At 40.7% G+C, this 71,795-nt stretch overlaps 2 protein-coding genes across 8 annotated transcripts; one reads left to right on the top strand and one right to left on the bottom strand.

Annotated features, from left to right (window-relative positions):
• Positions 1–12,706: 12,706 nt before the first annotated feature.
• On the top strand, positions 12,707–48,348 carry VRK2 (VRK serine/threonine kinase 2; the record flags this gene model as incomplete). Of its 7 annotated transcripts, none has more annotated exons than XM_079329493.1 (14): positions 12,707–12,842; positions 21,437–21,492; positions 22,002–22,071; positions 22,416–22,503; positions 22,640–22,748; positions 23,931–24,023; positions 30,433–30,565; positions 39,656–39,776; positions 41,539–41,597; positions 42,754–42,938; positions 45,385–45,533; positions 45,842–46,033; positions 46,721–46,812; positions 47,851–48,348. In XM_079329493.1, 14 exons carry the CDS (start codon positions 12,707–12,709, stop codon positions 47,880–47,882), a joined length of 1,515 nt encoding a protein of 504 aa, XP_079185619.1. In that variant the 3' UTR covers positions 47,883–48,348. The 7 variants fall into 7 exon arrangements, with proteins under 7 accessions (XP_079185619.1, XP_079185618.1, XP_079185620.1 ...); XM_079329492.1 differs by having other exon boundaries at positions 45,385–45,558; positions 45,849–46,033; positions 47,851–47,979; XM_079329494.1 differs by having other exon boundaries at positions 45,385–45,558; positions 47,851–47,979.
• FANCL (FA complementation group L) lies at positions 48,031–68,421 on the bottom strand. The gene is made up of 14 exons (XM_079329559.1): positions 68,263–68,421; positions 66,406–66,464; positions 65,378–65,438; positions 64,560–64,616; positions 62,882–62,979; positions 60,023–60,119; positions 57,355–57,423; positions 51,789–51,939; positions 50,035–50,118; positions 49,877–49,922; positions 49,706–49,787; positions 48,818–48,934; positions 48,481–48,552; positions 48,031–48,163 (listed from the first exon to the last, which is right to left on the bottom strand). The coding sequence occupies exons 1-14, from the start codon at positions 68,353–68,355 to the stop codon at positions 48,128–48,130; spliced, it is 1,122 nt and encodes a 373-aa protein (XP_079185685.1). The 5' UTR covers positions 68,356–68,421; the 3' UTR covers positions 48,031–48,127.
• Between the last annotated feature and the right edge of the window lie 3,374 nt (positions 68,422–71,795).

Genomic DNA, 71,795 nt, shown 5'->3' with positions numbered 1-71,795 from the left:
TCAGCAATCCCAGGCACAGCTCCGTTAAGGCACTGACAGCAGCTGCTTGCTAAAGGAGATGAGCAAAGCCACGGGAGCACCAGGCTCTCCACAGGGCAAGGCAACTTTGCTGCCATCGGCTGACACCGAGTTTTTGCTCGGTGCTGCCGAGACCCTCCAGAGAGGCTCTCAAAAGAGATCAAAGGTGATCTGGGCAGTTACCAAGCACTCACTCCTCTTTAATCAGGAAGGATGCACAGGAACACTGGTGAAATTAAAGCCTTGCATTAGACAAACACAAAAGCATCACAGTCTTGAGGAGTCAACAAAGACAGGAGTGCTTCAGAATTACCTTACTCTTCCTTTTGCCTAAAAAACAAGCCTGGATAACTGGGGAAAATAAATACCTCATAAGAACTAGAAATGAACCTCACTCCCTTGTGCATTTAGCTATTAAAAAAGAGATTTAAAAGCCACAGTGAAACTCCACTATAGAGTCAAGGAACAAAGCACATGAGAGCTAGAGAATGACAAGATCATTGATAGCTTGAGGGAAACCTTGAGAACTTAGAAAGAAAGTGAAAATTAAGCAATTCCAATTCATCTAATTGTAGGGAGCAAGCACCTTCTGCAGGGCAGCAATACAGACTGAACTGATTTCTTTTTGGATTACAAAATTATGTTAAACTACAGAGCACAGCTGCTGTGAAGCCAAAAACAATGCATATATCTGATTAGCAATACAGTGTGTAAAGTTTAAAGGTCTAGAAATTCCAGAGTGATGTGAAGGTTGTGACAGCCAGTGTGATCATCCATCCTAATACTCACAAGCTATAAAATCCTCTCATTTCCACACCCAGCTACTTAATGGGGCCAAACCTGTAGCCTTTCCAAACTTGGTAGGATGGAAGAGATGGCAGGCATTGACTTGAGAGATTATTTTATAGCCTGTAAGAAAGACACTCATTTCACAAAACCCCTCCATACTTCATATTTCACAGTCAGTACACAAAGCAAACCAAAATGGTTTCAAGACATTTAAAATTCACCAGTTTTGGAATGCTGAGGTATAGATTTGCCTCCTCTGTCCCAGTCCTAGGGCTTGAAATTCATCTGGAATGGCCTTATTTTGCCTGTGGTGCTCCTTATCCATATGTTCCTGGCACACTGCACAGCACACACAGCCCTCCTCTGATGTTCAGGCTCCTCTGCTGTGTGGGTAACATTTACCTTGGCTGCACTATTGCTTCTTTACTCGCCTTGGGAACATATTTACAAAGAGCTTCTTTATAGATTTTCTGCCACCTATTAGAATAGGGAATGTAAGTCCATTCTCTTTATGCATATTGTCCCTCTCATTTGGATTCAGGTGCCCTTCACTCTGACAGAGTAGGGTCAGCTCTTTAACACAGAAAAAGTGCAAGACTGTACTGCTCACTCCAGACTGGATGAGATCTAGGCTACACAAGGGGAGGTTTCAATTGCATATTGGGGAAAATTTCATCACTGAAAGCATTGTCATTGAACAGGCTGCCCAGGAAGGTGCTGGATTCACCATCCCTGGAGGGATTTGAAAGACCCTGTAAACGTGGAGCTCAGGGATTGGGTTTAGTGGATTTGGCAGAGCTGGGGGAGTGGTTGGACTTGATGATCTTAAGGGTCTTTTCCAACCTAAATGATTCTGTGATTCTATTCTGTGTGAACAAGGGGATGGACTGGGATAGATTATTAGAGCTTAATGACCCCTTGATTAATTTGTTGTTGACATTTACTCAGAGGAAGCAGCAGAACAGAGAAGAGAGCCATAATCAAGGGGAAGGGTGTCTCTGGAGACTGTCTGGGGTTTGGTGTGCATAAACAAAGTTAGTACAAGCTTTCAATGGTTACGCTAAACAGCTGTTTCATTATTTATGTAAAAAGTAGTAGCGTGTGACGACTCAGATTCTTGGAAGGAAATCTTTTTTCTTTTCCTAAAGACATGCCTCTGGATTCCTGCAAGTGATATTTATATCCTTAAGGGATTTCCTCAAATGCCTTCCCATGGCAATCTACTTTCCATAAAGGCTCGATCTGATGAACCACTCAATTACAGCAGGTCATTCTAGTGATGTAATGACAATGTCAGGGACAGACACTTACACAAAGCAGTTTCATCTCAGACAAGTAGAAAAATCATAATCATCTCAGCTGAATTTCTAGTTATTTCAGCTACAGAGATTTATTTTGGAGTTGTTTTTATCCTCTTGGTGAAATTTTCTGTGTGGAGCTTGACACAGCTGCAAACAACACAGTCAGCACCACACTCTGCACACCACTGGTAGCGCTGCTGGAAAGTTCCCTGCACCACTGAAGATTTCCATGATGGTCTAAACAACATCTGCTTCCCAAATTTGTCTGCTCCCAATGTCAGCAGCAAATCCCTTCCTACCCAACTCACTGTGGGTACCCCCAGAGGCTGCTCTGGCTGCAAGGTGAACAACACAAAGCCTTGAAAACCAGCTCCCTATGTCAGCCCCTGCCAGGAGAGAGCTGTAATCCACACACTCCTGATGATGCCCCATAGTCTGTATAAACTACAACGAGCTCTCCTTTGCTCCCATGCTGCCAACTCTCTCCATTCTCATCCAATCTTCTCATCTTTGGGAATGCTGCTGCCACTTGGACTCTCTTCTGAGTATTTGATTACACAAGTCCCCTTGGACCTCACTCATCAAACATTTGTATTTCATTCCAACACTTCAGAACATATGAGACCTAAAAGGAATGTCCAGAGGCACAGAATGGTCATCACAGCTCCTCACTGATTCTCAAACACGTGTCTATGGAAACATTTAGCCCAACCTTCTCCTACTCAGCAATTCCATGACAAGATGGCTTCAGAGTTAATAACTGCTTTGCTTTTCCATGGGAGCAAAACTTTAGCACAAAAAAAAAAAAAAAAAAAAAAAAAAAAAAAAAAAAAAAGACTGTCAGACAAACAGCCCCTCAACACTTACTACCTCTGGCACTAAATTTTGTAGTACATTCATTAGCAGGTACAGATGAGTCATGAACCCAGAATGCAGAGATTGTCTATGAGGACCTGCACAAAAAAAGTAACAGAAAGATGGTTTCTACTATCATGAAACATCCCTGCCTGGTGATCATAAACTACATCTCAAAAAGCTGACACTTTCACCTCCCTGTTTCTGCCATGTTTGCTCTAGGAAAGATCCAGCCCTAACAAAGACCTGTGGATGCCACTGTAACATACGTCTGTTATTAGTGCAGATGAAAGCAATCAGGAAAAATGTAAATTGTTATAAAACTGCCAGACATTCAATAACAAACTGTTACAGCGTTCAAATGACAGGAAAGCTCTGGCCTTGAGCAATCTGATTGAGCTTTGGAGACTAATAAAGCTTCAGAACTGGCCCTGCTTTGTGTACTGGTGTTGGACCAGATGACCTCGAGATTTTTACCTTACATGATTTTGTGAAATTGTAGTTACCAAAGTGAAATATAAATAGTCTTTTACACAGTATTAATTTACTCCTTTGAACTGTTACTTGTATATATGATACAATTAATTCCATGAGCAATGTAAAAGCCTTCATTAGATGTGCTGTGTCACAAAAAATTATGTATCATCTAAGGAATCAAATGCCCAATGAAGAAATTATTATAGTATAAAAAATTTCCTAATGCACAAAGAAATTAGATATTTCATCCAAAATCTTTATAACCACAGTCTTTTTATCATCATGTGCAACTCACAGACTCTTCTATCTGGAAATGGTGGTTTAATAGTAATTCTTGGATCTGGACCTGTTCTTGCTTCCCCTGCTTCCTTTTGAACCAGGGATGCATCTCCAGCAGTATTTGGGTTATTCCTTCGAAACCAAGCTCCTGAATGTCTCCCCTTATCATGCTTTTGTTTGTGGTACAAACAAGTTGTGGAGTAGTAGAAATAACTCCATTTGGAGTGAATGGAGCCATGAGAATTTTGGAATGAATATTTCTAGAAAGGCATTTCCTGGTTCATGAGTTCTAGAACACTGTTGTTGTACAGCTGAGTTGACCTTTTCAACTCTGCACATCAAGCAGTACTGAAAACCAATCCTGTGATTTACCTGAAAGGTGAGTAAATCTAATCCATATATAACTGAGGATGGAAAGAGAAGCTGAATGTCATGGCCCACCCAGATCACAACAGAGCATTGGCAGAGCTGCTGACAGAAAGCCCAACTCCTTTCTCCCTTCCCTCCTTAGGCATCAAGATGGAACTGGAATGTGAGTAAATCAGAACTAATGCAAACTCCTGCTCTGGGGGCCACAAGTTCTTCGAGTGCCCCAGCATGGAAGGAACAGTTTATGGCTTTCCTACAACCTCTGACACCCTATTTGCAACTTTGAGAGATGACTGCTGCAACTTGTCCTAACACCCACTCCCTGGCTTGCTCAGGAATTCACAGTTTCACTGCTGGGTCTATATAATCCCTTAAATATTGGCAATGCAGTCTCCATCCAGCAGTTAAAGCAAGTCTGGAGTGTACTGTAGTAAAGCAAACAGCTGCACCCTGCACACAACAGTTCAGGCCTCCAAATGAAACGCTGAAATGAATCTCTCCAGTGCATTTTTACTGCACAGGGAGATGGCTCCAGGAAGACTCTATACACAGAAGCATTATTTTTTGATGGAAGGATCATATTCAGCTTTTAGAAAAGAAGTGCTGCCTGGTTTTTCTGTGCTCCACTTGTAAGCACCATGGACCCAGCTGTCCCTCCCACACAGCTTTATGTATCATTTTATGTATTATTTATTCTTGGAAGATGCAGAGCCACACAGGAATCAGAACTCGTTCACATTTCAGTTATGGAATCAGCTATTGATTCTATTGCATCAAAGGTATTTCTGTTCATTCAGCAGTTTTATGATCCATACACAATGAAAATAAATTTTAAAAAATTTAAAAATCAAGTTCCAATTAAAATAAGAGTTGAGATAGTTCCCCCCAAATGTACTATAGTTCTATACTGATTTAATGACCTGTTACTTTTAAAGTGACTGCTTTTAAAACATTTGCACACAGTTGCCTTAGCATTCCAAAAGCACTGCCAAGTATAAAAGTATGGAATTAGTGTACTCATGTTAAAGAAAATTAAGGCAGAATACCCATCTTCTTAACTTTATGTTTCTTTAATAGATGCTCATTCTTCATCTTTTTCCTTTCAAATGTAAGAAAGCTTGAAAGACTTAACCCAGGTTTCCTTTAATAAGAGAAAATAAGAAGACTGCCACACAGAAAATTACTAAATTATGCTCAGTTTAGGGGTTCCACTCTTCTCTTTTGCCTCAGGCTTTTGGGACCTTAAGGCCATGATAGAAATCCTGGTCAGTGCTTTTTTCTAAGTAGCAGAAATGAGAGTTTATTAGCATCACAGTGGTTGCCTCAATAATGACAAAACAGTTGCTCATTACTGCTCATTAGATTCATATTAGATTCATTTGCAATAGCAATACATCTTCTATTCATACTCGATTGCAAAACAACAGATATGATTTGACACCTGCTGTAGTACAGAATTCATTAGAAAGTAATAACACAAATAGGATTTCAATGGATGGACTTAGTCTTCTGTCTCTGATGGGTCTAAAATTTGTCATTTAATGTAGAATTTATATAGGATAAATATCACAGCAGGCAGTCAGCTTCTTCAAATCATGTGCTCCAATAAAATATCACACACAGAAGCAGACAAGCAAAAAGCAGACAGACACACAAACAAGCAAATTAACAGTACCATATGCAGGAACAGACATTAACAGTTTTTTTTATGTCCCTAATAGATAAATGCAGTCACTAATTTCTGAAGTCACAGAAAAGTGTAGAAAGCTGCATTTTCATCAAAAGATTAAGTCAACAAGTAAATAAGTCTGATTTTCCCTTGAAAACTTCTGGGACAAACAGCCCAGGATGCTCCTGAAGCATTTGTTAAATGCCATTGTCTTAATTCACTTGCATAGTGCAAAATCATTATTGTGTCTCTGCGCTTTGGAAGCACCAAACTAATAACAGTGTTTAAAAAAGCTGAAATCTCTCCTTTTCCTAGAAAACCCTATGAGGAAAACACAAAATTATCTCCAAACTCATAAGTTTTTGCCTCCTTTTTTTCCTGTGCAAGTGATGAAAGAGGTGGTCATCATGCAGCAGAGAGAGATAGGCTGATTGCAAAATGTAGCCCTGCATATCATGAAATAATTCACATTATAATAAATTCAGCCTCATTATTACCTTTCATGGTATTTCTGAAGGTACAAAACAAATATCCTGTTTCTGTCCTCTGCCCAGCTCTTAATTCAACTATCAAGTTAATTAATTCCCTACTATTTACTGTTTATGCAAAGGAGTGTGTTCCTATCCCTCAGCACACCTAACATCAGAAAAAATCATTTTGCTTACTCTGCCCCTGGCAAGAAATTTCTGCACAACTTCTCATCAAATCTGTTTCTTACCAGAACTGCTTTCTAGCAGGTGGGTTCCTCTTCCATTCAATTCAGTCATAATCCAGCTCTGCTTCTCACAGAAAAACTGGACATGATCATTGTCCTCTACATTGTTTGAGGTAACTTTCATGATTTCACACTCAAGGACTGCAAAGATGAATTCTCAATGAAGTCTACCCCATATGTATTCTGAATTTCATAATAAAACACTTGATCTGTTGCAACCTAGAATAAGACCTGACTTTTCTACACTTCTAAAAATCACATACCAGCCCATGTCCTTCTGTGCTTCTCTTTTTCCTCCAAACCAGCAATTTCCAGAGGCAGAGATTTATATTTTGTATCCTAAAATTCTGTTTTATTTCACTAACACCAATACCCCAGTATCTCACAACTTTATGTTTTTTAGCAAATTGTTTAATAACACTTCTCTTTTGGTTTTGTTGCTCATGAAATTGGTAATACTGAATTAAACAAGGCACTGTTTTCTCAGGACCTGTAGAAAATGTACAACATTATTTAAACATTATTTCAATGTGTAACCTCTTATCCTTATAAAGCAGAATTTACAGAAAATTCACATACAATGACTCTATGAGGAGTATTAAAAGCCAACAGACCTGTCTTGGTTCAGCCAACCATTAGAACAGCAGTTCCAAGCTTGGATTTTCAAGAGTCACTAGAAACACAAAAGAGAAGGGGGAAAAAATAAATAAAAGTCACACAAGTAGGGTAAAACCTCACTTGAATAAGGCAACTGCTATTAAAAATCAGCTGTTAAGAATATTATTAACCTGAGTATTGAAACCAGAGCTACAAACCACCATATGATCCCATTCCTCCTCCCAGAACTGACAATTCTGCACAAGGAATTGACTGCATGGAGTGGGAAGTGGAGCACAGTCAGGCTGGGACAGTGCCTTGCTTTCCTGGAATGCTGGAAACACATCCCATCCCTAATTTATTATATCTATTACACCATCTGTTTGCCACTTCAATACTGGTTTAATTTTTTAATTGAAAAAAACTCAAAACACACCTCAAACCAAAAATCCAAAACACAACAACAAATAGAGAGGAGTCTCAACATTCAGGAAAGTCAATGGCTCCCTGATTTCTCCTGGAAAAGAAGGTTTTGGATCCCTACCTCTTTTTTCCTGGATGGGATCTGAGAAATAACAATGCAAATATATTAATATTGCATGGTCAGGGCTACATTCTATTAATATGCCATTAATATAAGAACCTTTGCACTACATTTAAAGATCATGATGATCAATATTTATTCTGAGGTCAGGGAAAAAAAATCAATCTTGCAGTAAAATGAGTCATATTTAATATATCCCATCAACATAATTAAGTTTATACATAAAAAGTAGCATTGATATGTGAATAATGAATGCCATGACAGATGAGTTTTCCTTCTTGAACAACTTCATGTGGATAATCTCAGAAATGGAAAGACTGGGGTGATTTATATGCACCTGCTCATCAGGCAACAGGGCACTCAGACTGCTCCACATGGACAAAATGAAAAAAATATGGAATTATTCCTATAAGGTCAGGCAGTGGCTGAACCAGGATTAGGATGCCAGGAATTACTCCCTTAAGAGGAATCTTCTGATCTCCTTCTCTGCTCTCAGCACTAGACAGTCTGCTCTCCCTGCAAATACAACCCATTCCCACAACACCAATAAACTTACATTACCTCTTCCCACATTTCTGAAAGAAAATAAAAATGGGTAAGAAAACACTTTTTCTTCAGTGCTCAGCAATAATTGCTTTCTAAAGGCATGAGCAATAAAACCTCTGACATCCAAGAGATGAGGAACATGCCCAGGGTCTGACCATCTTTGCAGTTATAGTGACAGGAACAGGGAGTAACATCTCATCCCAACAGCCATGAAAATGATGAGAAAGCAGCATTTTAAAATTAAAATAATTCCTCAGTGAGAAGAATCCTGACCCTGACTGGGCACTTTCTGTAGCTCTTTCAAAAGCCAGACATTCATACCTTTTTCAGGGCTTTTGGTGCTTTTGTTGCCAGGAACTTTGCTTTCCTTGTATTAATTCCATATTCTGGTGAGTTCAGGGTGTAGAAGTGGCTGCACAATTCCATGGGTTTGGTAGTGAGGTGAGTGTTAAAGGCAGGTGAGTTCCAGAGGCTAAAGTGGCCCCTCTGGAAGTGTGGGAATCATTCATTCAGGCCACTTTACACTAAAGCAAATGTCACCTATTGCTGCTGTCACTGTACTTTAACAGCACTTCTTAAATAATTTGTTTATTTCCAATGAAAGTTCCCAGATCTCCAATCATTTGTATTTTCTTTAAAGAGAAGACTAACCTCTTACCTGCCTTTTACAAGTCTCTGCTGCTTTCCTCTGATCTGCTGAACACGTAAACACCTCTAATAGGTTAAACTTACTGTGAGATGCAAAACACAAGAACTGTCTACATGAAAAGCCTTAATCAGTCATGAGTTTGGTAAATGATGTCTCCATGCCATCCATATTGAGTGTCCATTACTCCTGGACATAGCACATTAACTGACTCATTAGCTATGGCAAACCATATGGACTTAGGTTTGGGTGGGTTGCTCTGATAATATCCTGAGGTGAGCTTCCTAATTATTGTAATTACGTGATCTCAATCACGGGGCCAGCCACACAAAATAGAGTTGGGAGGCTCTGAAATGGGTGTCAGTGCACCCAGACAATGACTGAGCTGAGCTACACGGCCCCTGGATGTTGGAGCTCCCCGGATACTGCAAGAAGTAATTACTCCCAAAGTTCTGAGGAGCTGGCAGGGAGCAGGGCAACAATGGAGCCAGCTCGGCAGGAGCACGGGATCTGCACAGATGCAGGGACACAAATAGATTCCTCAGCACAAACTGGGAAGCAGTCTGAAACTTGATGCCTTGTTGTCAATGCTCTTAATACAGAGATGTTACATCTCTGGAGTAAATTTAGCCATGATATTTTAAGCATCAGTGAGATCTGGAGCAAAGCAGGGGAATTGAATGTGGGAGTGCTAAAATGTCAGTGTTAAATACCACAAAAGCATCAGAATGCAATGGTGAGAGAAGCTACAAGTGCTCACCTGCGGTAGGAAATTTAAAGGGCTTTGTGCGTGTGACACTGCAAGGTTTCATATAAAGATTGCAATATTTTATATTCCATCTTAGGTTTGAGTAAGGAGAAGAAAAAAATTAAGATAAATGGAAGATGGGCCAACTGTTTAATGTACAGGGGATGTGTTAATATAACGTGTTTTGCTTTAAGACAAAGAGAGAGGCAAATACAGCCTGAGGACAGGTTTGCTGTCTTATTAAACATTTAAAGAAAGCACTGACCCCCTGAGAACCTCACCACACTCTTTAAATGCAGCCCATGATAAACCAGCACAGCTGATGGTTACTCCCCAGGACATATGGTAGAAAGTGGTTGATACAGGTAGGATTTGTACATTTTTACTCTTATTAGCACACTCACATTTCTCCTGTTAGGATTTTTGAATTTGGCAGTAGCGGTATCTGTATCACCTCGAAGAGAAATTGCTTCCACCATAATTAGACTTTCCTGAAAAAACCCTAAAACCAAACAAGGCCACACCCACATCAGTAATTATTGTGGCCATTCATCCCCTTTATCACCTCCCCAAACTGCTAATCTGTAGCAACTGTGAAGAGGGCACTCGGTTTATTTAATCTGCCTAAATGAAGATCGGTTTTTTGGGAGGGTTGCTAATTGGTTGTTGATATGCAGGGAAAAAGAAAAAAAGCCCCATTTCCAGTTGAGCCCAACAGGAAAAAAGAGGATTTGCCAGTCCCACCCACAAAACACCTGAATGTGCTATTAACAGGGCCAAAGGCTCTAGAATCAAGTTCTACTCTGCTTAGAGATTTTCTCAGGTAAAGCCTTTGGTCTTTATTAATTTGTAAAAGTATGTATGTGTCAATTTTGTGTTTTAAAGCGTCTGAAACCAAACTATAAAAATTTTGCTGGTAATACACTACTTTTTGTGGGCCTACTAGTTATGGTTGTTTATTAATAAGGAGCTGGATTTAAAGTATAAATTTATTCTTCAGGAGTGGCCTGGTATGTGCAGAAACTTTTCTTTGCAGTAGTTTTTTTTTTTAATATGAGTCATCTGAATAGTTTCTATTACATTCCTGAGTGGTTGTCTTTGAGGATTTTAACTTCTAATGACTGATAAAAATTTTAGCTTTGCATCTATTCTCTGATTTAAAAAAAAACAAAAAAAACAAAAAAACAACAAACCAAATAAATAATACAATCAAACAAATCAGTATTTCTCACGACTTGTAGGATAAATACCTTAAACCCTCATACCACATGTTAACATTAAATTGCACAAGTTGAGATAGAGGTCCAAGCTATTAAGGGTGGTTCACTATTCTTCAGAACACCATGAATTATTCATACTTAACCTGTTTGCCTTTTTTTTTCTTCTACTTCATCTGATTTGTTTCACTTTCTTATTCTGATGAAACTTTGTGGGCTGGGAAAGAGCTTAGAAGCAGGAAGCCCTTTGATAATGCTTTTATTTCAGTTTAATAATGTGGACACCTCTTTGCAACAGCAGAGCAAAGAAGTTTTCTCTTTAAACAGAGGCTTGTCCTTGGATTCTCAGGCAACTGTTTTGAGGTAACTTTCTTCTGGAAAGATCCTTCCCAGAAAATGATGGTAATGGTGATGGTTTCCTTGATGCTGAACTGGGAAGCTGTGGTTGCTTTTTTAAATAAACCAAACAACCTCAACACCACCATTCTACAGTCTGATTTGACAATTGTTGCAAAGGGGGTAAACTCTACAAAACGCTTTATGGAAATATTGGATTTTTTCCCTTCATGGCTGAGCTTTCTGCTGATTTTTCAGAATTGATAAAACCACAGAGCCTGCAAGACTGATGAAGCCAAAAAGGTTTTAACATGAAGGCTTAATGACAGCAATACAGGCTTTGCAGCCATAATCTGTGTCGCTACTTTTAAGTTTACTTGCAAATTATGTGGTTGCTGATGTTTTGGATTTTGATTGTTCTATTAAAAAAGACACAAATTCTTTTTTAAAAATACGTTTAAACTTGTAAGTTTTATACCCTCTTTTCTGGAAAAGGATTTCTAGCTGTTGTATGGTGGTCCCCACTGAGGTCTGCCTAGGTGGTGTGTACTTGGGACCCTACTGATAAAGTGAAATTTGCACAAAATAGTGGCTTGTGATCAAAGCTATGCTCTGGGATCCTGGGGAATTAAAACTCACCTTACAGTGTCTTTTACTGGCAATTTACAAGGTGATGGGGCTGATCGACTCTCGGCCCAGCTGCATCTCGGCTCTGTCCCTGCCTGGAAGCAGCCTGAGGTGGCCATTATCTGTTGCACTGTGCTGGTCTGAGGTGAGTATCTGTGTTTCTGGTGGAAATTGTTACTCATGACTTCTGACACGAACATTCTAAGGGAAAACTGCAGTGGACTGAGTGAGGCCTGGCACCATGAGAGTTCTGTGATTTTGCTGCACCCCAAATCAGCTGAGATTTTCCTTTTTACCTCAGGCAGGAGAATGTCTGATTTCCGACTTCTCAATGCACGAAATTATTTTAAGTTTAAAAGTTCCTCCCTCACGAAGCGCGGCCTCAGAAGCGGGAGAGCGGGAACACCTGCCTCTGAGGCCGCTTGGCGGGCGCCATCTCCCCCTGCTCCTCCGTCCCTCATGATCTCCCTGCTCCATCTCCCTGCTCCTCCGTCTCCCCTCTCCCTGCCCCCGCAGCGCCCGGGGTACGGCGACTTTTCGTGCGCCATGTCCCCGCTCCGCGCCCTGAGGGGAGGCGGCGGCGGCGGCGCCTCAGGGCGGGGCCGAGGGGAGGCGGGAAATGGCGCGCGCCCCGCCGCGCTGAGGGCCCTGAGGGAGGCGGCGGCTGCCCCGGCCCGGCCGGGCTCTCCCGGCCCTGCCCCGATCCCCACCCCGAGTTTCCCCTCCCTGGGGAAAGACGGCGTCCCGCTACTCGTTCCTCCCGCTGCTGCTGCGGAAGTGCCCGGCTGGGGAGTGTGCGGGCGGCGGGGGGAGGCCGAGGGGGCTCTGCGGAGGTGGGTGAAGGGGAGCGCAGAGGGCATCGCGCCCTGTCCCTGCTCCGTGCTGCCAGGCGAAGCACGGCGAGCGATACTGAACCTTCCGGCAGCAGCTTTCAACAAACTTTCTCTTCCGTTTCCTCCTCACTCAAGATACGATGCCGCCCAAAGGTCCTGGCAGAGGAAAGCTGCCGGTCCCGCTCCCTAAAGACATGATCCTGAAAGACACCGAAGGAAAGACCTGGAGGCTGGGCAGTCAGATCGGCCAGGGAGGATTTGGCCTGATCTATTTAGGTAAAACACTGCTGATAATTAGGAGGGTGACTTGCAAATTGCTTTGTAGCTTCCTGAACTGGAAAAGACAGTAACTTTAAAAAGCTGGTTTACATGCTGTTGGTGATCCTTGTTCAAGTGTGGTTTTCTGAGCTGTTTTTCCTGTTCCATTCAGCATCTTCTCCATGGCCTGTCCAGCTCATTTTGCTGGATACTAATGCGCTTTTCTATGGATCTTCAGTGGGGCAACCAAGGTGTTTCTGTGTCAAAGACCACCAAAAAGCACTGCCAGGTGATGCTTCTCAAAGTGAAAGCACTTTCCTTAGCCGAGGTTTTGGCCTTATGCCAGCCTAATGCTCTGTAGCCCTCTTTCAGTTTCTGATTATTGGAAGTGTTATTTTCTGGCCAAGAGTAAATTACTTTTCATCCAGGAAATGAAACAGTAACAGTACTTAGCTGGGTGCTGCCTCTGAATTCCCGGTTTTTCAGCAGAGGTGGGAATGGTGTTCTGTATTTGCTGTGGCCTAGATGAGTTTCTCTGTTTCAGTTTGTGCTCTGTGTGGTGTGAATAGTTCTGGAAGGAGTTTGTAAAGCAGAGTTAAAGAGGAGTTTGTCACTGCAGAGGGTGTGATGTATGTCACTGGTGCTGGTCTCTGAAAGAGCAAATCCAGTATTATGAGCTTGGGTGGTTTGGTTTTTCTTATTTTCATGGCAACATATAGAAACTAGTCCACAGTGTCTCTTTGGAACTAAGTTGAGCTTGTATGGAGCAGTGAAGAATCACCTAGAAGCAGTTTACTGCATTGTCCCTGAAGCCTGACATGATCTTTTCAAGTGACAGTAATATTAACTCTATTTGGAATCTTAAGGCCTAAAACTTAATAGGCAAGTCACTCTTGTACACACACCAGCTTCCTTTTATGTAGAAATCAGCTACACATATAGCAGCAGTATATCCAGGAGGTTCCTGTGGTGAAGTTTCTGGTTTGGTTTCCTCTGGAATTTTAATAGTTCACACTATTCCCCACTGCTCTGATCCAGTGGGAATGACAAGGGTTTTAGCTAACAGAGGAGGCCCCAAAGGGTAGGGCACTTGTTTTTTACCTTCATTTATCCTTTTGGTACATTTTAGTAGCTTGTTATGACCACCTTTGAAGCATTGCTTGGTTACATTTGAGAGATGCTGTGCGTTGGGCACATGAGAGATGTTAGCATGAGAAAACAGACCTTAGCATGAGCTAAGAAGTAAAGGTGTCACTTGGCCTTTCCAAGATAAAGGACAGGAAGATGGGAACCTGCAGAAAGCTCCCACAGACAGGAGGGTGTGAGGGAGCTGGGGATGCAGTGTGAAAGCAAGTTTGTAGTGGGTGTGTCTCTCCATGTGGAAACACAGTCATGTTGTGCTCCTGAATCACTCAGAATCTACTTCTGTCATTTCCTGCTGCAGCCAAATCACACTGGACCTTGAGAGTGGCTTAGCACCTGGGATTCAGACAGTTCCATGCAGGTTTGAGTTTTCTGCCTGATCACAGAGCCCACCAAGGTGATTTCTTACATTGAGGTGTTTGTTGCAGTTTGGCTCCCACTGAACTGAGGTGGAGAGCAGTCAGTGGATTAGAATGAGAATATAATCAGGGACACTTGGTGTTACTCTTCTGTGGTTTTTTTTGTGAGTGACAGCATGGTTGAGAGAATGCAGCTGCCACTTTTGTAATGGTATTTGTGTTCATTTAATCCCTCTTTTCAGGAGGAACAGTGAGTGCTACCTGCAGCACTGAACTGAAGGCTCAGTTCCCCTTGTAGCTCATCAATTGAAGAGAAAATGGACATTTATCCCTAAGTATTGACACTGAAGGGTTTTTTTTTTTGTCCACCTCTGGAGCTCTGATGTGTTTGTATTAAAGTACACTATTCAGCAGCTTTCTGGGGGCCTTGATGCTGCAAAATTCAGCTTTGGAAACCAGAGGGAGTGAAGTAGATGACAAATTTTTGTGATTAAGATACAAATGCTTGGAGACACCCCCTTTTCTCTGTGCTGTTCAGAACTGGTTTTAGAACATCTAGAGCAAGGCACTGACTTTCAGAGAGAAGCTCACCCTGAAGGAGCTGTGGAGAGGGGGGAGGCAGGAGGTTCCATTGCCTGCCAGGTATGAAGAGCACAGCCCTTTATGAAAGTAAAGGTTAACTTTGCCAGCTATATCTTTTAATAAGTATTTTTACAGGAGCAGTGTAAAGATTTTGATGTGGTTGTTATAGCTTAATTTCCCATTAAGAGTATTCCATACTCCATTAATCTATAAAAACGTTCTTGAGAAATTTAACAGTATCTCTGCAAAATCTATTTACTGGGGGTGCATTTTGTGGAAGAAGGTTCTGTTCACTGAATCAAAGCTGCTGAAAGCCATTTACTGACCCTGACTCCTAGGATGCAAATGTGGGGCTTTGGGACTTCTGACTGTGTGCATTAAAGCACAATCTTCAGGTTCTCCCCTGCCTCACAATTGCTTTCCTTGGTTTTTTGATGATTCTTACTGTTTCCAGTCCATTCTAAATTTTTGTGGTGTTGATGCTGATTTGCTTTCAGGCACCTCAGAGCAGTTATCCCTTTGATAAGAGGAGCAGAATGAAGAGCACCTGCAGAAGGCTGTGACATTGGTAGTCTCACAACTGGTTTGTAGCCCTGTGGAGAGCAGTGGAAAATGAACCAAGAGCTGAGGAGCCCTACATTCTCTCATTTATCTCTCTAATCACAGCCAGTAATTAACACCAGTCTTTATATAAATCATTCTCTAGTCCTGCTGCAAGCACTCTATTAATGCACAATTTGGACTGAAAATTTAAATGCAGAAAGGTCACACAATGTTTTGTTAAGATTCCTCTGTCACTGTGAAATCTGCTACATCCAGCACTATCTACAGTATTGCAGACTTCTTTCTCATAGAAATGGATGGTTCTGAAAAATATAAATATTTTTTACAATTTATGTAAAAATATTTGTTAGATGGCCTATTTTATGATAGAATTTACTACACTGTAAATGTGCTTTAATTTTGTGAAGCTCAGGAAAATAAGTATTGATGAAGTCATCACAGAATTGTACCCTGCTTGGAGATCGGTATACCCAGTGCACTATCCTTTCCTTCTGAGTTTTTTTTTCTTCACATTTTCAAGGAAGAAGGAAAGAATTTCTTCCTGAGCAGCAAACAGTGATTAAATGAGTGCATATTCTCTTTTCATAGTGGCAGTACAGTGAGCCCTGCTCCTGGTGGAGGTCAGGCCACACCAGACCTCCTCCTTTTCTTTTAAGCTTGGGTCATAGTGCAATCTAACTGCTGGTGCTCTGGGATTCAGGTGTGGTGGGAAAGAGAATTTGTTTCTGTTTCAGCCCTATTTCCATGGATAATTTGTGTTACTGTGAGCAGGGGTGTACCTGTGTCAAGGAAGAGAAGCATGGATGGAAGCACACTTGGTCCTGTTATTCATTCCTTGAGTTGCTTGAGAAGCTGCTTTAGCAATTGCTTCTGGAGAAACAAAGTCCTTCAGCAGTTGCCTAAATTAAAATAATGCAGCAAATGAATTAAAAATGCAGTAAAATGATACCAAAAGATAAATCCAGTATGACTTTTATTAGCTCAATGGAAAGAGGAATCTTAATAGCAAAGCCCTCTAATTAAAAGCACTAGCAGGTAACTCAGGGATGGATTTTTTTCAACTTCAAGACTGTAAAAATGCATTGTACCTGCAGTTCTGAAAATAAATTTGTTAGTAGACAAACACAACTTGAGGAAGGGTCTTTTTTGTCTAGTCATTAATATTAAACTGTGTGAGTAAAGATACTACAAGCACCCTGTTTTTAGGCAAACTAAATCACAAATTCAGCCTGATTTTGCTACTCAGAGACTGACCTGCACCATCTCTCAAAGAGAAAATATTCCTTGCCTTTACTAGTTCTTGCAGGTGAGTGGTTCCTCTGGAATATTCCCCTTTCTTTTGCTTTTTTGGTCCTCTGTAAAATGAAAATCTTGACTTGAAAAATGTGATTCATTTTTGCACAGCGGTCTGAAGCCCGCAGAGATCATTACTGTTACATTGTAGTGTTCTGCTGCATCATGTGTTGGGAATTCCTTTTCCATATGCTGAGTAATGCTGGGAGGTCAGGAGAGCAGTTCTGATTGATTAAATTTATTCATTATTTACTTTCCAGTGTGGGATGTAGGAGGAGCTTTGGAGGACAGCTCAGGTACCTGTTGCCTCATGGAGGGCACTCCTTCAGTTGTCTTTGGCACCTGTACCCTGCTGAAACTGGCATTGTATCTTCAGAGTGGGCACCATGTCAGACCAGCAGATGGGCTGCAGCAGGATCTTGCCAGAAAACAGTTTGTGCATCAAGTTTTAAATATTAGAGGGCTGGGCTCCCATCTGAGAGTGCTGTAAGAGCAGGCCATGCAAAGCTTTTCTGCCTGGGGTTAAAGGATGTGTCATCCCTATTCCAGCTTGGAGTAATTAACTTTGAAAGTCAAACAATTGGCTTCCATTGCTGTGGAATACAAAAACTCTGGTGAGTCAAGTTTAAGGTTTCATACAAACACAAGTAAGAAATGTAGTGAAATTTCCCACCAGTACTGAACCCTCTTGACTTGGAGGCATTTGGAGTTACTGCAGAACAGTTGAGCAGTTGAACACTATTTTGTCCTAAAATCAATTTAGTTTGATCTTGTGGAGGATGGGTCTTATGGAGGGTTATATATCTGTAATTTGTATAAAACCCTCTACAGTCTTGAAGAATAAAACTTGGTCAAAAAATGCTGCTCAGCAAAGAGTCTGTCCAGGAAATGATGCTGCATCTGTAAAGTAACAGAGAAGTAGATCTTCCTTAGGCTGCATTAAAAGTGGGGTGTAAACACTCTTCAAACACTGAACATTTCATTTTTTGGGAAATATTGGATATGGTGGTGTCAGGGAGGGGGAGTCAATGTGCTTTGTTTGCATTTGAACATTTGCCTTAGCACCTTCCCTATGTAAGAAATAGGTGAAGTTGTGTTTAATAGCAAATGCTACTTTTTATTTACTTGTGTACATTTTGTTTTTAGTAATTCTATTGCTGCAACTTGAATCCTTTTTTTATCATTACATGCTCTGAGCAGCACTCCTTCCCTGCTTTTACCCATTGAATTTAACAGCTCTTGGCTTGACTTAAACAGGATCAAAACTTTTCCAGCTTTTTTTTTATAGGCAACCTGTGTTTTCAAAAATGTGGTATTTTTGAGATTAGTTTTGATTTCTGCAAAAACTAAGCTGATGTATCACTCCTCAGGATTAGCTAATGAATAGAACAAAGCAAAAATAGAATAGTAGCAAGTAAAGAACTTCTGAAAATACTTTCATTCATGTTTCCCAAACAAATATATCCTCACAATATCCAGCAGTGGCAAAGACACCAGCTGTGGACAGGAGCAGGGCTGCTTTTCCAAACTGCCAAATCAATGCTGTTTTCTTTTCCACTGTGTAAACTTTGTCAACAGAAGTGGTTCTGTGAGAGCCATTGAAAATATTTCACCATATTCCAAATGTGGCTGCCACAAATTAACTGCTAAAACTACAACAAGCACGTTTGAACTGGCAAAGGGAGCTGGCACGTTTCTCTGTCAGGCTGCAATTGTGCTGTGTGGCTGTAGGAAATGGCAGTTCAGCCACAAACACCCTTTTGTTACCATAGCTCGTTAACATTTCCACAGTGCCGTTAATTAAGGATGTGGCACTCGGCAACAAAAAGGATGGAACTCATGGCTGAAGTGGATGATCAGGCTGTAAGTGCTGAGCTGTTAGGGAATCCTGGACATGGGCTGATTCCAGGTGAGATTTCTGTGTAGGCACAGTTGGAAATGATGGCTAGGATGTGACTCTTACTGCACTGCTTTATTTCAGAGGGCATTTTAAAGCTGTGTGCTGCTCTCTGGTGTGGTAGCTGTGACTGTGGGATGGAGGGCAGGAAGGGAAGGCAGAGCTGTGCCCTTTGCCCTCTGTAAATATTTTGAGAGACTCCTCTTGGCAGGAAGTGAAAACAGCCCCAAATATCAGGAGTTGTGCATCTCTGTTGATAGAAGCAGCATAGGCTGGGAAGTTGTACCCTTGTTATGCTATTTTAAGGGGTTTTTGCAAACATAATCTCACCATATAGTGCTCCTGGTACCCTCTGTGAATGCTTATCTGCCATCAGAGACCTCCTGCCTATCAGCACTGCTCTCCTGCAGAGTCTCTGCTCACTGTCCTGCAGTCTAGCATTTAACTGATTGTAATATTATAAATAGCCATGTGCTACCACACAGAACGAGGCTAGCACATGGCTAATTACGAGTATACAGTAATTAACTATGAGCTAAACTCGCAGGAGAGTATGTGGTGGTGGTCTATGAGGTATGTAATCAGACTGTTTGTTAAACCTTGGGAGCCTTTCCAGTCTGTTAAATAACTATACATAGTAATGAGACAATTTTTAAAAAACCATTTATGTTTATTTATGGACAAAAAAATAGTCTGTCTTTTTTCTGAGCTGTGACTGGAGTAGTGCTGGTTGAGATTTGAGTGAGTAATTAAAGTGATGTAACAAAAGGTACACACACAACTGCTGGTCTGCATGAATGAGACTGATTGTCCCAACATTGTCTAGTGTTAATCATAGGGACTGCTGTGCTTTGTTCTATATATGTGCAGTAAAAATAATACATTTTCTCCTTTTGTACACTTGAATGTAACTCATTTTGTGGGGCACCTGTGTCAGTATCTTGTTGAGCTTTGACTTTCTCCCTTTCCACTTAGTAACCATTGCTGGCTGTGTTTGGGTTTATTTTCCTGCAGGATGTGCTTTCAGTGTGACTCCAGAAATGTCCAAGCCAGCACAGTGTAAGAACCATGGGGGTGAAGCCCTTTTGCTGGGCTGCCTCCTGTTAATTGCTCTTCTTCATTACCCTGACAGCTGTTGCTCTGTTCCAGATTACCATGAATGAGGCATCTCTTTATAAAATGTCAAGAAGTCTACAGGGAAGTTAGATCAGCCTCTTTCAAATACATTTAAATTTGATACCTGCCTACACCTATCAAACCTCTGTTAAGATACTTGATGTTGAACTACATTTTGTTATCCAGAAGTTCTTTTCTGATCTGTGCCAGTCAAGGGAGCACATCAAATTCTGTTTGGGTAATGTGATGTTGTTGAATGCAGTGAAAACATATGGGATGTGCTCCTTTTACTAATGGCTTCTATTAACACATATTCTATATGTGGCAGAGAAAAATAAAAGACATAAACATCTGTGCCTTAATTCCCACTTCAGTACAACAGTATGGTAAGAACAAAGTGTACCAAAATTTTCCTTCTAGTAGATTTAATGTATATTCTGAATGTGACTGTTAGTTGTGTGAGTCTATGGGTAGTTCACACCTTCCAGAGCTACTGTTTTAATATTTCAATCTTACTTTAATGTGTTATTAGCACAGCAGCACTCACATGGGGAAGTGTCAGTGGGGAGCCTGTGGGTGTTTGGGGTGTGTTTGCTGCCAGATTCAACCCACATGCTGAATAGAATTGAAGGAAGATGGCAGCTAAAGGAGTCTGTTCATTGTAAAAGTATTTTTATGCCCTGACCATCAAAAAAAAAAGTAAGCTTGGATGGTTTGATTAGATCCAAGTTTACTTGATTTTTATTATGTGGATGAAAGGGGTCTATTTTTGTGTGTGCTCATGGTTGAAGTGTTTCACACCTGGACTGTTGTTGGTATTTGATCATTATCAGAAGCATAAAAGGGACACTTATTTCCTAGGAACTGTATTCTTTTTACCTTTTTTCAGTGATGATTCTAAAAGATGATTTAGTCTCATTAAATTTTAATCCCAGTGTAGCTCCGTGCAGCTTCAGTAGTATCAGAGGGAGCTGATAGTTCTCTCAGGGTCAGAAGAAAATAGGATTGCATTGTCTGTGCACAGAGGTTCTGTCTCCTGGGCTGTAATTGGCACATGTGGTCAATTATTGTTTTGAAATCTCTACTTGCACTGAGAGGCACAATCCCTCAGCTCCCCTTTAGGCAGGTGGTGGCTGTGCTATCCCTAACTTAGGCCAGTGTCTAAATAATGCCAGAATAGAAATCAAGGTTCTAGGGCCAAATTAATTTGTGACAGAGGAAAGCAGACAATCCTGTCTAGAGGCATAATGTAGGTCAGAACTTTTAAGTGGAGTCTTTGTCACGACAGCAGATTGACAGCAACCAAATACAGTGGTTTTCCAGTTGGCTGGAATGGCTTAAACAGCCTCTGTCCTAATGGAATAGCTCATTGTGGTGCACTGGGGACATCCTGCTTACCCCTTAATTAACATCCAGGGGAGACTTCTGAAAACATGGCTTAAAATTGCTTCTCTACTTGTTGATTAAAAACTTCTGTGTGTGTGTTGGTTTTGTTTTATATTTCTTTGAACTTGGCAAAGCTCTGACCTTTAAAAGCAGGAATTCAGACTATCTTTTGTTGTGTATTTTGGTTGCCAGACTCAGTGTTAGCAGAGTCTTTATTTGCAATTACATTTTGTTGCATACAGCTTGATCTCCATCTCTTTATTCCTTTGCAGCATCCCCTCAAACTCAGGTTCCTGTAGAAGATGATGCAGTGCATGTCATTAAAGTGGTAAAGTGCAGATCTCATTTCTAAATTATTAACTTGCATGCAGTTCTTTCTCTTAATTATCTATCCTTATTTTCAGCATTGGGTCTCTATTGCATGCTTGTGGTTTTTGCTGCTTGGGTTTTTTAATATCCTTTCCCTGCTTGGGTATATATTTGGCATTTCCATGACACACAGTATTTCCTTGACTTGATTTTTTTCCCCTTGATTACAGCCCCTTAACAGTTTGATAAGGAAAATTTCACTGTGATCTCAAACACACCTGAACTCCAATATCTCTGAAAATAGAATCTTAAATAATATCTGAAAGAACCAGTGTTGTTTATGAAAGTTGACAAACAACTCTTCTTTTTAAGCTACTTAATAAAATTAAATTTCAGATGACATGGAATCTGGGGAGATGGGGAGGACAAAAGGGTTTCATTCTCTTGCTATTTCTTATAGGCTTTTCTAAAGAAACTATTGTCTATTTAATGCCTTTTATGATACCAAGTTTATTTGTTTCTCCATAGGAATATCTTGAAAATGGCCCCTTGTTTTCTGAGCTGAAGTTCTACCAGAGGGCTGCAAAACAAGAGCACAGTAAGTAATGGCTCAGCTCTGACTCAGTAGATGTCAGGACAAGTTTGGATTGACTGCTTCTGTGAAGAACTGTTGCTTTAGGGCTCAAAAGCCAGCTCATTTCATGTACCCTGACCCAGTGCCAGCTGATGCTGTGGTAACTCTGGATTGCTGTAGGTTTTGTTACTTGGGTGTTGTCCTTGTCCTTTCTGGTCAGAAGGGAGAACAGAAGAACCCAGCCAGAACATTTATTGTGTGCACACCAAGGAATGGACTCCAGAGACAGGCCAGCCCTAGGACAGAGAAAACACTCCAAATTTGGAGTTCTCAGCTGCCTTTAACCCAATGTTATGTTCTTCTTACAGTAAGAAAATGGATGAATCTCAAAAAAATAAGATGTTTAGGAATTCCAGTGTTTTGGGGATCAGGCCTGGCTGAGTACAAGGGCAAAAGGTAATGAAATAAATGGTAATTAAGCCTCAATTTGAGTGATGACCTCTTTTCAAAATGGAGATTTAGTCCTTTCAATCTGCTACAAACTTGCAGTCATGTCATAAAGGATTCCTCCCTTTTCCATATTTTCTAATAGCTACAGGTTCATGGTCATGGAGAGACTGGGGCAAGACCTTCAAAGAATCTTTGAAGATTGTGGAAACAAGTTTAAGAAGGAGATTGTTCTGCAACTTGGGGCACGAATGGTATGCACACAGAGAGAGGAAATTGCTGTGTCTCAAATTTGCTCAGTTCAACTAGAGAATTATCTTGCTAATACAGTTCCTTTAGGTGGCTGCTAAGTTTAGAAGTAAATGTGTAAATGCTATGTATTTTCTTATTTCTCTAGGGTTTTTTAGGGGAAAAAATACTCAGTAGAAAATAAAGACTCCCCTACAGACTGAAATTTGGTCAAACCAACTTTTTTCTAATAGGTTAAAACACAGACCATCCACTTCAACCTGTGTGTCTAGACTGAGATGTGGAAGCCTATTCTCATGTTTCAACATGTATTGATTTTTTTTCAGTGTCTGAAGGGTATTGTATTAGACATCCATATTTGTCAGAGTTCACAATTGCATGCCTGAATGCCAAATTTGCAGTGTATTTGCTGAACACACTGATCATACAGGCCAGGATTTGGCCAGTCTGCAAATACCAGTTTTGTTTTCAAATGGGTGTAGACTGGCACATTCCAGCAGAAAGTTACATATGTGCTCCTTTGTGACATGGTTTGTGCTGTGAAATACTGTGAAATGCTGCTATTGCTGAGCACAGGTGGGCAGAAAATGGAGTAGGGACAATGTTAAAGTTAGAGAAGAGAAACTCTTTGGATACATCCAAAGCATCCCTTTAATCTAAATAATAATGTTTGTTTTTTTTTTTTTTAATTGGAGGGCTTTCATAGTTGATAAACTTATAATGTTCTTTGTGCTGTCCAAAAGCCAGGATTGGGTTGTCCTTTGTGTGAGTTGCAAATATGATTTTTAATAATAATTAGATCTATTGTGCCTCACTACTGCTGGAGGAGTTGGTGCAGGGGGCTGTGACATGAGATGCTGGTCATGTAATAACTGGCAGGATCACATTTATGCCAAACCTTTAGAACTGATGGAATCTGATCTTTCTCAGAGCTTGGTATTCTCAGCATCTCCTCTGGTGTTTATGAAGTGCTGGTTTCACTCTTGCTCTGTGATTTAGAAGCTGGTACTCAGGTTACACAGTGATAGCTCATGCAAATATGGCTTGTTTGTACTTTGCCATTAGTCCAAGCCAAATTTGTCAGCTCAGCCTGTGTAGCCCTTGGTTCCCCTAAGTGAGAAATATTTGGTGGCAGGGTTGGGGCAGAGTGAAGATGATGATGTTCTCTGTTCTAAACTCTTTCCTAGTTGGATACTTTGGAATACATCCATGAAAATGAGTATGTCCATGGGGACATTAAAGCAGCAAATCTTCTTTTGGGCTACAGCAATCCACATGAGGTGAGTGTGTTTACTTATCTACACTTTTGTGTTTATAACCACTGGAAAGTTCTAAGTTTTGCAAAAGTTTTGCTTTCACAATTCACATCTTAAAAGGAGTTTATGCATGAACATTCAGATCCCCTCATAACAGATTTGAGAGTGGCTGTGTGGAGCTTGAGGGCTGAGAAAGAAGCAGGACAAAGCTGTGCTTTGTTCCCTCTGTGTTCTGCTGACTGGGATACTGCTGTGGATGGGTAAATGAAGAGGATAAATCACAGACCTAATTGCTGTTCTAGGTTATACCAATTAAAGGATATTAGTAGGGATTAAGGGTATGGCCCATTGTACTTTCATTCTTGGAAGTTCTAGGTTTCTAGAACTATGCCATGAATAGTTTCCATGCCCTAACTCCCCTGTCCTGCTCATTGTAGATAGAACAGGTAAGTGGGATTAAAGTTGCTGTTCTCTAACATTCTACAACCAGCCTTGGAATGGAAGGTTTTGAGTGAAATGTTCTAAAACAAATCTTTTGGTCCTGTCATATTCCACATGCTCTTTTGATGTATTTTTTTACTTTTTGTTTTGTGTTCTTCAGGTAATAAAATGTAAGTATACTTTTTTAATTGGAAAAAAATAATTTAGGAAAAAAGGACATCTCCAACTTCACTTAAATATAATTAGCTGTAAGCAATACTTCTTTCAATGCTGGTTTCTCTGCTGTCATGATAAAGAAACAGATCTTGCAAAGCAGCTCACTGCCATTTGTGGTGAGCCATTTGAGTATAGTTGCTCTTTTTAAAAGCTTCAAGTTAAATGGCTGAGTCAAATTTAGCTTGTCAGCTTTCTGAAAGACATCATTTGAAAAGCAGCATGGTTGTTTAAGACAACCCTGGGTTTATACAGTGGGAGCAGCCAGTGCATAATCACAGTTTATGGTGGGTGTTCTGCTGAATCCAGAGGAGGAGGCTCTTTAGAGCCAAAATGATCTGCAACCATTAGCATAACTCAAATGACTTTTCTTTTGTCTTGGCTATTGTGTATTTTTATGACAGCAGGAAATGCCGCTGTTTTTCACAGCACAATCACTTTGGAAGTGTCCACTTACAGTAATCATAAAATGTTAAGACTTGGAGCTGACTTGGAACTGGGCAGATTTTCTGACTTGTTTCATGTGTTATTTGTATGAAGATGGTGCTGTACTTGTAATTTGCTTTAATGATAGTAAATTCATTGACAGGTTAAAATAAGGTACTTGTGAGTTACTGGACAGAGGTTTTAGAGTTTCTTAAATAAAAGAAATCAGTAGATGCTCCAGTTTGAGTAGCTCCTAACTCAACATGTACAAAGTGTTCATCACTGCTGGGAGGTTTGCTGTAGAATTTTGTTCCAGCAAAAATTCTCTTCCACTGAAATTATTCCATGAAACATTTTTAAAAGTTCTAGTTCAGAAGTGCTAATGGGGAGAATTTCTAATATTTGCTTGCATTTCTATGGTATGAATTAAACTTTCATTCCTGTATGTGTGAAGTGTTTGTGCCACCTTTCTCTCTCTGCCAACAGTGGATAACTCAATTGCCTCAGTCTTGATTGTTTTGTTGTTTTTTTTTTTTTAAGGTAAAATGATCAACCTAATCTCATGAATAGGGAGTGAGAGCATCTAGCCTGTGACAAACTCCAACCCAAGGGCTTCTGCAGCTCCAGTGGGAGTTGGCATAATAAAACTGCTTGATTTCTGTGGTGAGGTTTTTCAGGAATTTTATACCAGTGGGTTCTTTCTCTTTAGGGTCTAGGATTTTAAGGGAAAATAAATTGTAAGTATTCAAGAACTAAAAAATAATTGTTTTTAAAAGACACCAAAACTCATCTCTTAAAAGTAATATATCTCTATTCAAAATATAATTCCATATTCTGATGTGGTAAAGAGAAATTTCTGTTCAAAAAGCAGGTGTACATTATCCTAAACTTTATCTTTTTTGCAAGTGTGGAAAGTCAGTGACAAATTTGCATGTAAGAATACACATCAACAATTACTAAATGACAAAATATGCAATTTTCCTGTTGTTAGACTTCCTGCTGCTGGTCTCTGTCTCTTCTGTAAATTAACCTGGTGAATTTACACCGTAGCCAATAAACAAAAGTCCCCTTTCTGAAAGGGCATGTGAAATCCATACTGTTATCCCCTACTTTGTGTGGCACAGCAGAGAAACAAATAAAGTAAAGGTGCTGTCACTGTGTGACCTCCAAGTGATGGTTGGAAATGGGGAGAGGCTCCCAGTGGAGTGACCTCAAAGAGCTGCAATGTGCTCAGCAGGAGGCAGCCAGGCCATTCCCCCAGCCACAGGTCACAGGATCAATTCTGCAGTCAATGGTTCTGAGCAGGGCCCTGCACAGGCACTGACAGAGCAGCAGTGATGGACTGAGGGGAGTGCACAGCCCATGAATCTCACACAGGCCTCAAAGGGAACTTGAACTCATCAGACCTATCAATTACAGGTGAAGCATAGTCTCTGGGCTGTGCAGAAAATTTGGTGCTTGGTCCTGTTTGTTTGATAAGACAGAACAAGCACCATTGGTGGAGACTCTGAAATTTCAATCCATTAATCTCATTTAAAAGGTGATACTACTAAGTGCTCACCAGACAAAAGCTTAAACTTTCATTTTAAATAAATAAGGTTTGGGGGAGCACCTCTTGCAGACAATCACCTTGTGGGGTTTTTTTTGTTTTTTCCCCATGGATTTTATGGGCAGACATTGCAGTGTTGCAGACTTGAGTCTATTTGGGTTCAAAAGCTGTAAATTTTAGTTGTATTTATACCTCAGTTCTGTTTTGAAGTGTTTCTTAGGCAAGACAGTTACATATAGACCTCTGACTTGATGATCAGAAATAGAAGAATACAAAATTGTTTCAGAAGATATAGAAATCATGCATGGATCTTATGGGGAAAGTTGCATGAAAGCAATTCTGACTTCAAGCTGTTTTTCATTGTGAGGTGAATTGTTGTGATTCCTGCTTTTTACCCCACTGGGACAGACTTGCTAAAGTGTGGGTGGATTGAGGAAAAATTCAAATCTTCTCTATTCTCCTTCAGGGCAGTGATGCCCTGTGCCCCTTCCCCTTTCTCCATTGCTTTCTTCCTTCCTTGGCTTTTGTTTGTGAAAGATGCTCTTTCTGTCCTAATCACAAACTTCACACTTCCTGTCCCAAAATGGATCTCAGTCTGCCTTTACCCTTTTTGTAGTCCAGTGTCCAGCTGAACCTGACAGCACTCTGGCCATTAGCAACCAATCTGCCTCTCATTAGTAGGTGTCTACTTAATTATTTACAGGCATGATGTAAACCTAGGAATGGAAACACACAGAAAATCACTGTACTGTCATCCTTCCAGCAATGAATCTCCTGCTCTGCCCTTCAAGATAAAGGGAATACCACAAATATCCAAAGGGCCAGGCTAATAACTACCCAGCTCAGTGCAATTAAATATCATCACATGTACAAGTTGTAAGAATTGTGTATGTTTAGCAGATATTTAGCACCTCAGACACCAAGAATTGTGAGTGAGTCATGCACAAAGAGGGCAGAGGATGGGTGAAACTATGGCTGACTGCTTGTGCTCACAAAAAATTATTTGTGCCTGTGATAATTCACTTGACCAAGATGGGCACGTTTACGTGGGCATGAAATTAAAGGTGAAGACTTTAGAAATCTGGCTCATGGTTTGTAACAAAAATTTGTCAGTAACAGACCATGCTGAGTGCTGCAGAGCCTGGTGCAGGCTGAGATGTGTAAATAAGAGAGACCTGAATAAAAAACAGAGTTGTCACTGCTGCACCTTCATCATCCACAGTATCTTTTCTTATTCCAGTGTCCTATTTGACTTGATTGATCTGCTCAGTTTTGTTTTTCTTTTGTTCCTAAAAAAACATTTATGGTATTGAAGCACATACTAAAACTGCCTTAATTTTTCTCAGTATTCTTTAATACTCATCTGCTTTTCCCCTTCCCTATGCCCTTAAAAAATCCACAACAACTATAAACCCTAAATGAGCTGCCTCTATCACGTTCTTAGAAAATTTGGAAGGGCATGCAGTATTACATTATCAAAAAGTGACAACTAGCTATAAAGAACTGTATATCTTTTTAATGATGAAAGGGTTATAATGAGAATTGATAAAATGAAATTAATGGTAATTTAAAATAACACAGTCATTCTCATAATGGTTGTGGCAAGGTTGTAACAGTGCCTTGCTGGTTTTGTACAAGCTGAAGGGGATTGATTTTTGCTGGTGGCCAAGAGGCTTTGCCTTGAGAGGCTGCCATGTTTGTGGGAAAAATCTAATGTGAAAATTATGGAAGTGATAAATGGCTCAGCTAGAAAGAAGCTGAACTGGTATACTCATGGCCAACTTTTGAGAAGAACTGCTGTGATCAGATCACCCTGCTTTAAGAAGCAGTTGCCTCTTGATTTTCAGATCTTTCCCTCATCACTCAGTGCAGAATAACTTAAAGTTACTTCTCACTTTTAGAAGGTTTTCAGTATAAATTGGAAATTGCTCTGGTATTATGGCTACTGAAGGTATTTTAAGTAAATCCATTGGTTAAAAATGTACTGCATCAATGGAGCTGCCTTAAAAAGAAAAAAGAACATAGTTACTGTCATAGGAGAAGTGAGGGTTTTTTTACATACTTCAAGTTTGACTAGCAGATATTTGTGGCTGCTTTCTGGGTGCCTGTTGTTGGTATAGTTTGAAAGATCACTGAGGCTGGGTTGTCACATGGGGGTTTCTGTCACATAAGCTGACATGCCCAGCCCAGAGAGCTGCCAGAGGTGCTGAGAGTTGAAGTCTTATTTTAATGAGAGGCATATCCTTAATTTTTGGAGGTATGTTATCTTCCTGTCCATGTCAGAAACCTGTAGTTAAGCAAAATCCAAAGCACACCACTGAGTCTGGGAAGAATGCACCTTCTAGGCTCCTCTCTCCTTCCCAACCCACAAGGGATGCAGTAAACTCACAGAATTTGGTATTTAGGATAGTTTGAGTGAGTTGTCTGACTCTGGGCTCAGTTAGGGCAGCACCAGAGCATCAGGAATCCTCTGGAGAATGGATGCAGGAAATAATCCAATCTGTCAGCTCCACCAAGCTGATGCCCTGTCCCAGATTTTGTAGCCATCCATGCCTCTGGTCTTTAATCCTGTATCCCAGTTTGGCTGGGCTGTCAGGTGAGAAACATCATCAATAATCTTAAAAGCCACCCCCCTGCAGGAAGTGAGCACTGCAGCCTGCCTTACACGCTCCAGATAAGCTCAGGTCCTGCAGCAGAAACAGTAAAACCAAGAGACCAGCAATCCCAGGATTTGAGGCTGCCTGCAGCACAAACAGGAATCAGTAGTTCAACAGAATGTGCTACAAAGTAATGTGTTAAGTTTTCTTGAGGGTTTTTTTGTTTGTTTGTTTTTGCCTTTATCAGGAGTGACATAATTAAATGGCAAGTGAGTGCCAGAAAAGTTTATTTTAGACTTTTTTAGGATAAACTGTTTTGTAGCTAAAAGAGAACTAAGGTTTGGATAAGATGTTTTTCTTTATCATATAATAAGATTTAGTAGAAGTGAATCTCTGTGCCTTCAGATGATTTTGAGCTTTTGCCCCAAAAATCCCTGGATGGAGCAGTGAATGTGGCACTATTGCAGTATGCACAATTTGGACACAATTTTTTTTTTCCTCTTACATTGATTTAACTCCATATATTTGCTTTGGTGCAACTGAGAAACCACAGTTTGTTTCTGTGTCTTTTTAAAATGCATTCTAAACTCAGGAGTGCTTTACTGGGATGGCTTTCTGGGTTGAGGAGGCTGGTTTGCTTTGCTTTGTTTTAGCCTGTGCTTTCAATAGTTTAGTTTAGTGACAGTGGCATTCCAAAGGGTGGGATTATATTTGAGCCACAGACACTGGAGCCCCATGTCCAGTCCAGCTGGGGGAAGCTGCTGCCTCTGGCTTTGAAGCTGCACTGTAGAGTTGAATTTGAAGAGTCTCAGCTGCTGGAAAATCCAAACAGGGGGAAGTGTTTGTGCCTGCCTAAGTCAGGGGAGGAGGGGGTCCCATAAGCAATGTGAGGCTGCATAAAAGGCATATTGCAGTTTATGATGTCTGGATGCCCACCTGGAGAGCAGAGAGCTCAGGAACAAAATAAAATGACTGAAATCCTGCTCGACTCTGAAATAAGATAAGAGTATAGTAGTGGAAGGATTTAAATGGGGAGGGCAGCTGTTATAGCCCCCAGTTGTACATATTTTATCCTGAGGCACCATTTGGTTTAATAAAATTTAGATCTAAGGCTGTCCTTAACCTATCAGTTTCTTAAGACTTAATTATAAAGGTTATACTTTCAAAGGACAAAAGCATTATTCATTTGTCTGTTCATGTCTTCCAGGTTTATCTTGCAGATTATGGACTTTCCTACAGATATTGTCCCAATGGGAACCACAAACAGTATCAGGAAAATCCTAGGAAGGGCCATAATGGGACAATAGAGTTTACCAGCATAGATGCCCACAAGGGAGTAGGTAGGTTTCTTTTTTTTTTTTTTTTTATTTCAGATGAGTGATTATAGAATGAGTAATCAGGCTGTGAGAGCTGCTGTACACAGGAGAAGCAGAGTTGGGGATTGCTCAGCCTCTGGTGTGGTGACCTCCTCGTGTGCCTGGGAATGCTTCCCCAGGGAAGAGCAGCAGGAGGAGCCCTGAGAGGCTCTGCACACCCAGCACTGGAGCAGCCCAGGACACCTGAGAAGAGCTCAACATCAAACTTAATTGCTTCATGTTGGGAGGACTGGTTTGTGCTTGCTGTACCCTGCAGAGGCAGGATTTGCTAATGCTGCATTGTCAAGGAAAAGGCTTTGGAGTCTGTCCTTTAGGGAGAGCTGTGTGTGAGTGTCACCATCTGTGTTATGGGAGGGTATTTCAAGATGACATTCCTTCTGCAAGGAGAAAAACCTTTTTTGAAGCCATAAAGTGTTAACTTTTTGAAATCTTTTTCCAGTAGGCTTTCATATATCTTACTTATTTAAACTCACTTTGATAGTATTGGAAACACATTTGCAGGTAAATTACATACATAGTCCTTTTATTGGATATTGATTGTACTGCCTTGCATTCCAAGGCAGACTTAATTCAACAATTCCCTAATTAGTTAAAGTCATAACCTATGTCTTGTATTCATTTACCATTAATTAAACCTTAGCTGTTTATTACACTGCAGTCCAAATCCAATAGCAGACCCATAGAGCCATGGAAAAGGGACTGGGAGGTCAATATTGAAAATATATGGTGTAAAGTCCCACTGATGGCTGCATTGTTCACAATCAATATGGTCAATGCAACACAACTTTCTTAGTTGCTATGTCAGCAAGACAAAAAGTCAATTCTAATGTTATGCTAGTGAAAAAAAAAATGGTGATTATTGAAAAACTTTGACTCTTGCTACAAAAGAGTGTTTTTGTTAACTTTTCTTTCCCCTTTCCCCTCCTTCACCCCCAAGATCCTCTCGAGCAGGAGGGATGGTTTGCTGCTGCCAGCTTGGTGAGCATCAGTGTCATGAGTGATAACTGCAGGAATTTGTGCTTGTTAATAGCTGCTGAACTGTTACCTTAAACTAATACTTTCTAACGAGTTTTAGTTGGCACAAACAACTGTATATTATTGCTTTTTCTATTAAAAGGACCATTGACCATGTAATGTAGAGGGTCTTGATAATTTGCAGGAGCTGTTAAAACCTGCAGTCGTTTAACTCTGGTCATTAGGAAAAATGAAATAAGACTGGCAAATATCTCCTGCTAAGGCAACTGTACCATTTCACCTGCTAGAAAATACTTAGTGGTGAGGAGAGCATCTGTTTTGGACCCTTCTGGCCTTCCCAAGCATGCAGGGATTTTTCTGGAGGCCTGACTCTGCCTGCTTTGCCTGGTGGTGTGAATGGTGTGGCTGTGCACTGGTATTTATGTGGATGCTCTTTGAAGAGTAGATGGAAGCTGGAATATTGGGGATTTGGCTGTTGGATAGTCAGAGCAGCCAGTTTGGTAGTGTTTGTGGGAGTATGTGAATATAGGACAGATAATTCCTTTTGTTTGAAAGTGCAGGCTTGTGTGACAAAAAGTGTGGAGAGGAAGTGTGATTTAGGTTTTGCAATCCATGTCTTAGATAACCTCCTCAAAGAGCTAAGGTCATGATGGAATTGGTTAAAACCAGAGGACTCCCCAAAACAAAATATTCAGAAAGATAATTTGAGGGAGCTTACCCAACTCTCATGCTTGAAAATTGTTTGCTTGGTAGCTGCAAACAGAAAATCCACAGCTTTTGCTGGTGTTCCTGCTGGAGGAGACTGCAGAACATGATGCAGGATCTGGTATTTGCAGAGCATCCAAACTCTTCACATGGAATTGCAGCTCTGACCTTGTGATGGTGTCCTGCTTTTGTCTGGGATAGAGTTGATTTTGATCCCAGCAGCTGGTGCAGTGCTGTGGTTTGGATTTAGGTGAGAATTGATAGCACAGGGCTGGTTCAGCTGTTGCTGAGCTGTGCTTACCTCCAGTCAAGGACTGCTGAGCTCCCTGTGCTCTGGCACTGAGGAGCTGCAGCAGGAGCTGGAGGGAGCATGGCCAGGACAGCTGGGCTGGCAGAGGGACATTCCCCACCCTGGGATAACAGGGACAGTGGGGAAACTGGGGGGGCAGCCAGGAGGGGCCACTCACTGCTCAGGTGGTGCTGAGCAGCTCTGCTGAGCATCACTTACCTGTCAGGGGGTTTGTTCCTTTCTTTCCCTTCCTTGTCATTATTGTTATTTTTTGAATTTTATTTCAGCTATTAAACTTGTTATCTCAACCCATGGATTTTAACTTTTTTCCCTGATTCTCCTTCCTGTCTCTCCAGGGAGGGGAGGGGGGTGAATGGCTGTGTGGTCCTTAAATTGGTGGCTGGGGTTAAACCATGACAAACAGCCTGAGTCCATTAAGGTCAAACTACCAGAGTTTCCTATTTGTAGCAGAGCTCTGAACATCCCAGGGAAAATCTGCAGGGACTTCTGTTGGAGATTGCACAAGTTCAGCTGGCAGAACATAGGCTTGGGTTTCTCTGCTCTCTTGGTGTGAGGCTGAGAGGCACAGAGGTGTCTCAGAATGCTGAAAGATGCCCAGCAGCTGGGGCAAAGGGCCTCTATGCTCAGCAATCTCCTGGATTATCTCCTGGATTATCTCCTGGATTCCCCACTTGTGGTGGAGTCTTGGCACAGTCTCCTGTATAGAGTGAGGTGGGGTTTTTTGGGAAAGTCTTTAAAGCCTTCATTCTGATGTCACCCAGCTTTTCAGTGTGAAATACTTTGCTATTTCAATGCTCCAGGAATATAATTCTAATTTTTAAATGCTGTGTTATATAGATGAGATCTTATCCAGAGGGCATTTCCTGCATGTGTGGAGCAGCATAAATATCTCAGCCCCCTGAACAGCACCAGGGGCTGTGTTGAGCTGGACAAATGAGAACATTTTGACTTGTTCATGAAGCAGCTACTGAAGACATTGAAGCAGTGAGTTGAGGGACATGCTGAAGCTTTAACAAAAACAGGAATTTGTAGCTCTTGGTAATGCTTGGAGTTGCTACCCTCCTTGCACAGAGCCAGTCAAATGCATTCCCTTCCCAGTAATTTAAGTCAAGGCTGGAGTTTCCATGGTTGAAGGGAGTTTACTTATTCCCCAGGACTCTGTGGAGCTCACCAGGTGTAGGTGTAGTGTTGTGCAGTCCACTGAGATCCAGAGAGGTTCCTACCAGTGGCCACTGCAGGGAAACCCTTTGGGCTGGTGGGATTGCTCTGTGTTCTCCTGGCAGCCTCTGGTAAGGCCAAGTGGGATGTGCTGTTCCCATGGCAGCTGCATCCTCGAGCTGTGTTGGAGTTCTCCTGGAACCAAGTGAGACCCAGCCTGGCCTCTGCCACAGGATCCACCCCTGGATTTGTGGCAGGATCCCATCCCAACCAGCATGTGGATATTTGAAATTGAAACCCTTTTTATTCTGATGCAGATTTCTCTGGGCACAACTGCATCATTGGTTTTAGCGTGTACTCACTGTATTCATTTTTAAAGACCAGCCTGTATAAACAGTATTGCATTTTGGCTTGTTGATTGATAATTAAGGAGAATTATATCTGTACTCAGTGTACATTTAAAAAGTTGTTACATAGTTAGTGTTAAAAAGTAATATTTGGATCAATGCCTCCTATGGATTTTTGTAGATTTTCTCCTCACTGAGGCATGCAGTCAATACCTAATTTCTCTGGAGATTTACTGCACTTAACATATTGAGGTCCTTTTAAATACTCCAGTCCTGTGCATTGAGTGCGTAAGCCCAGTTTTAATTTGCTGTCATTGATGAACATAAGAGTATGAAGTGTCTATGCTGAATTCCCTCCAGCACGTATTTGTGTTTGCCATCGATTCCAGGCTGAGTCCTCTCCCTTCTCCCAGCATTTCACAGTAACTCTCAGCAGTGTTGCCTCTCTGGCATCGGTGGAGACCCCACTGAAGTCTGTGCAGGACTGATCTCTACATCTGCAGTAGTAAAAGCTGCTTCCCACTGGAGTGGGGACCTTGGACAGGCTTCTCTGTGCCCCTTACACAGGGTTATTGCAGCCTGTGCTCCTTGAGCTGGGCAGTGCCAGCCTTGGGCTGATGGCAGGGAAAGCCCTGCAGCCCTTGTGCTGGTTTTCCCCACTGCTCCAGCAGAGCTGCTCTGTGCTGTTAAAAACACAGCTCAGTGCTTGGCCATTTCTCCTGTTCTGCTGACTAAAATATGTGCAGGGTTCATTTTGTGAGCAAGGATGTGCAGGAATATAAACACCTATGCCTGGAAACACATTTTTTGGGAGCCTGCTTCCAGAGAACAGAGCTCTGAGTGGCTCTGGATCAAGAGGTTGATTTGGCATCTGTCCATGCATAGTTAGGATTCAGAGGGAGCCTGCGGGATTTTTTTTTTCCTTTTTTTTGTCGGTCAAATGAATTATTGATCTGCTGCAGTTTGATATGTGTTTCCCAAAGACTGTGTACAGGACAAACTGTAAATCCTAAATAATAAAAGGAAAATATAACCAGTCTGGCGAAAAATGGGTGGAACTTTGCAGTGGGAAATAAATAAAAAGATGGTTTAGCTCCTGAGAGTTGGATTAAAAATGTGAGCCCAGCAGAGGAGGGAGCAGGAGGTGGCTGTAAGTGAAAGAAGAGTCAGTAGCAGGAAAAGATTGGATAGGCTTCTGCAGCCACCTCTGGAAGCTGCCAGGAATATTCAGAAGCAGCAAAAATAAGATGAGAAGCATTTACAACTTTGTCACATCTGAGGACTGTGCCTGGAAATGGGCTGTTTAATTCTGGCTGTGGTTCTCTGCACCAGGAATTCAGAAAGGTAGTGGATCTCAGCTGCTTGCCCACCCCTACTTGTCAGGCCCTTACCTTTGTGATTCTTTTTTTCTGCCACACAGATGTGAAAGAAGAGTAAAACTTCCTGTCCCATGTTGTCCTTACTGCAAGTTTGGAACCTTTTGCTTCCGACCAGGTACCGCCATCCATCTCCTGCCACCACCACTTTACCTCCCACCCAGACCTCATGGTGACATTCCCTTGCACCTTCCAGCCTTCCCACTACATAAACCTCTCCCCAGCAGAGACCAACCCTCATTCTTTCAGCACATCCCATTCCAGCAATCCTGATGATTCCCTCCTGGCAGCTCTGCTGTTACTCCATGCCTGTGAGCCCATCAGCACATCAAGTGTGTGTCTGTAGGATCCCAGTTTAGGGGAGAGTGTGGCTGGCACAGGGAGTGTCCCTCTCTGCCATGTCACAGCTGGGTTCTCTGGAAGAGCTCTACTCCAGCTGTGATGGTGCCATGGTTGATTTTTCTTTCCAGCAATCCATGGTGGGGGTTGTTGCAGGGAGTACTTGAGCAATGTGCCAAGCAGGAGGTGCAGGGCTGGGCCTGAGGAGAGCAGAGATGGCTCCTGGCTGGCATTTGCCCTGTCTGAGGCAGGATAACTCTGTGCAAGCACTAAAATGCATCAATATTTCATGTGCTTCTCTAACCTCTCCCCTGGAGCCACCCACTATTCCATTGGTTATTATCCTGCTGCAGGGAGCTTCCCAGACTGACCAGGACCTTGTGGAAGGAATAGTTCATTAAGTGCTTTTTGGTTTGGTTGTTGTTCATTTCATTTCTCCTACCTCTATTAGAGGCACTGCTCTTTTGCAGGTCTTGTATTTGTCTGGTTTTTAATCATCTCAGCCTTGAGTTAAGTTATATCACTTTGTGATGATACATTTTTATTGTAATTGTGTTTCACCATGTTGACCCTCCTTTCCTGTGTGGACTTTTGCATTACTGGCTGTGGTGTGAGTTCTGTTTGCTTGTGAGTTACCATAAATTCATGTCCTTCATCAGTGAGAACTGGGGGTGCCAGTGCACAGCCATGCAATATGAACAACCAAGATGATCCTTTTATGAAAAGCTTCTAATACAAAAAATCACTAATAGTGAAGGTATCATGTAACAGTGCTAATTAAAAATAAGATAATATTTCATCTGTCACTTGTTAGATCTTTACAGAAGGCTGGACAAATGCAGCTAAACAGAGGCCATAGAGAAACCTCCCATTTCTGCTTGTTTCAGAGAAGTTCTTGGGAGCAGTGGAGTTTTGAGAGCATATTGTGGCTGTTGTGATATCATTGATCTAATAATATGAATATAAATTAGTGTGGAGATAGCTGCCAAATTCAGTGTACAGAGATCTGTCATCTATTTTCTCCTAAGGTGAATTGCTTCAGTTATTCTGAGTTATTGGACCCTGTGCCTGTGTGTTGAGTATGTTTGTGACATATTTAAAACTGATTTCATTGATGTGGTTGTGAGTTCATCAACTTCAGTGGAGTTGTTCCTGATTTATCTTGTTAGGACTAAGAACAGAATCAGGCCTTAAATTTCCAAATTAAAAAATTAAACTGTAAAGACATTGTGAAATAAAATACCATCAATATATTCCCATTAAATACTATTTCATATGAGACTAAAATAATAGTAAAAAAATCCTGTGAATAGAAAAGCAGAAATCAAACATCTACTGAAAAGAAAAAAAAAAAAACCTGCAAGTTTTTTAGTAGAAAAGTAAGAATTTGATTTAAATAAGGACTGTACACTCTTGTATCTGTGACAAGTTATCAAGCAGAATTGTTTTATTTTCACCTGGCTGTCATATTTAAAGTGAAGGCAGATTGATTTCTCTCTGCTGATGTTTATCAAGAATTCCTGTAATCTTCAAATGTGTGAGCAGATTTATTTTTGCAAGTAAACATATCTTTGAAATTTATCTATTAGTGCTCTATTTGATGTGAAAATCTAATAATTCCATTGTCCATAGATAATACTAACTCGTTAAAGATTAATCAATTACTTTTTAACAAGACTCTAAATGATTTAAAAGGTTGAGGAATTTAGCTTATATGGAGCAGAGAGAAATAAGCAAGTGCAACCAAAGAATCAAATGCTGACATTTTCATGTGGTTCTACAAAAGCCCCATGTAAATGTCTGTCTTTAGCAGCACTTGTGGTGCCTGGGAGATGAAGGGATAGGGGAGTTAGTGTGCCCTGTGAATTATTTCCTGTCACTGTGGCCAGGGGTGCTTTAGCTCCACGTACCTTTTTGTTGTCCCTGTGCCTGCTGTGGCTTTGGGCAGGTGTCAGCCAAGGCTTTGGTTTGTCATGGCTTTGTCCCAGGAGCTGCAGGTGAGAGGGAAGGTCATTAGTCATGAACTGTGAAGAAACTTTAATCTCTAGGACTGTTTGTTCAGAAAATGACTTTTCTTAGGGTAGCTTCTAAAATCTGATTGGTTTGCTGTTATTTATAGATGCACATCAATGAATCCCCCCCATGGAAAAATGTCCACTGGAATTCTGGCAATTTTCATCAAAAGCCACTTTCTGTAGCCTCTCCCACACAAACAGGTGCCAGAAAGGCATTGTGAAAATTAGAGGATCTGCAGTCAAAAACGCTGGCTTATATGGATCTAATCTGGAATTGCCATAATGGAAAAGGGAGTTGTGAACACGTGTGTGAATGGAATTGTTCCACAGTTACCAGGAGATTTATGACCAGAGAAATCACTACAGAACAGCAAGTGGTAGAGATTGTGTTTTTATTTTAATATGGGAGCCAAGTCTTGCATTAGGACGTTGCAGAATCCAGGGCAGAAAATAAACGACGCCCGAGGGACAGCGCAGCCGTGTTGGATCCAGGGGCCTTTAATAATCCCGAGCCTAAGAGCAGTTAGGATAGGGAATGTATAAAAACTAATCTGCTGCTTTTACAGTAATGTGTGTACAGGAACAGGGAGCAGTTATGATGTGTTGGCACCGTGGCTTTTAGCAGATGACTTCTTAAATTAAAAGATAAGTTCGTCGAGTGACTTTCTGGAATTTATTTAATGAAGGTCTATAAAATATGATATCTGTTTACAGCTGGATTAACAGCACAGTGCTCAGCTACTGGTCTTTACACTGGATAAAAAGTGCCAAACAAGTCTGAACTCTTCTTTCCTTCTTGGAAAGCACAAATTCATTTTGGAAAAGCATAATTTTAACTTCTGCATCTGTCTGTCTTTAATCATGACGAACAGTTTCTGGTTTTGCAGATTCCATGTGGTTTTGACGTGCAAACAGGCTGCAAGTCAAAGAAATCCTGCAGTGCTCCTGCTTGTTCAGTTTTAGCAAGTTTGGTTTCCTCTGGGTAGCAAGCACTAGCAATTCAGTTGGTATTGCACTTTCCCTCTCTCTTTTTCTCTAGGAAAACCCAGTCTGTAGATTAACCTGTTTTTCTGCGTAGATGATGCTCAGGGATGGGGTTAATTTTTGATTTAATTTTATCTCCTGTATTTGTGTCTGCCTGGGATGTGCAGAGAGTGAGCTGTTCCTGAAATCACTTCCTTTTTGGGAGCAGCAGAGGGAAGTTGAGGCAGGCCTTTGCTGAGCAGTGAGTGTGTTTGGGTGGTGCAGAGCTCTGCTGCTGGAGCCGGGAGCGGGCTCAGGCGAGTCAGTGCTCACTAGATGGCACTTTTGTCCCAGCATCCGAGTTCAAACGGCTCCACAGGAGAACAGGAAAGGCCATCAGTGTTTAGTCTGCTCTCACAGAGTCCCTGCATGACCAATGTGGACCCCATGGACTTCCTGGAACATGTGTTAGCAATTTAGCAGCAGACATTTATTTCTTTGTTTTACTGCTTGGCTCTTTGAGAAAGTGTTGGTACTGGGTTATGGGCTGTCTGGATCATGTCAGAGGCCATGGGGATCAAGTCCATGTGACAGGCCAGACTGAGGAAGGATGGAGTTGGAGGAGGTGAGGAAGCTGACCCTCACTTGAGCAGGAACAAGTCACTGCCTGTCTGTGGCCTCTGGCCAAGTGCCGGGGCGGTTCAGGTCGAATACAGCTGAACAAACAAAACACTTTGCCCATTTGGCTTCTTCATATTTCATCAGCACCAGTTCAATCAAAGTCTTTTCTATTTCCTAAGAAGAGGTTCCTATTCTTAATTGTATTTTTTTTCTCTCTTTCCCCCTCCCCCTTTCCCACATTTTAGCCCCATCCAGACGAGGTGACCTTGAAATCCTTGGCTACTGCATGCTGCAGTGGTTGTGTGGGAAGCTGCCCTGGGAGCAGAACCTCAAGGACCCTGTAGCTGTCCAGACTGCAAAAACAAAGTAAGGACAAATCCCCACATACATGGACACACCAGCCTGGAGCCCTGCAGCATCCTCACTGCTTCCCAGCTCTGGGAAACAGCTTTCCATGCTGTAGAACAGCACCTTAGGAGAAAGCTAAAACAATTTTCCTTAATTAAGAGAGATGTTGGAAGCAGTTAAAATGGGAACTTTATGTGCATGTCTACCTTCCTTTGCATGTTTATGTCTGTGCTGCTGAGAGGAGAGGATGGATTCCAGTGCACAGTACACAGGCATTTTGTCTGCTGTGTGTTTTTCCAATACTCTTTTTTTCCCCCAAGAAAACATTTGTAAATTAGCACAGGCCTTAGTGCACATACAGAAGGTTGTTGTGTGGTTCCATGAAACTTCATGGGTGCTTTGTAGAGACCGTAGTACAAACATCTCTTGGAGGTTTTTCCACATGTGCACTCAATTTGTTTAACTCTCTATATGATACTGTTTTTCAGATGTTTTTCTGTAGGTTTTTAATGTTACATAAGCCTGCTGCCATTACAAACAATTAAATACCAAAACACTAAGGAGCTTGGTGAAAATCTTTCCTTTTTCCTAGCATGACTTGGAGCTCACTGGAGCAACAGTGGATCAGTGTTTTCTTCCTCTGCTCTCCCAGCTGGGACTGGGGGCAGTTTAGTGCATGTAGTACCTGTAGCAGGCTCCACAGCAGAGCAGTTACCCAGAACTGTAATATCACAATAGCAGGAGGCAGCAAACTTTGAAGGGCAGGTCACGCCAGAGTACCTGGTGTGGCTGGGGGTGGCTGATCCCTGAAATCCCTGCACAGGTTCCGTGGGCAGCAGCTCCTGCAGCCTGCACACAGGGCTGAGTGCAGCTGGGAATGGTGACACCCTCTGCTGTGTTTAATATTTCTCCTTTAGAAGTTCTGATCATTACACAGCCCCCTGCGAGGTAACACTTAGACAATTCAATGGGAAATCAATTTAATCAATCAAGCTGCTCCAATGATTCTTCCCTTGCTGTTAACCCTTGGATGGCTCGCCTTTCCAGGATGCTGAGCAGAAGGAGGTTTCAAGGAACTGCACAGAAAATTGCACAGATTCCACTTAGCAGAAATATCTTCTTACTCAAATGAATTGCATTCCTGGGAGTAGGTATCTTGCCCAGGTTATCCCTCTTATCTGTCCTAACTGCAGGTTCCTGAGGGTCCTGGACTGCCCAAGATGAGGACTGGTGCTATTCCTGTTTTTAGGAATTGATGCTGAGCTTCTTTGCTGTTCCTGCTTGCAGGAATTACACCTGTGACCTTACTGTTTATGAAGCATGTGGGACTTCAGGTGATGTGACCTCCCTGTCCCCTTGTGGCCCTGACATGCCTGGGTTTAATTTTCACAACCCTGTGCTCCATGGCATGATGCTAAATGATAGCAAGGCAGAGCAGAACTGCTTAAATTCCAAAATAAGAATGGGAATCAATCTGAAACCAGAAAGAGCCATTTTGCTCAAAGGACTTTTGTTTTTCCTTCTGAAAGCTTAAAATACATGCAAAGAAAAACTGGAGTGCAGTTTTAGGTGTCAGCCTGGTCTCTGTGAAACCAGCAGTATGCTAAGAGTTAAAAATAGAGCTGATGAGGAGAGATCTGGGTTCAAAAGCAGTCCTGTGAATCATTAGCTATCCTGGAGGTCCACTCCCTTTGGAACTGAGACTTGCTGTCTTCCTAAATCCCAAATGAGGAATCACCTGCTCCAAAAGCGCATTAAACTGTTGCACTCTGTGTTTCAGACTTATGGATGAGCTCCCAGATTCAGTGCTGAGGTGGGATTCTCCTGGAAGCAGCTGCAGTAAGTGTACTTGCACCTGTACCCTATGGCTTTTGAGCCTCTTCCTAAACACAGTTCAGTGTCTGACTCTGGTGGGGAGCAGAAGAGAAGGGAACATGAATTGAACAAAGTCTTTGAAAAAAAGAATCTTGCTCAGTCTGTGATGTATCCCTTGGAGTGACATAAGGGATCTTGGCCATATGTAATCCAAGGTGTTGGGAAGCAGTGACTATCTTGGAAACAGAAGTAGCTGTTAGTATGGAAATAGTAAGCAACTGCCTACCAAAGGTTTATTGCTCGATGCTCAGAGTTTGAAAAAGCAAATGGATGCACAGTGTGTCTTGGCTTGTTTCTTCCTTCCCTGAAATACAAAAGTAACCCAGGGAAAACACCAAAGGTCACTATCTATTTCTGATTTATTCCCTTATTTTCCTAGCACTTTTGTATTGGAATTATTGGAATGCAGTGTCTATTAGGGGAAATTTATTCATGATGTGTATACATATTTAATAAATCTTTCCTGCTGGGATTTGACCAGATGCTAATATCTGGTGTAGCACTCCAGTTTTAGGATACACTTGGGTCTTCAACTGAAAGAAAAGTTTGAACCCCCCATATGTTTTTCCTACTAGCATTATTTCTGCTCATTCAGTGGTTTCCCTGTTTTTTGAACCACTTGATGGAAAAATGTTGCTGCTGTTGGACTGTTTTGGGATGCAATCAAACAATAGCAGTATTTGAAGTTAAAAAAAATAAATTGTGTTTTTCCAAAGAATTCCTAGTATAATGTTTTTGCAGACTAAAAAAAATGCTGTTCAGGGTAATTAATATTAAAAGGGATATTGTGATCTATCAAAGACTTTTCTCTTTTACACAGAACTATCAATACTTGTTGATAAAATATTTTAATTTTTATCTTTGGATAGCTGTCAGTGCTGTGGGAATTAGTGCATGAACATAAAGAGATGGAGCACTTCAAGTCTGGCTTGTTTATCCAAGTCTTTTCTCCTCCCAAAAAGACAAGCCATTGTCAGTTCTGTGTTTTGAGTGTGCCTTCAGCTGAAATTGTGTTGTCTGGTTTGGCAGCGGAGGATTGGCATCCGTGTGGGAATGAGATTTTTTTTCTGAACTTCTGGGGTTACACTCAGTGAAATTCACAGTCAAATCTGCTCTACAGGTGAAATAGCCCAGTTTCTGGCCTCTGTTTCTGGCTTAGCTTATGCTGAGAAGCCAAAGTATCAAGTGCTGAAGAGAATCCTGCTGGATGGCCTGGAGTCAAGTGGGATGCGCTACGACGGCCCTCTGGAATTTTCCGCGGCAGCAGCGTGCGCACGGAATCACGGCGCTGCAAAGGCGTCCAGAGTGAGTGAGGCAGCTCTGGGGTTATCTCTGACAGCTCCTCTGGGGAGGAGGAAACAGTTACAGCTCTCAAAATGACACTGACACAGCAGTTCTCCTGCCTTAAATGCAGCATGTTTGTTAATTCCTGTTTCCCCTGGCTTTGCTAAAAAGTGGAATGTCAACGCTCAAGGAGGAAGAACTGCCATAAGTCCTTTTGACCCACAGGCTCTCACTTCAAAGCAGTAGGTCTGTGGAGGAGGATTTACTTTCAGGATAATGGGGAAGTCAAGGACTTTGTTCACTAACATCTTGAAGACAAGCCTGGATGCCAGGTTTTTCCTTCGTCCCAGATTAAAAGCAAAGCTACCTTTATTAGTGACAGCATTTAATTCATTTTCTTGCTTTCAGGCTGTTCTTTGTCATTTGCCTTTATCCTCCTGCAGTGTGGAGATGTTCCTGTGGCTTTAGCTGTGCTGTTGGTGTGCACTGGCACAGGATTTTCCAAGTGACAGCTCTCCTGTGCTATTTTCCTCCAGTGCTCTAAGTTCATAAAGCCCAGCTTCCCTAAGCAGAGAGGGAGGTAATTAGCAGTTTTGCTGGGAAATGCCAGCCCTGTTGTTCCTGTGAAAGTGCCCATATGCAGCAGCCCTGTGCAGGGCTCTGGGGCATGTGCAATAAGGCAGGGTCAGGGTCCCATCCATTTTTAATATTCCTGGTGAACTTTGGACCATCACAAGTGTACGTGAGCCAAGAATGCAGGATGCAAACTAATGTGACTGATAGGCTGCGAGATGAATGGTGATTCAAGTATCAGTGCACAGATGGTTCTGATTTGCTGAGTTTTGTAGCTGCTGCAACTGAAGACATAAAATATCCTTCTAGTCATAAATTAGCTCTTTGGAAGCAAAACCTTGGCACCAGAGCTTTACAACCTTCAATTAGTAGGGAAAGAAGTATTTGAATGACTGTGGTATTGACATCTGTAGGCCTGCATAGTAATCATTCCTAATAGAAGAGAATATCTGTTTGAGGGGGTTTTGCATGGCTAATTAACCACCAGTGAGAATATGTAATTTTTTCATGATCTCCTGATTGTCACCTTTCTCTCATGATACAATTAGATTTTATTGTAGCAAGTGCCTCACAAACCAATTGTCAGCACTATTTACTTATTGTGGAAGGCAGAACAAAAGTTCATGTTTAATGAAAAGGCACTGGGTTTTGATCTTGGTAATTACAGATACTTAGCACTTTTATTGACTTTCTGGTTTTACCCCCTTTTTTTTTCATTTTAACAAACCCAAAAGCTATTTTGGTGACAGGACTTGTGTAGCTGTGATGGTGAACAGTGTGCCCTCATTCGTTTGAGAAGTTTTTTTAAGTTTGCACTGTTTTGTGAACTGACTCCAAGCATCAGGTAGCTGTTAACTGATCTCCAGCTGATCCTGTTGGATCTCTGTTTCACAGGAGTCTTTGATTTCTCAGAGTCAGACACTAAATAGTAAATCTGTTTCCTCCTTAAGCCTGGTCGAAGACTCAACAGTCTGTGGCATAAAAGATGATCTCAACCTTGCAGGCTGCAAGAGCTGCTGCAGCACTGGGTATTCACAAGTCACACCCCCCTGGAAAATCCCTGGCTGAGGAGTGTCAGTTATCACCATTCCTGTGCTGCAGGATTCTGTGGGATTGGGTTTGATGGCCAGGAACAGGATCAGAGGGAATGCCTGGGTGTTACTAAATCTTGGCACCTGTCAGCACTTTCTCAGGGGAATCTGTAATGCCGAGTGTCTCACTTCTTGGAACAGTGAGAACAGCAGGATCACCTGTGTATTACTGTGTGTTCCTTCAGCCAGCTTCCTCTAAACACTTGCAGCAGAACAGCTGCAGAAAGACAATTTTAGGGTTATTCAAAAGATCTAAGGAGTATGAAATACAAGTAGACAGGGCAGGTAACTTAACCCTCTTGAAATTTTTTGCTGTTTTCAGAAAATGCACTGTTTCAGTGGCCTGATGCACTTGGTGCTGCAGCCCTGACAGTCTGGATGACCAGCAGGCTCTTCCTAATGCCTGCAGTGATCCCAAATTTGTGTACCAGATCTTTTGACCCTGGATAAATATTATCGGCTTTTCCCCCTACAGTGAAAGTTTTGATGTTGGGGCAAAAGAAAAGTGGGGTAAAAACAGGTGGAAAGCCAGGTCACTGCTTGCTTGATCTTGTAGAAATCAGACTAAAAATAATTGCATTAATACCAACCTGTAATTTCATTAGAATGAAATACAGTAATTTTTAGGTATAAATCCACTTATTTTCACTTTTGGAACTTTAAGTGATAACTTGAACTTTTGCTCCAAGTCCTGTTTAGAAAGTGATGTAGTTGTTTAAGGGGTGTATATATGATGATAACTTTTTTTCTGTGTGAAATCTGGGCTTTTTTTCACTGTACAAAATGCTTACTGTGCACCCCAGGTTCGTCTCCCAAGGCCTCTACCAAAACCAGCTCAGCAGAAGGGAAAAAAGCTGGAAGGTGAAGAACCTGCCTGTCCAAACAAAGCCTGTGTGGGGGTGACAGGCACACAGCTCCTGGGAGAAGGGAAGCCAAATGCACGGAGCAGGAGGCCTCCCCAGGCAGAGCTGCAGCAGGTGAGGATTGAGGTGCTGCAGCAGCACCCAGATCTCTCATTAGCTCTGTGTCTGTCTCATGGGGTGGGTGAGGAGGAACAGGGCTGGAAAAGAGCCAAGGGCTCTGTCACAAACTCCAGGAGCTGACAGATGCTCACTGGCTTCCAGTATTTCAGACAGGAACCTCAGTGTCTGGTAGCCCAGGGCATAAGTGCTGAGAGGGCAGTGCTTGACCTGCCCCAAACCTGGCACCTCCAAGTGGATCAGGACCTGGGTCACTCTGAACTTACTGAATTCCTCTCAGCACACAGAGTTACCATCTGTACCTCAGCGGGCCCCCTTGCCCAGGCCCTCCCCAAGAGCAGTGCAGCAGAAGGAGGACACGGGGCACAGGGACCACTCCAGGCCCCACAGCCGGAGAATGCGCCGGCAGCTCCAGGGGGAGCTTCTACTTCGATTCTACACTACACAGCAGGAGCCTGAGCACCCGAGAAAGGTGAGGGCTTTGGTGTTACCACAGAACAGTCTCAGTGCCTTGAGGAGGAAGGATCAGCCTCTCTAAAAACAAGAGTTCCAGAAACCTCTCAACTGTGTGTATGCAAACTCTTGTTTGCCATGAACTCTACAGGTTTGTGGGCAATTGCCTGTATGTACCATTGGCCAGCTTCCACTGCAGTTTTTGTAGCTGCAGAGCAAAGCCCTGCATCTGGATGCAGATTGTAATTTCCCAACTCTTCTATTTCCTTTTGGGGACCCTGGTGTTTGCTTGGTAGAAACTTAGTTCAGTTATTTCTTTGTGTAGTGGAAAACTTCATAGTGCTGGTTACTTAAGTCCTTAAATACTAAGTTTTACATCAGGATTTTAGCAGTTAACAAACTCACCATGACTGTTATTGCTAATTTAGTGCATAAAAGGCCTGAATGAATAGTTTAAGTCTTACTCTTCAACTGCACAACAGGAAAAAGAATGAATCAGTTTTAGTACAAACAATACAGCATCACATCCATCTCAGTGATCACCCTGTGCTCTGGAGCTCTGGTATATTTTAGTGAGGCGATTCCAACCTGGTTTTCTTTCACAGAAACAAATAACTTGGTTACATGAGGACAGTTTCTAATGAGAAAAAACCTGCAGCTTTAAAGGTAGCTTTATGATTAATCCAAAATTCTTTGCTTCAAGCAGAATGATCATCACTGCCTGGAGACTCTGGTACAAGCTGGGAGAGGGAAGCAGCAAAAGCACAGCTGTACCTGAGAGCACCAGGCAGCACAGTGGTGAGCAGAACCATCCTGGGAGATGTTTTGGCTGCCAGCAGGGGAGATGGAGTCTGAAAAGTCAAACACAGCTTTGGAATAGGAAAGCATTCCAGTGTTACTTCCTAGTCCTCAAATGTAGTTTTTGCAGAAAAGGGACTAATCACTGGGCTGGTAGTTAAGATTATATTTGTGTTTGGATTTAGTTTTTCTAATGGAAAAGCTGCTATTGCAATAGGATCAAATGTGCTATTTCCATGTAGAACTCTTCTATGGTACTCACTGAATATTCTGCATAATGGGGGGACTTTAAATGAGTGTCAGATAACATTCAAGCCATTCAGATGAGAAAGTGGAGAAGGAAAAAAGGCAGGATTCTCTTAGCTTCATTTTGCAGAATTCTCAATTCCTCTCACGTAATTCAGGAGCATGGTAATGGAAAACTCTCTAGGAAACCAAAGCTGTCCCTGGTGCTAAGGGACAGTGGAAAAGAGTCAAGTCTTGGCTAAGTGAGAAGTGGGATTGTGGTGTTTGGGGATCCCTTTCAGAGGTGGAGGCTGGCCAAGGACAGCATTGCTGCTGGAGATGTAGAACAGCCCAGGCACCCCTGGCCAGCCAAAACAAGCCCCACTTTACCAGTTCATGTTCCTTGTGATAGGCAGAGGTTCAGCTTCACTGTGAAATGCAAAACTTACACAAATCAAACCAGCACATTCGCACTTAAAATCATGTCTTGAGTTTCCAGGATAAACTTTTATTAGCAGGAACACAGGAAAGACTGAATATATTAAATCTTTTGGGAAAGAACTCAAAGATAGGAAAGAATTTCAGCTTCAATAGTAAATACACATCTGTCTCTTCAGGAGGTATTTAACCATGCCTTATGTTACACACTTACCATACACTATCCATACAAGTGCAAATTCCAGAGGTAAGACTCTGTAAGAATTGCAGTGGTTTCTCTAGGATAACTTGAATACCTCAATTGCATCTCTGTTTTTTTTACTAACATCTCACTTCATATTAGCTTTATAATCACAGCTTTTTTTTCCCCTGCAGGAAGACACTGCAAGAAAGCTGCCACCATTTGACCCCTACAGAATACTCTCAGAATCCCAAAAGAAACACAATCACCTTGTATCTCCAGCTCCTGCAGCAGCATCCCAGGCTGGTGCTGACACCACTCATCCCTCTCTCTCTGCTGTGTTTAGGCTGGCATTTGCTGATGAAACCTACCCCTACACTGCAGCTGTTCTGATGCTTCTGCTGCTCATTGTCCTGTCCTTGTATCTGCTTTGATGTTGCTGTTCCTGTGTCTTCAGTGGGAGTGCATTCCCTAGAGTTTCTTCACTGAAGATTTCAGTGTCAGGGGCTTGAAAAAGAAAATTTGAAATAATCCTGTCAGTATTGCCTTGTACAGGCAAGTTCTCATCTGCACTCAATAGTTATGGATTCTCTGAACTATTTGTGCTGGTTTCTGTTATAAATGTTGGGATTCTTTTTGTTGTTTTTAACGGAACCTTTTGTTACAGCATTAAAAAAGTATCATTAAATATGGTGGAGTGTAGTGTTTAATTACTCTGGCTCTAGTGTGGGGCTATCTTTATACTGTGTCAGAAAACCCTCAGTTAAATACTGAGACATTTGCCTTTTCCACTCTAGTTCACTCTATTCCTTGGATTTCCTTACCTTATTACAATAGGGACATTCACCAAAGATGACATTAAAACTCTGTCTGCTGGTAGGAAGGCCTTGTAGCCACTGCAACACAAGAAGTGGGTTAAAAGTCACATTGGTTTTATATCCAATTTAAGAAATAGCTATTAATTACCAGAGTTCAGCTGATGAACACCTGACAGGGTACATGTAAAGTCAGATGGTGGCTCTCTTTCCCAGAGAGCTCACCTAGGAACAGGGCAAGTGACTGCCATAAATTCTGCATTAAGCAGGAGCCCATAAGGAACACAAAGTGGTGCTTGTCCAGAAGGTGCCAGCTGTGAGCAGTCTGTGCCATTGGTGACTTTACCTCATAGAGACAGGCCTGGTGGAAGGGCTGCCCGCAGCGGGGATCGTCGCACACGTGGTCGGGTGTGCTGCCGTCCAGCCGGTAGGCGTAGCAGATCCCACAGTCCTTGGCAAAGTCCTGCAACACACCAGCATGGCTGAAGGAAGGGCTGGGCTGCTCACACATACACACAGCTTCACCTGTGGTTTTGTTTTTGCAGTTTTTGTTGGCTGGAATTACTGGGTTTTGCCTTTAAGACATTTATATCACAATGGCATAGAGTGACTCTGGGTTCCAGGCGTGCAAGACTTGACTGGGTTATGTTTCATCCCCTAACTGAATTACATCTCATTCAACAAGCATTTTCATACTTTTGGGCACTTTTTGTTTATTAACCACTATGATTTGTCATTATGATTTGACATTAGCACAAACCCTCAGTCAGATCTTAATTTAGAATCTTCGTGAGTGAAAGCAAACCTTGTAACACAGTGTTAAGGCATTGTCAAAAATTAATTCCCAGTTTGTTAGAAATGCACCAGTATTTGGGTGGCCTCTTGTCCCCTCTAAGCAGCTCCACCTAATCAGAACTGAAGTCATCACCATCCATAACAGAATGTTTGGATTGTCCACATCTCATTATCCACTCTGGAACTTCCTCTTTTCTTTTCAATAGTGGAGCTTGTTATTAATGGCCTCACTGCTATGAAGGCCACAGGGATGTGTGTGCCTCTAATCAAAGGTTAACAAGCTCTGACAACTGTTGCTTGAAGTTCACAAGTCCTTGTGACTATGGATTAATCCAATTACTTCTCAAAAGTCCCTGACTGTCCCTGGCTCTTAGAAAGTGACCATTCAAATGTGACTTATTCAGCAATAACTGCTGCTCATTAACCAAAACCAACTTACGCTTTTTTCCAACACGGAACGAGATGGAAAATCAATTTCTAGGAGCTCTCTCAAGTTTTGTAACAAACTGATTTCTGGGTCCCTGTGGGTGGGAAAGGAGGAGAGGTAAATCCACACAAGGAATGGCAAACAGCATTTGGGTTTCTGGCCTGCTTTACCACAGACACTCACCACAAGTGCATGTTGTTGTTGAGTTTAGTTCTCAGAGGGTTCACTTCTGCAAAAAACAGACAGGAATAATGGCATCACCACAGGAAACCTCCCTTCAGGCAGGGATTGGATCAGAGATCTGAGTCCAGAGGAGAAACAAGTGGAATTTGCTGCCTTACCATGATCTGCTCCAAGGAAATAACACTCTGGAAGCATGTTTGGATGGCGAGGGTCTACCTCCACATTCACTGAGACATTGTTCCCTGCAAGGAGAAGGCAAGGCCATGGGGAAGCTTTGCAGTCAAGGATTTGAAAAAGGAACCATTTTTGAAAGTAGTTTTATATTGGTTAACTCAGGTTGGGTTTCATTAGGGTAAATAAGTTGGATTGTACAAAATATTGGTATATATCAACTATTTAAATTTCCACAAACGGTAATTAAAAATAGCAGCTGATTAAAATAACCTGCCAGGTCTGTTTTCTTTAGACTTGGCTTAACCTTTACACTCACTTAGAAATAAATGCTATCAACCCAAGCTAGATGACAAAATCCATTCAAAATCTTGGTGAAACTCCAAAGGTAGAGACATGGAACTTATTAATTCATCTTTAATTTCATAGTCAAAAAGAGAAGCCCAAACCCAATATTAAGCAGAAGTCAGTCCCCTCCCCAGCAAATTCCAGGATCAAGAAAACAACCTGTATTTTTGAAACAGCAAATATTTGGCTTTGCAAGACACCCCACCATCCCTGGAAGGGCTCTGTTCCTCAGAGGGAAGCAGCTCAGTGGTGCTCTGGCTCCAGCTCCAAAACATCACAGCAGAGCCTCTTCTGAGCCAGCCCAGGTGAAACCCAACCTTTTCTGTAATTAAATCTGTGTTAGGCTTTCCATCCTGGAAGAGGTGGGAGTGAATGGAATCCAAGTTCAGGGGTAACTGAAGGGTCTCTGTGCCTGACAGCAAAGGGCTCAAAGCCCCATCCTTCATCTGTTCAGCTGCTCCAAGGCACTTTTTGAGGCTTTTCTTTCCTTTTCCTTGGCCTGTGGCAAAGGGCAGCAGGACCAGGACAAAGACCCCCTGACTGCACACAAAGTGGTGTCTGACCCATGTCATTCCAGCCACCTACTGAACTTTTCCTGTCCTTCCCTCCACTCCCATGAAGCAGCTCCCCTCCAGCTCCTTCCTCCCTCCCTTACAGCTGTCAGGGATCCACTCTGTATTCTCACATTTCTACCATTTGCTATTGGTGATGTGGGTTTCAGCACTTTTTTAGCAAAGAAAACATCCCCTCAACATTTCCAGCCTCTGACAGTTGCAAATACAACTCCTGATCTTACACATGTGATTATAAAATTCCTTATACTATGTATATTAAGACCTTAAAATGCTAGACATCAGCATATAAACTGAGGTACATTTTCATGTGGTTAACAGGGAAGCCTCATTTCCTCTTTTATTTATTTGTCCTTCCCCCTTGCTTCCTTTAACCCTCTTTTTCCCCTTGGGCTGCACTCTAACATTCCTTCTACTCCAGGATAGGATGAATCCAAAGTTTAAAAATTTGGAATTTATGATTGACATAAGGGCTTCACCTAAGCTGATTTTTAACAAATGCTGATTGTTCTAGGGTTACCATGCAAGTGCTCAGCTGTTGATAGTTCCATGTGCATAATTTACAAATACACAAGGCTGTCCTGCAGAAATTTTCATTTATCTGACACCAGAAAGTTGTAATGAATTTCCCAAACAGGATTAGTTATGAAAAGTTGTTTTGTTTGTTTTAATCTGCAAAAGAGGAGTTCTGTCTTTGGTTTTAAGTGCTGCCTTTCCTTTCCTAAACCCAGAGAAGCACCATCTGATGAGACAAGCAAAACAAAACAGCTCTCTGAGTTTTACCTCTCAGATCCACTGTATCCCTTTAAATCTTTTCCTACCTATTGCAATTCTTCTGGTTGTAGCACTCCGTGTGGGATTTTCTGGCTCAAGCACCCATGTCTTCCCATCGATTTCATCAAGGGCATCCCAGAATTCTTTCAGCGACTCCAAGGCTGCCAGGAACTGATTGTAAATGTCTATTAAGGAGTTCTAAGAAAACAACAAATTCAAACAGATTTCACTGAGTTTCCACGAGCAGCCTCAGAGAATATTTAAGAATTAATTTATTCATTTAAGGAGTGTAGAAATACATGTGTGTGTCCCAGTGTATTGTGATAGCATAAAACATGGAATATCACCTAACCACCTCATCATCATCTCAAAATAAAGCAGAATAAAAACAGGTGCTTAAGATCAGCTTTCAAATTGTGTAAATAAGGAGAAACCAGCTATTAGGCAGAGGATTACACGTAGGGGATTTCAATATTTGAGAGTGGATTACACAGAAACAGAAATATCTTTCCTTAGACAGGACAATATACAGGACAGCAATGCAAAAGAAATCTTTTGAAATCATTAGCTGGCAAAAAGAAGTCTCCATTTCCCCAGGAAAAGATTTCTGCAAGAGGAGAAAACACTTGGTGGTCAAGTGAACCCTTTTCAGGTGCAGATGCCCAGAGAGGGACAGATTTCCAATATCTTGGGATTCAAAAGAAAAAGTAAATTAAACCTTCTGTTTAACAGCTATTTTTCTATGAATTAAACAAAATACAGAAGGGATGGTTTCCTTTAATCTGTAGTGATTCTATTTTTCCTTTCTCACCTGGACAAAGAGCAGCAAATTATCAGAGTGTTCTCAGATGCAGAAATAGCATTTTTCTACGTAATAACTTTTTATATTTTGTGCATGTGTGTCTTAGAAAGAAACGGAGTAGCTTGGAAATAAAATGCTACATTTTTTCCTGCTGTTGCTAAATTATATTAGAGGAAAGCACCTAAGCAGAGAAGTGTGAATTCTGCCAATCTCAAAATGTAACGCTTATTATCTTTAAAAGCATTTTGTTACTTTTATAATACCTGAAGTGATATAATAGTGTCAGTCACTTAACCACATCTTAGAGTATAGTATCTTCATCTTAAGTACTATTATTTCCAGTATTTTAATAATTTTCACACAGTCCTGAAATGTGATCTTTTGTGCTCTGATGACACTTAAATTAATAGCATAATTTTCTGGTACTTGCAACAGTTGCTTTCCATTTTGATTTTTTACATTTTTCTATATCACATACAGATAAATCCTCTAATAATCATTTTTATCTTTATCTTCTGGGAATTCAAAGGGTTTCACTAGAAAAAAGAAACATCAAGGGATTATAACCCACAGATAAGTTTTAAAATCCAATTAATTTTAATACTAATTGTAATTTTTCAATGATGTTCCTTAAAAAGGTAGTTAAATCTTTTTTTTTCTTACACTGTTCATTTGATCTTATTTGCATGCTTCACTGATGTTGCCAGCTGTCTCCTGCTATATACATAAATGCATCTATGGCTATTTAAATACATCACCTGCTTGTCATGCAAACCATGAAAACTCCAAGATTCCGTTTTATTTGATTAACCAACAAATTTTTGGTGACTGCCCAGCACTTTTAGAACAGCCTGAGATCACACTTCCCTTTGGTTTAAATTACATCAAGACCATTGTTAATAATGTCAAAGAGCACAAACTCTGTTTCATTGTCCCCCTTGTACAAATGAGTTAGAATTTACGTGAAATATGTCAAAATCCTTTTGGAAAATAAGGCATTCATCATTCACACTGCCAATCTAGTTCACCATGGCTGTAAAAGCACTCACAAAGCCAAACTGGTTCCTCCATCCTCCATCAACACACTGGCTTTGATGGGTCCCAGAAACTGGGACCTCAATGTCCCTTCTGTGTTATCAGACTCCATGGCTGGATCCAACATCCATTTACACCCCTGACTTTGTCCAGGGAAAATCAGATATTCTAGACCTCCCTGTCTCTGAGGGGAACACACATTCTCTTTTACAAGAAAAGTATTATGTGATTTCTCAACCTTTTTATTTCCATTTCTATCCTCTCATCTCTGCCTCATCATCAGGACCTCCTCGTGCCAATTCCCTTCTTCCTTCAATTCAAATATTCTCCCAAGTCTACCCTTATTGCCCATACACCATTCCCTCCAATCAAAGGAATGGGAAAAAAAAGTCACTTTACTCTTGGTTCTTATTTCTAGAGCCACAGAGGCTGGGAAGAATAAAGAGAACATCTCAAGTGTGTGCCTGCCAAAAAACCAATGAAGCCTTTCAGGAACTTCTTAGAAGTGCTGTAACCTATATGGCTGTTCTGCCAAATTTCAAGCATCTGCTCCAAATCCTGGAAGAACTAAATAGAAATCAAATGGTAGTAAAAAACGTTCTAATTAAGGTAAATACAGAACAATTGATTGGTAATTGTTTTTGAAAAACAGATAAAAATGCAATCTTTATTCTGAGATTTTTTTGCTAAAATTCTTACTAACACAAAATTTGCCTATCCAAAATTAAAACAACTGCAAAGCCCCCCAGTAGAAAAGGTGAAATAGCCTAAAATAAAGGTGCCATTACCTTCCTGCCCTTCACGGATTTGTAAATAAAATACAATTTAACAAAGCAAACAGTCATTAGGTGGAAAAGGGATCATCTAAAGAATTTATGATTCCTTGAATTTGTTTGCAAACAGTTTCTCACCAACAGCAGTTTAACAATTTCCCCTCTCCTTAACAGAAATCAAGCCAAGACACAAGCCTGAAATCTTTATTAAGTGTCTTGTCAACCATCTCCAATTCCTGCATTTACAGCTGGTGCCTGTGAAGTTCCTTTGCCAAGAAAGAGCACAATTACGACGCTTTTTATTGTGTTTTCATCTAAATAACCCAAGAATAATCTCATTCCCAGCACTCCACCTTCTGCACCTTGCATTCCCGTTTCCTTGCCGGCTGCTGCACGACCTCATTAGTCATTAATTTCCACTCCCATGACCTTCATGTAGCCAGCCAGGTGGGCAGTGGTCAGCCTGGAAACCTTAGCCTGATGTGAGACACCCTGATCCTGCAGAACTGCACTTCCAGCGTGTACTAAAATTGGAGACAGCACATTTATCTGGTTCTTTAGAAAAAGGCTTTAACAGAAATAAGTAGATGTTCTTGCACTTGTCATTGAGAAGCACTCTGCATTTATTTGGCACTTAGAACAGGAGCAGCAGCAGCAGCATTGCCCTTGGTGCTGATTTCTTACTACTCTAAAACGTCTCCTCTGAGCCAGAATCCACTGGCTGTTGCTGCTCATGCTGTGAGACACCTGCACTGGCTACTGGGCTTGTCATGACGCACAAAACCCCACCATCTTCAGCTTGACATTGTGCAAGTTATAATTATTCATCCAAATGAATATGTCAGAGCAGCAGCAGCAGACCTCTCATCAGAGCAAAAGAAAAATACATCAAAACATTATCAACCCAGCAGGAAGACAGGGACCATAAGGAAAATTACCCATTTTTAATATGGATGCCATAAAGCCATGTCTATTATTATACGAAAGGGGAAAAAAAAAAAAAAAAAGGAGGAGAAAAAAAAAACAACAACCCCTCAAGTTTAAAATCTATGAGCCTGAAATAGGCAGCAGCACACACAGGGGGTGGGAAAGAAAAATCAATTACCTGCAATCTATTTATATTTTCTTTCATAGGAGTTTATATTCTAATGGTGCCATTGCACCAATTTAGTTAAGCCTTGTCAGTTTATACTTTGAAGGCGTAATATTAAAAGTTTAAGAACAATTGGGACCAAAACACCATGTTATTTCACTAGAGAAGAGATGTAGCCTGTTCTTTTTCCCTTTTAGGAACCAAAATTTTCATGCACTTGAGTACCTGCTGAATTCTGCTACCAGTGGTGTTGCAGCATTATCTAAGCACAACCCGTATTTTATCACGGTGTGAGGGCTGCTTGCTGCAGTGATTCCCACACATTTGGAAAATAAACACAATTTACACAATTACCAAAGCCATTTGTCCCCACAAGTGTTGGGTTCATGTCACCCACACACATCAGGTCAATTTGCAGAAGCTGCTGTACAGCTGAAGCACTTCTGTCTGTGGGTATTTGGTTCAGGATTAGAGCAGGCTCTCTGCAGCTGGAATTAGTGTCTGATTTCAAAACAGGCTCCTCACTTACACACAAACAACTTTTGTTCATGTTTTCAAATAGTCTCCAGGTAATTCTAACTGTAAAAAGGTTCTAAGCATCAGAGTGTTCTATTTTTAACAGAGGATTTTTCCTTGGCTGTAGTGCCAATATCAGTATATCCACCCTCATTTTTAACTTGTCAAAGGCTGCTCCATGGCAGGTTTTTCCAAAACATTTTATTACAACACAAGTCCATCTTTAAAATTGCTAACAGTAAACACAGAGAAGCAGTCACTGTCAGGGATGTTTGAAATGTTGTTAATTTGAGGCAACATAAATTGCAAGGCTGTAAAATTAATAAAACACTGTTGAAAGTATGTATTAAGTTTGAGGTTAAAAACAGCACTTGAAATCCTGGCCAGAATGTAGGGACTGGAATGAAATTTAAGGGAAAAACATTTATTTAAACTGTTCCAAACCATATCAGAGAATCAAAACCTAACATTATATAAATAAATACATTTTTCATTTGCAGTGGTTGATTCTTGCAGTTATTTCCTCTCAATATTAGTGAGTCTGAGGTGACACACAGAACCTTGAGCTCTGCAGAAAAAATTATATGCCCAGTTTAAACTCACCCTGCTGCAACCTCCCAGCCATGTTCCCTATGTAACTTCAGTATTTATTGCTGGGTAAAAACCTTTGTGAGAATTAGAATTATCTTATGCAATCATTTATGTAAAATCTACTTTCCTGATTTAAATGAAATTAGGTATCAACTATTTTCTACATATACTTCAAATTAATTTAATGATAAATTAATTTTATGATAAATTAATTTAATGACATTTAAAGTTATTTAGTAAAGGACACATGCTGTATTCAGGATAAAAGGTACATGAAATAATGTGAGAGACCCACAAAAGACAATGTGGTTCTTTATAGTAGCAATATCAGTTAAACTATTTCACTAAATACTTCCTGTGTTGATTATAACTGGAAGTTTTATTATGTTATGAAAAATCTTTAATAAACTGGGAAAAACTCTATAGAATAACCAACTCCTTTTTTCTATGTCTGTCATCTTTAAAGGATGTTTCCTTTCTAGAAGACAATAATTTTTTCTATGTTTCACTTTTTCACTTTCCCACCATAATTCCTAGAGAATTTTCAGTCACATGAACAGCTTAAAAAAACCCCAAGCAGTACATACAACATGCAAGTTATATCTCATGGCAAGGAAGATATTTAAGGTGCTGTGATAAGGAATATGGAGTTCAGTCCTATTGCATTTTCATGAGCATGTACAGAAATAAAAAGCACACACAGGGAGAAAAGCTGGAGTTAAAAACCAAATCCAACCCCTTGTTACCACCCCTCCATAGCATATATATCTTTATTGAAAAAAGCTGCTTAGTCCACTAGTTACCTGTGGCATCCAGGAAACAGCAAATGGAACAGGAAAATCCACAAGGCAATCTGGTGGTTCTGTGGGATACTGAGGGAGGGAAAGAAAATACAGTTTGGGATTTTTTTTTTCTTAGTGATTTAAAGTCAGATTGATACTCAGCTGCCAAGTTTGATAACAAAATATGAGCACTTCAAGCATCTTGAGAACTTGGCTCTGTGAGGAAGCAGCATGCAAAGCATTTTCAGGAATAGTTATGAATGTTAATTATCATTTAAAGAAGAAAGCTGCATGTAAATGTTTTATATATCAGTATTTAGTAAAGGCAGGAGAATCACAATTTTCTGTGTTCAGTGGTCACAAAGGATCATTAAGGAAACCTTAAGACACAAAGAAATTATTTTTTTTAATTTCTCCTCAATTATACATATTGGAAAGCAAAGTTTAAAAACCAAGCAACCCTGACATGAGTCAGGAAGTAATTTTCATTTAAGCTAAACTATTTGTTCTGATTGGCAATATTTTGTTTTGAAACTGAAAGTAATCTAGAGTACTTAAAAATTTAGAGATGAGTGAACATAGACCCAAAATTAAAACAAGCCCTCATTCCCAATTAATCAATCAGGAAAAAATTTAAAAGGCTGTACTAAAAAAAAGAAGCTATAAAAGGTTTGATAACTCCATGACACCTTATCTTATTACAGTTATAATCAAATGTGTTTCAGAAATCATCCTATTATTCTTAAGGACATTTTAAGCAATTATTAAATACAACATTTATATTGGTTTTCTGAGCATGTAGCTAACTTTATCTAGAGAAAGCATTTTCATACCCCTTGCCAGATCATTCAGATAATTACCAAAGTGTCTTAATTACTACACAACAGGCAAATCCTTGCAGTGGCCTATTTGAAGCCTTGGGGTCTGAAATGCTCCTGCACTGATCTTAATCAAAGAAACAGCACAACAAAAATAAACACACTTTTATTAAAACATGTTATCAAAAGAAATGCCTTCCCAAAAAATACTTCAGCCAAGTCTTCTCAAATGCAGTGTCTGTGTGTATGAAAGCAAATCAAATCCCCATGTCACCAAAACAATGTTTCACACACAAATTTTGTCTGGCAAGTTGAAATGCCAGACACGGTTTAAAAAGGACAAGCAATTGATCCTCCATCATCAAAAACACTTGAAAACAAAATTTAAAAAATAAAAGAAAAAATAAGAAAAAAGGATGATTACTTATTAAAACAGACAGGTTTGATAATCTAATCTTTTTATTACATACATCTTTAGTTGTTAGATGGTGCTTTCTTCTGCTATTTCATTACTACCAAAAAACCCCCAGAAGTTTGTACCAGGACAGAAATTGGGAATCTCCATCCCCTCAGGGCAGTGCTAAGCTAAGGCTGAACAGAACCAGCCAATGCACAAGCATCAGTTTGACCATAGCAGCTGCTTGGGAAAAATGAATGTTGCACTGTAATTTTTTTTCTGCATTTTAATATTTTCAAATAGTTAAAATACTTTACTTGTGTTGTGCTAGGAACAAGAAAACCTTAGGGCAACAGGCTGCACCTAATTTCTAGTGTCAAACAAAGCATTGTATTTATCCCTTATAAACAACACAGCCTGGTTATTCTCCTTGCACCTTAAATAGACCATAATTGTACTTCCTGATGGATTTTTTTCCATCAGTGTATTTAATAATGGACTAGCAAATTAATTATGCACTCATTACTCTCTGCATGTAGAACAGTTTTACTCTAAAAATCCACTTGAGCAACACTCATCCCCAAACAGTATTTTTTCCCCTCCTCTTCCCCTTCAAAGGTAAAGCTTGTTCATGTTATGTAAGACTAAAAATCTCCTGGTTTGTAAAGGGAATACAGAATGCCTGTGAAGGAGGGATTTAATCCTACAATGCTGTGCCCCCTCCTCATGCTTCCAAGATTATAACTGGAGGTGGTGGACCACAGATAGTCCCAAACAACGACAGCCAGACACTTTTAGATCCCTTTTTCCCCGGACTGATTTTCTGAAGACAATAGTTATTGCCATACAATTGCCTCCACACAGCCTGGATAGTCACAGTCTCTGATGAGAGATTTATGCCTTGAAATGAGACATTCCATAAAGAAACATTGTAATTTGAGTTCAGTGATAAGTACCAGGAAGAATTAAAATTTTTTGTTTTTGCAAATGTCATGGGTTTGATTTGCAAGTACTGTCAAAATGCGACATTTATTTAGACTAAAAAGAAATAATTTTTCTGACCGACTTCAGTTTTTCATAAATCTTTACATCTCTGACTTTAACAGCAAGACTTGTTAATAACCAACCCAACATCCTCTAATTCTTGTTCTGTGCACAGTCTCTGGATGGAGTGATAATGAAGGAAAGTCTCCCAGATGGCTTTGTCTGTAATCCAGTAAAATGAGTGTAATATCAAAGAGTTTTCCATATGATGCACAGTTGCATCTTACAGATAACCATAATCCAATATTATAGTTAGTCTGAAAACTCTCCAAAAAAAAAAAAAAAATTAAAAAAAAAAAAAAATGAACTGACCTATTACCTTGCAGAACACACACCAGCAAACAAACCAACCCTCTAAAATCCTAACGAATTAAGAAAAATCGATTTATTTCAAGGAAGCCTCACAAGATTTTGTCCCACATCAATTTACCTTTGCATTTAACTTGAGAGTGATGAGATGCTGTCGACCACAAGAGTCTTCAGCTTTTAACTTGACTGTAATCAGCCCAGTGTCCACATAGGCCACTCTGGAAGAGAGAAGAAAACTCTCAGAGCCCTGCGAGAAGTCTGAAAGGTCTGCAATCCCCTGATTAGTCTGTTACAAATATTAATCAGAGGGAGTCCTATATGCCAAGCATTTCTGCTGCTGCAGATTTACTGCTGTTAATACACCAGCCTAGTGCTTAATGCAGCCATATATCTCTGGGTTATTTACAGCGTGTGTCAGGGCTCACGCTGTGGTCAGTGAGCACCGTGTTTCAGTTTTCCATCACCGGAACCTTTGACACACACAGCATGTTCCTGTCAGCCTCTGCTTATGTACACATTAAACTTCCTGTCAAATCTTTGATCCATTTCTGCAGTTTCTTACTCTATGAGACTTTTATGCTCTTGATTTGCTTTTCTCTTCGATGAAGTTCTCTTTTATTGTCAATACTATTATTGTGGGAAATTCAGTGCATATTGGTTCATATTCTGAAATCGATTTTCTGCAGAAAATAGTACCTAAACAGGTACAAAATGAGTTATTTATGATGATTTGCCTTCATTTCATGACAGTTTTACACTGTATTCATGCACCCTAGCAAGCAGAAAGTACATACTAAATGTGAATAAGTTTTAAAACTTCTGACTTTTTCCTTAAGATGTCACTGGTTCGTGTCTCCCATCACAATGAAGATGGATACAATTGTAAAATATATTGTTCTCTAAAGGTGGATTCTGCTTAGTAGCTTCAACAACTGCCAAAAAGGTTCAAACCTCCCCATATATTTACCAGTAAACTGGGCATGTGGATATTTTGGCATTTTTACTATGTCATTCCTGTGTAAAGATAAAAAGCAGTCCAAGATAATTGCACAACTTATCACCAGACTGATGGAAAGACCCAACAGAGTTCAGAGAGAGCATCTGCCTGCTGGCCTAAGAAACATTTATTTTTTTAAACCATTACATACTAGAAAAAGTCACGTGGTTCTCTCAAGTGAAACTGGCAACAGAGTTGTAGAGGTTTGTGGAAGGAAAAAGTAGATACACATTAAAGGGTTGCACATCCCTAGGAAGGAAGTGAAAAGAAGAAAGTAATCTACAGAAATGAAATAGCCTCAACAAGAAGGAATTTAAAAATATACATAGAAAAGCAGCAGAGGTAGTAAGAAGGGAGAGAGAGATTATTTCATTTTTACTGCTGATTAATGCGGTATTAAAGAGACCTGCAGATTTCTGGGAGTATTTCTCCACAAATTCTGAAAGAAAGACAAGTCTTGATAAAAGTGTAATCAACTGGAGCCAGTTAAACTTTATATGCTTAAAAAGAATTAGAGTATTCTTCATCTAACTAGGGAAAAAAAAATCCTTACCCCTGCTTTGTTCCAATTTTAACTCAAAAGTGTATCAGTTTTATAAAGATGAGAAACTACCTCTATACCACTCCTCCAACTACTGCTTCTTGGGCTGGGGAATTCCTAAAGCAGCAGCTAAGGCCCAGCATGGATACTGCAGAGAAAAATGCAGCAGTGCCCACACCAAAGCACAACTGCTGCAAAGAGCCACAGCAAAGGAAAACGAAAAAAAAAATTAAAGAGATGCTGCCAGGGTGTCTGGAATTTTACCTGTTCTGACATTCATCTTGTTCAGATCACTTCAATCCTCACTTTTAAGAAAAATATGGATTCTTTTAGTTTCAAGTCACACTTTTTGTGTAAACACATAAGGAATTGTGTACATGGGTGATATTTCACTTATACAGACTTTTATTCCTCTGTAGGCTGCTTCGTTTTATCACAGAAAAAAAAAAAAACAAAAGGGAAAAAAAAAGGGCAATAAAAGGAATCAGCATAAAGATGGAAAGCCTCAGGTAAGTCTCTGAAGTCCAGCAAATGACTGAGAGCACAGGGCCAGGCAGGATTCCCTGGAAATGGAGAAGGCAAGAGGGGAAGATAATTTGTATGAAATAAATGGGAAAATATTGAGATTTGAGACAACAAGGACTTAAGAGATACTGACAACCTTTATGAATCCCTATGAAGATGATAAAAGTCCTACATGTGCTTTATAGTTGATAATTTTCCTTTCCAGGACACTATCACTGATTCAACCAACTTGATTAAGGGAAAGTATTAGAAAAGTTTTTCCTCCTTCAGTAGTATTCCTCTCTCCCCAGCCCAAAACTTTCATTTTTCAGTTGGATTTGGGTGCAGCCAGCTTCCAGCAGGACCCAAAACTTGCTAGGAATGAGTAAATCTGAGGTGCACAAGAAGAAATGGTTTCTCCCAACAAAAATCCTTAAATAAAGCTCAAGGTGTGAGCAGTGATTTTTTTGGGTATCTTCACCTTTCTGTGAAATAAATAATAAATTCCTCTAAGAAGATCCTTGTTCTGTAAAGAGCAGGTTCTTTAAAATTTATTATTCTAATTCTAAAAAAAGTATGAAATATTTTTATGAAAGCATAAAGGTAAACAATGATCAATCCTAACCTATAGGAAGTCACAACCAGCTGTACAAAATAGGGAAAAGAGAACTATAAATATTAACATTAAGTATGTTTAATATACCAAAAGAAGAAATTGTCTCTTAGTAATGTATCACCTTTCAGCTCAGTTGAGACAGAAAATATCCCTACAGTTGATACAGCTTTGGTGGGTGTTTTTAATTTAAAAACAAAGCAAAATCAGTTTCTGAATAGGGTAAATGAACAGAACAAGCACATTTGATTCATTCAACTCACAAATACAAAAGAGGAACAGATATTCTAAAGAAGATGTTTGTTAAGAACTAAAATAATCATACCTATTCCAGCCCAGCATTTCTAGATCTCTGACAAGACAGGAGTAGTATTCTGGAGGCCGTGGGATGTGCAGGTCTTGTGTGTTCTTTAAAGCAATTTCCTTTTTAAAAGAACATTAAAAACATCATTAAGAGCAATTTCAATATTTTTGCATCTATTTAGCCATGTGATTTTTGCAATTCATTCGGAAATATTAAGCTTATGTAAAATTAACTGTACACTGCATTTGTTTTGTTATAGCCTCCAGCTAAAGCAGACAAAGAAGCTGTTTGGTAAATTACTTCAGATACTGGTAATGAAAACATCTGCAATTTAAAAAAAACCCCACAGATGTTGACAACGGAGTCTTCAGATGCAAATATCAAATGTGCCTCTTTTTCAGCTAATAAATTTGAAGTCAAGCATCTTGACTGAAAGAACATTTCAAAAGAAGGTTCTATTAAGCCCACAGCTGTCTCCTGGGCTCCATTCCACAAAAGACAACACAACTATGATATTCCCCTTATTTTATATATATATATATAAAGTTTATATAGCAATCAAAAATCAAATTCAGTTTCTCAGTTTTAACATAACAGGATCCCTTAGAGTAAGTTTTGGTACAGATATTCATCAAGAACATAGTAATGTCTCAAAAAATAAGTTTTTATTAAAAAGTTAACATTACTCTGAAAAATAAGCCCTGTGTGTTTCAGCTGAGTTGTGCTACTTGCTCTTTAAAAGTGCATTTAAGTTAAAATTATGCTTAGAGAACACATAGATTTATGACATTTAGAATAAAAGTATTAATACTTCAAAATAAAATAAATTTAAATGAATATATAAGTTATAAGACAAGTTTAACAATCATTTCTGCCCAGTTCTCCCACACCACCACCAGTGTTTTCATTCTCTGCAGTAACTGAGAACCAGTATTCTGCTATTTTGAATGAATTATACTTTCACTGCATTCTCATTTTCTGAGTTACAATAACTATTGTAAAATATTCCAAAAAATACATTCTTATTTAGGCCTATTCCAAGCATAGCAGAGCAGCAGTGTAATGCCAGGAGGAACTACTGCTATGGTTTGGAAGAATACTTCCTGTGTTTTACTCCTAAAGTAAAGTAGGTTGGATGAAGTATTCATCAAATGCTCATAATAATAACAGATAAGAATTCCCAGTTTCATGTTTATTAAAGGGGGTTTGTTGCTCTCCAACTCCAAACCTGAAAAACTTGCAAAAGAAGAATAAAGAGCAGCCTCTGAAATATCAGAAGAAAAAAAAAAAAAAAAATAGCTTTCTGCATTTATTTGTCAAATTGTTAGACAGATGAAAGCACCTTCTGCAAGACACTCACTGTATAATCCATTGTATAATTACAAGCCTGCTTTACCATCTAGACAACAATAGGAATTCCAAGAAAATCACTGTAAAGAGGATGGCTCTACACTGAGATCCCTTGCTGGGATTTTAAATTTTCTAAAGTGCTTCAGCTTCCAAAGAATACAGTCACTAAAATCCTAAAGGATATTTATACAGCTATTACATGAACAGCATATATACAAAACCACCTCTTCTTAAAAAAAAAAAAACAAAAAACCTATAAAACTATGGGAGAGTAACCTGTAAAAAACTGAAAGTGAAACCCAAAGCTCTAAGAGCATCCCATGTCCCACACAGATATTCTGCCACTCACCAAAACAGTTTTCAGCTCCACCATAAAGCTGACAAGATCTGGGCAGTTGTGCAGCCTCTGGAGGAAAGAGGATTAGTTGATTTTCTGCAACTCATAACTTCTGGTGCTTCAGCCCAACTGTTTTTCTGGTATTGTAAAACCAAACATAAAAAAAGACCAAGTGTATACCACATGTTGAAGTTTTTCAATTCTAGAAGAGGACTTCCAGGAAACTTTACTGAGAAAGGAACACTCCCTGGCATCAGGTGGCATCACTTATTTATGTATTTATGAAACCACATCCAGGAAATACAGTGTCCCAACCAACACCTCTGGCAAAGGTTCCTTCCTCCTGGGGAACAAAGTATTCTTTGGGACTCAAAGCCTGCTGTATCCTCACTCCAAAGCTTCCTTTGGATACTGAGATGTAATTTAGATCCCAAGAATGAACTGAGTCTATTAATAATTAATGTGAATTCTCTCCTTTGCATTATGAACAACTTGTTTACAAAAGTAAATAATTTTTTAAAAAAGAAAAAAATCTGTTTCCAATTGAAAGAGTAAAGAAAAATTTCAGTAAAGTGTCATTTATTAAAAATTGTTCTAGGCTGATCTCAAAAAAAAGAAAAAAGAAAAGTTGAATAAAAATAACTACTTACTGAATTCCATCAATTTCTCATTATACTTACTTGTAAATCCTCAGGCATTTAAAAATAAAGCTTGGCTCTTTAACCCTTTTAGAACACATGTATGAGAGCAAGCTTTTCAGAGTCATTATAAACAAAGATGTAAGACTGATTAATAATAATATTTAAATAAGTGGTTTTAAACTTGCATACCTGCTTTAAAATGTGCCTGTATCCATGCAGGATCTTCTTCAGACGCCAGCTGCACTCTATCCTAGACAAACAGAGTTTTGTACAAATTTTACATTCACAGTACATGATTTCTAAAAGACAGCAGAAAACCTTCTACACACAGCAGCACAACAGCTTTTCTTGGAAAAAAAAGGAAGGAAACACAAAGGAAGGAAAGAATACTTCAAAACTGCTTTGAGTTTTGTGTTCAAAGTTACTTAAAACTTCCAAATGTCACTATGCCAAAGCCCATTAAAAATTAAGAATCAACCTGCAAAAGCCCCTTCTGTGCTGAAAACAACAACATAATTCTTGCAAGCGAGTGTGACTTCATAAAATACACTAATATTTAAAAGTGATAACCTGAAAATGTCAAAGTTACCTGTAATGCAGTTTTAATTACCCAACCTAGAATGTAATAAAGCTATGGAATACCACATCTGCTCCCAGTTTGGCCTAGGCAGAACTTTGGAATGCACAGTTAAAGGCTCAGCCATGTATGTGGATTAGCCCCTACAGAGCTTTTTAAGAAAAGTTGGGTCATACCAATTAATAGAAACAGCAAACAAAATGAAGTTTAAAAGCTCTGTTAACCACCATTCCTTAAATTGCTTACATAATTGCTTAAATTTACAACTTTGCACTGGATTTTCTGTTTCCCAAATGGTGACATATAAATGATCTATAAATATAAACTATATAAAAAATATATTTTTTCCCAAGTACATTGCTTCATGTATGTAAATACAGCCAATTAATTACAACATATTTCAAATTTAATTAACAACAAAATATTTTGATATAGGCAATGCTTATTGTCAGCATTTATTAACACTGATGCTGTGCAATTTTGTTGCAAGGTTAAGCTGAAACCAGGGAGAATTAATTAATAACACTGATATTGGGGAGAAAAAAAAAAAAAACAACTCATTTTAATATCTATTATTTCTTTTATCAAAATTAACTTTGTTACATCACACTTAGAAATTGCTATTATAAAAGTCTCTTACCTGGCATTTTTCAGTTGCAAATCCACTGGTAGCAGTATCCTGATGTGGAAATCTCTACCCTTGAAAAGAAGTATTTAGTTAATAGGAAGGTCAGAAAAGAAAAATATTAGACACGTGAGGGAATTATTCCCCATCAGATCGCCTACTAAGAAAGAAACCTGGTCTTTCCTATCTTTCAGGAATATTATTCAGAATCTCTTTCCTTAGGGATAAAAAGCAGCATGAGTGACAGGCACAAATAACGTTGATTTTAATTCTGAAGTTGAAATACTCTTGACCTTTAATTCACAATAGTCAGTAAAAACTCTTCAGTATATCACATTTCATATAGCAAACATAACACCTTTCAGGAGAAAAAGAAACCTTATCCAAATCTGGACAAGACCAAAACACATAATTTAATCCAAATCATGCTACTGTTCATGAAAAATTTATCTTCAACTCCAGTAAAAGTCAAAACAGATGCTTATCATAAAAGTAACTACACTAAAAAGAACCTTGGACACTGATCCACAGCACATTTCAGCAGTTTTACAAACTGTAAACAAAACCAGCCCTGAGTACATAAATTAACTTTTTTTTCCACACGGGGCAGTTTCTAAATCCCCTCTACTTGTATTTTCAGCCCTTATTGAGGTCCTCATTCCACTTTCTTATGGGATAGCCAAAATAAAACTGAAATAAAGAAAGCTGGTGAGGCCTCAAAGCAAAAGGGGCAGATAACTTATCTTAAAACTTTTTTTCCAGACCCTATCCCAGCTGAGGACATTGAAGTTGGGAGTACACAAGCAAGGTATGGACATACTGGAGTTAATCCAGGGAGGAGCTCTCAAAGTGACCAAGAGCTCAAAGTATCTCTGATACCAGGAGAGCCTGAGAGAGCTTGGACTGTTCAGCCTGGAGAAAAGAGAGAAGGGAAGGACTGGAAAAGGGTACAGCCACAGCTACGTGACACACACTGACAGGAATACAGGAAATATCACCTAAATGGGATTTAAATACCTCTCATTAATAGTTAAGGGGGACCAGACTGCAATAGGCCGTCTAAGAGGCTGCACACTCTCCGTACTTGAAGATATTCACAACCCAAACAATCTAAAGTAACTACTGAAGACAGAGGATCTCCAGAGGTTCCTTTCAATTTCAATGTCAACTACATTTTTGTCAATGACACAGCCCATGTCTTTTGCCATCTAGAGGCACAAACCCCCACGCTATTCCTAAATTAAAATACACCCGTTCAGAGCTCTGTATGTGATATTTTAAGGAGCCACAGCTGGACAATGTCAGTGATGGCAAAGCTGGGAGCATCCTCCCCACCCTGCCCCAAGCGCTGCTCTGGCACCGCGCTTTCCACAGGGGACGGACAATGCAGCCCCTTCAGCTGAAGCCACCCAAATAAATGAAAGGAGAACACCCACCACCAGCCATTTATGTCAATTTCTACCACAGGCCATGAACGCGGGCACACTCGGCCTTGCCCCAAAACCACTTTTGTCAGCACAACTAACCCAGCCCAGCAGGAAGCCATCCCCTGGGCAAACCCGCGGGACGGCGGCGGGATCCCTCAGGGCAGAGAAACAGCATTCCTCAATTCGTATTCCCGGTGGCTCAGCTAGGAACCCCGGCAAGGCGAGAAGCGCTTCCCCCTCAGAGCCGGGAGAGCGGGAAGCGCTGCCCCCTCAGAGCCGGGAGAGAGGGAAGCGCTACCCCCTCAGAGCCGGGAGAGCGGGAAGCGCTGCCCCCTCAGAGCCGGGAGAGCGGGAAGCGACCCCCAGACCCAGCAGGGCGGGAAGTACCCCCGCCTCCGCCTCGGAGTAAGGTCTGCCGACCAAGCGGCGCCCGGGGCCGCGGTACCTGGGCAGTGACAAAGCCCTCGTAGGCGGTGCCGTGGCGGTCCTGCGGCAGCAGCAGCGGGCAGTGCCGCAGCAGAGCCCGCGCTCCCGCCATGTTTCTCACCGGCCGCCGCCGCCGCCGTTCGAACGTGAGGCCCCACCCCGGCGGCGGGCGGCGCACGCGCCTGAGGGTGAGGGAGGGAGAGGCGGGCTCGTAAGGGGAGGCGCGCGACGCTGAGGGGAGGGCACCTGTGGGAAGGAGCGCACCTGAGAGGAGAAAGCACCTGAGGGGGGAGTACACCTGAGAGAAGGTGTCGCTGAGGGGAGAACAGCTGAGGAGGGGGGGAGCGTACCTGAGGGGTGAGGTGCGTGTCACTGAGGGGAGGAGCACACCTGAGGAGACGGTTGTCGTTGAGGGGAGCATACACCTGAGGGGCGCACAACTAAGGGGGAAAGCACACTTGAGGGCAGGGTTATGTGGCTGAGGTGAGCGCACCTGAGGGAAGGATTGTGTTGCTGAGGTGAGCGCACCTGAGGGAAGGATTGTGTTGCTGAGGGGAGCACAGCTGAGGGAAGGGTTGTGCCGCTGAGGGGAGAAGCGCACCGCTCTGAGGGATGCGCGCCCCGAAGGGAATCCCTGAGGGAGAGGCCCCGCGGTGTCCAGAACTCCTGAGGGGCAGCTTCCAGAACCCCAAGGAAGCGGCCCTGTGCTCTCCCACATCAAGGGGAGATGCTGCTTTTCACATCCCCTTACTTTGAGGAGAGTCTTTCCCAGAGTGCTGGAGCAGCACGGCTTCCATAGAGCAAAGCCGGGGTTTCCTCGCTGTTTAGCACATCCTGAGCAGATTGGATTCCGTAAGGACTGACTGTTAAGTAAGGATAGCTATTAAGTTAGTCTTATAGTAGTCAGTGACTGTACCCAGCTACCCAGGGTAAGGGGTTAATCGATTTATGCACTCTTTTCTAGGAGTCAACATTTCCTAGCATAACACTTTTAGGGCCATAATAGCTCTTCTTCCCTCTCCCACAGGTGTTGCTATAAAAATCTTCCTCTCTTTTCTGGGTGAGTTGCTGCCAGGACCTGGCAGCCACAGGATGTGGGAAAGCCTGAGGAGAGAAACTTGAAAGTTTCAGGGTTTTTTGCATATGTTTTGGAAGACATTAAAACTTTGTACATCAGTGAGGCTGAGCATCATGCAAGACTCAATTTCTGCCCAAACAGGCATGTTTAAGAAAGAAAACACTGCTTCTTGCCTGATTAGATAAATTTGGGCAGGAAAACACAGTTTTATGAAGAGAAGCTTCATCCACAGCTAAATCCTGTTCCCAAGATTTGACATGTAAACTCATCATAGTAAGATTTTCAGGAATATGTGCTTCTAAATATATATTCTCACCACTGTTTAACTTTTTTATATACCTTGGAAGTGTCACTGGTAATTTACACACTTCCAGCGAACCATCAGCTACCTGAGAAAGAAAGATTCAATTCTGTGCAAGAATGTTGCTTTACTCACCCTTTTCTGCTCCAGACAACTTTGGACAGTGCAAGATTGTTACCAATGCAAGAAACATTTTCTAAACATACGCACCATCAGGTTTTAAATGCCACGGTGTTCAGTCCTTCAGCAGTTTGCTCCCCTGAAGCTGTTCCTGTGCCTTTCACTACCCAGCATGGCTCACCACGAGCAGTTAATCCAATGTTTCATAGCAATTTGTATCCCTCGTGTTATCTATTAATTTAATTTTGACCAAAACATTTCTCCTCTTGAGCTGTTTTCTCTCAGTATGCATTGCACTAGAAATTACCTTATTTAATTGTGAAGTAGCTCTGTACTTCACCAGGTCCACTGATTATTTCTTAATTGCATCAAGTGCAAAATTGAAGGCAGGGGGTTTTTACTTCTTTTTTTTGGCCATGCTTATCTGAGTCTCTGGCATTAAAGAAATGTCAAGACCCTTTAGCCAAGTGCATTTATGGAATAATGTATCTTAATAAAAATACTGTAAGATCAGAAGCATAAAATATTCTGCTACTGGGGTCCAGAAAACATTAATCATTATCTTACACTGTATATTGCACACGTTTAAACTTTGTAGAAAACCACAATTACTTGAAGCATCACATTACTTTGATCTAGCACACAGACCTGCCTTTTTAAAGCAGAAAAACTGAAAAACAAGATCAGTGAGAAGTTAGACAGATCTGCTCCTCAAGGGAAAGGAACACTGATCTGATCTTTCAGCCACAGGCCACATATACCAATTTAATTACAATTATTGTTTGCCAGAATAATCATAATGGAGTATGTTATTAATTACTTGTCCATTCAAATATCATATTCAGCCAGTTAAGCCATCAATAAAAACATGACTCCAGTGGCAAAACCAGCAGTGTACAGAGCAAGCACTTGAAAGCAATCTCTGGGCTAAATTTTGTTAGTTAAATTATCCCACAAACAGTCAGAAAGAAAGTGCCTTCATCAGTCAGAATGCACATGGAACCACATTGAAATAATGTGGATTTTTTAAGAGCTGACTTTTTTATTTATTTAAGGATGTTATGAAAGGCAAGAAAATAACAGTGCATTGTTCTCCAGCATTAGTGTCTCCAACAAAAAACAATCTATTTAAACCCATGCAAAATGGCTAATACTGTTATTGCTGTCCTTTTCCATAACTTGGTGTCATTTTATTCATCTCACCCCTAAGAAATGACCTTTTCTGTGCACATCCCCACCTTTTCCCACAAATCCCCTGAGTGACAGAATCTCATCCTAATCCCATTTCCATTTAGATGTTCCAGGAAAGCATTGTAGACCTTGGAGGCAATAAGTAATCATAATAGAAAGATAATAATATGTTTATGAAATCTGGATTTTAGAATAGCAAATTGAAAAATTACAATAGTATTTCAAGCCACTGAAGGTCAATGTTACTAAGAGCAAAAAAAGCCATCGATCAAGTGTTCTCAAACTTTTCTAGTTTAGATAATTTTTTGATACAAAGCATCTCTATTTCAGAGAGCAGCACCTCTCTCCTGAGGTGATTCCTCATCTACCTAGCAGTCACACAATCTGGTGTTATAAATAGGATTTAGTATATTTTCCCACAAGCTGTTTTTCTAGCGTGGCTTTATCTTTTAAGCAAACCTAAAAAACAGAGAACAACTTCCCAGGCCTCTCTAAAATACAATATAGACCCCAGTTTAAAAATTCCAGCCCTTATTAATTTTTAAAGGTAAAACAATATGGAAAACTCATAACTAAATATACCAAAATACTACTTTGAGTATTGTGTAGTTGTAGGCTTTTTAATGAAGGCAAATTTACTTCCTTGTGCCTAAAAGCTACGAAGTTGTACATACAGCAAACCACTGAAACTTAACTGAGGTCCTAGAAAAAAAAGAAAGAAAAAAAATAACTCCAGCCTTGTCCTCAGCTAGTTAAGAAGTTTTCTTCTCTTGAGCTTCAGTTTTCCATACTTTTAAAGCTCAGGCTCACCAAAAACTGTTTTTGGGACTCACTGAAGCTTTCTGTGACTAAAGCAGCAAAC

Source organism: Erithacus rubecula, assembly GCF_903797595.1.
Source record: "Erithacus rubecula genome assembly, chromosome: 2".
Lineage (NCBI taxonomy): Eukaryota > Metazoa > Chordata > Aves > Passeriformes > Muscicapidae > Erithacus > Erithacus rubecula.
This window is presented reverse-complemented; position numbering and strand designations above follow the sequence as displayed.

Excerpts from the sequence above, each read along its gene's own strand:
- FANCL (XM_079329559.1), bottom strand. The coding sequence starts at position 68,355 with ATGGCGGGAGCGCGGGCTCTGCTGCGGCACTGCCCGCTGCTGCTGCCG. Across the intron at positions 57,424-60,022 it reads CTCTCAAGTTAAATGCAAAG|TATCCCACAGAACCACCAGA; the intron begins GTAAATTGATGT and ends TCCCTCCCTCAG. Across the intron at positions 50,119-51,788 it reads AACCAGAAGAATTGCAATAG|GGAACAATGTCTCAGTGAAT; the intron begins GTAGGAAAAGAT and ends TTCTCCTTGCAG.